At 47.9% G+C, this 72,089-nt stretch overlaps 1 protein-coding gene across 1 annotated transcript; it reads right to left on the reverse strand.

The window, feature by feature from the left end:
* Positions 1-18,953: 18,953 nt before the first annotated feature.
* LOC139765796 (uncharacterized) lies at positions 18,954-49,055 on the reverse strand. Its single transcript, XM_071693589.1, has 6 exons — positions 48,342-49,055; positions 38,319-38,396; positions 34,695-34,993; positions 30,525-30,757; positions 29,593-30,073; positions 18,954-19,047 (listed from the first exon to the last, which is right to left on the reverse strand). The coding sequence occupies exons 1-6, from the start codon at positions 48,390-48,392 to the stop codon at positions 18,954-18,956; spliced, it is 1,236 nt and encodes a 411-aa protein (XP_071549690.1). The 5' UTR covers positions 48,393-49,055.
* Between the last annotated feature and the right edge of the window lie 23,034 nt (positions 49,056-72,089).

A 72,089-nucleotide genomic window follows, 5' to 3' on the forward strand; every position in this document is an offset into this window, starting at 1 on the left:
GCAATTTTTCTTTACGGTTGCTATTATTCATCTCGTCGTTTATGTAATCATATCGTATCATCTTAAGGCTAAACTTGTCCGTAATGCATCGTTTTCTTTTTTTGGTGGGGGGACGTCAGGCCTTTCGGACGGCAGGTGAAGTTAACGAATCACTACAGATGTGCAGTTCTCTCTGATTTTTTCTTTTTTACGTATATACTTTCCGCAGCTGGTTCTATGACTGTTGAGGGAGCCCGCAAGTAAGTTCACAGCCCTGCAGACGTCCTCAGACCAGTTTTACTGTCGCCATTATTGGGTGGTTGTGGCCACGACTGATAGTGATCTGGTGGCCGGCTGAGCCAGGATGACCTGTGAGTTGTGTGGGAGAAGATGGGGTCCGGTGTCCACTCCTGCCTCCTTCACTAACCACGCCTCACTCTATTGTGGGACTTGAGTCTCACGTCCCTCTTTCATATGCTTCCCTCACTATCTCACTTCCTTCACCCTGCTCTCTGCCTGGTTTCCCTCGCTTTTCATTACATTTCCTAACCTCTGATTCTGTCCTCACCCTGCCGACCTCACCCTCCCTGCACTCCCTTTGCCTTACCGAGCATCCTGGATTTCTTATCCCCCCACGCCTCACACACCGCCCCTTACACCTCTCCCACATACATCACATCTCGCGTGACAGCAGCACCTTCCCTCCACCACAACGTCAGGTAGCTGAGCCCCGAATGTCTCATGGAAGGACAGCCTCCCAAGTCAGGGGTCATCATCGTCCGCTTGTATTGGGGTAAGGGCGTTGGACGAGCTGGTGTTGGGAGGGCGTGGGTTGAGGGAGGGAGAGGAGAAATGGGCCTGGATGCTGGGAGGATGAAGGGGTGCGGGGGAACTGTAGTAAAGGGGGGCTCTGAACTGTGGCGTGGTGCATAGTGGAGCTGTGGGTATGGGAGTGTGCATACGGGGGCAGTGGGGTGTGGGGATGGGCGTGAGGAGCTAGAGGGATGGAGGGAGGTGCACGATGAGGCTTGAGAACGTCATGAGGGTCTTGAGTTAGCTGTGGGTGCGGGAAGGGACTGAGGGGTGAGGGGGGTAGCCTGGGGGGAACGGGACGGGGCGTGACGAAGGCTAGGGTTAGGGAGGGCGTGTGGAGGGAGCATGAAAGGGGCTAGGGTTAGGGGAGGGGACGAAGGGAGGCGTGCTGGTGTTGGTAGGAGGCCGAGAAGCCCCGATGCAAGCCCAGTAAACACTACATCTGCCAAGTTAATACTGTGTGTTTGTGCGTCAGTACACACACACACACACACACACACACACACACACACACACACACACACACACACACACACATACACTTGCTGGTGTGAGTGCACGTATAGCATGGACATTCCTGTCCCTTCGTGTATGTTGTTGTATGCATCCCGGTACGTGTGTCTGTGTGGCTCGCGCGGTCATACTAATGGCTTAAGTACTGCATAATACCTGCTGATAAGGTCCTCGTCCTTCTCTGTACCATTAACGATTTGCACTCTTAATGAAATATTAGCATCAAAACCATGCTTTATTCAGTGTGTAGATGTACCTGGTTTAAGGAACATATACCACAACCTGCCATGATAGTGGCTGGAGCTACTTATAGACCTGAAGTCATGCACGATCATCCGGGTATAAATGATTACTCTTACCCATTTATACAGTCGAGGAGAACGGTGAATAGACTGGGTGTTGGCTAAAGCATTTCATCTGGCTACGTAATACACCTTCATCTCTCGCACATAGGTAGTGGAAATATCAGGCGCCCCCCCCCCCCCCCCCCCCACACACACACACACACACACACACACACACACACACACACACACACACACCCTTTACGATGACATATGCCCTTCTTACCTTTGAGTAACGCCAGGAAAAAAAAAATGGTGAAAATTGTCGCCAGAACCTGTCAGCCATTAGGTGATTATTTACCTATTGTTAGTAAAGGGTGGGCAGGGGGCGGCCACAGACAGAGCGAGGCACCACCCTACAATAAAAAGGTGCTGCAGCGCCCCAACATTCCTCCGTGAAAGGCGTAAATTGGCAGTGAATGGGGCGCGTTTAGCGGTGAGCGAATGGCTGTTCTGCCGGCCAGCCAGCCAGGCTCCGGTCTCCCCGACCCTCCTTCCCTCCAGGGACCCCCCTAACTCCTTTCCCGGCCCCATTACCACCCATCTCTCCTTCGTTCACCCTTCCCACGTACGTCTAACTTATCCTGTTCCTCTTCACGTCTGTCCTCCATGATTTTTTCCCTATCCCAACTCTCCCTGTCTCTCCCTCTCTCCATCTCCGGCATCTTACGTCTGCCTCTCGCCAACCACCCACACCCACACACACACACCCGCAGTATTGACGCTCGCCCCTATGGAGTGTCAGACAGACCCGGGGTTCACTCGGCCAGGATCGTATTAGTGAGTAATTAAGCGTCTCGGGTTTATGGTCTTGGTGCCGCGGGTGGACTGTAGATGGCGGCCGATAGGCCACCCCAGCACAGTGCCCAACTCACCTGTTTATGGCCGCACTTTAGATCCTGTTTCGCCGGGTCGGCAATGGAGATAAATGAAGTGTACTCTGGCGAGGTTGTTTCAGTAAGATTTATGGCGGATTATTAGTACAGCCCACGTATGTTGAGGAGGATGGTGGTGTAGGGTAGTGCCGCTACTGGACCACAGTCCTGCTGTAATGATTTTGCTCTCATCTTCCTGAGCTCCTCTCACACCCTCCTTGCCTCTCCCCCGTCACATTTCCCCTCACTCTTCGCCCTCCTTACTTATTTGTAACTACCTAAAGCATCGCATCGCTTCCACCCACACTGTATACATACACACACACACACAAGTGAAAAGTCACTCTCGGGCGAGTTTTATCATCATCATCGTCAGTTGACGAAATGAAAGAGTCTTGTCTAGGAACTTCTTCCCCCCTAAGGAGTCCATAATTTCCAGGCTTCTGATTGTAGCGCAGCCTCGAAGCTGTTAGGGACCAATGAAAGGAGTAGTAGGGTTCCAGATATATATGTACATTTGTTCACCTTTTCGCCAATTCCCGTTTTAGTGAGGTAGCACTAGGAATGGACGAAATACGGCTTCATTTGCCCACATCCATTCCATAGATGTCTTGTATAAATGCACCAAAAATAGAACCCGCTGTTCACAGGCAAGCCCCACAGACCTTTCCGTGGTTTCCCGCGATCGCTTCATATGTCCTGGTTTAGTCCGCTGACAGCACGTCGGCCCCTCTAAACCACATCGCTCCATTTTGCTCTATCGGATACACGCTTCACCCTTCCTACATGTTCAAGCCCTGGTAAATCAAAGCATCATCCACTCACTCCTTTATCATCAATGGCTTCGATAATCTCGATCTAACACACTAGTAAGGTTTGATCCACTCCTGTCATACTAATCCATGAGGCTTCGTTCTCTTCCACTATCGCAAACAACCTCGGTAGAACCCAGTGGTCTGTTTGAATCATTTGTATCTAAAACAACTTTACATCCTCCAGGTTCACGCAGGTCAGACTCACACTCGCACCAACTCGTCCCTCTTCCCGCTGCTAAACCTCATTACTTCACTTTGATTCACATCATTTTCCTTCATCCTTTACAGACTCTGCCAAACTCAGATATTGTATACTTTATGCTGGCAAACGCAGACCAGGAGGACCCTCGTCTGTGAGCAGCTGCGGAGGGCTTGGGACCTCCTCTCTCTCTCTCTCTCTCTCTCTCTCTCTCTCTCTCTCTCTCTCTCTCTCTCTCTCTCTCTCTCTCTCTCTCTCTCTCTCTCCGCGAATCAACCAGGAATTTGAAATTCATGCTCAAGACGAAGCAAAATGTGTCCTGAGACTCCGGGTTGTGTGTTTGTGTGTGTGTGTGTGTGTGTGTGTGTGTGTGTGTGTGTGTGTGTGTGTGTGTGTGTGTGTGTGTGACCATAATGGACCAGACTGCCCTTTTTTTTGTTTCATATTTCAAAATCATCATATAATTATCTTCTTTTCGTTCTTTTCTTGTCCTCTTGTTGGTGAAACTTGTTCTAAGGAGCCCTTGAATACGCCCTCAAAATTTCATCTTCCTTGGTCCACCCACACGGGCGTAGGAGCCGGACATACCCTCAGACGTACAGTTTCGCTCTAGCTGTCATGTGTAATGCACCGAAACCACAGTCACCTACCTATCCACAACCAGACCTTTCTATGGTTCACCCCGGCTGCTATATATATATATATATATATATATATATATATATATATATATATATATATATATATATATATATAATTCTTTCATTTCATCCCTGCTCGTCATTTTCTCCCTCAGCGGGAAATGACCCCCGGGGTCCGTGGTCAGAGCGTGGAGGAGGAGAGTAAGGCAGACCATGAAGAGGTCCGCGATGTTCCTGGAGGGCTGAGCGGTGGAGGATGAGGGAGAAGAGTGGAAGATGATATTAACATAATAGACAATAAAGGCCTTAACAGCGGCGCAACTTGACATATCATCACATCATAAAGGAACAGCCTTTTCGGATGCAGCAACTCATGACCCGGATTTATCACGGTGTGTTGAGACGATCGGCTTATCAACGGCATATCACACCCAGAAGTTAAAAAAAAAAAGAAAAAATGCAACGAAAAAGACTATAACATTTTTGAGCAAGAGACTGTAACAAGACACGTTTAAAATCCAAATGGAATTAGACTTAAAATGTGGTGGCTGGCTGGAGGCATATCTTGAGCCAGTACATAAAATACCACATCTTCCGGAAAGACTTAAAATTCCGGGAATGCTTCCAGATTGCAGTTAGGAGAGACTTTACGGCTCATACATAAATCTGAATATTTTCTTCCCATTGATCTGTCTTCTGGGGTCCTTGGACTGGCTGCTGGAGGGGAGGGCTTGGCTTTAGGGAGATAGCAAGAAAAGGACCTTACAAGGAAAAATGCCGGAGGAAGGGGAGTGTTTAGGAGGGAGGAAGGCAGGAAGAACCAGTAAAACAGGAGCAGGAGGATAGGAGGAGTTCAAGGAACATGTTGAAAGAGGGAGGAGAGCATAAGGGGAATGTGTCCTGTGTAGAGGGAGTAGGGAGTGGAGGAGAGGTGTGGTATGATAAGGAGGGAACAGAGAGTGGAGGAAGGGTGTATGATGAGGAGGAGGGAGTAAGGAGTGAAGGGAGATGGGGTTATATGTTAGGAAGGGGTATGTCAGGTGAGGGGAAGGGAACAGGGAGTGGAAAGGTGATATCAGGTAAAAGGGATAAAGAAGGAAGAAAGAAATGCCAGAGAACACCAGACAAGAAGGAAACAGGTGCTGGGGAAGTAATGATAAGACAAGAGAAAACAAGGAAAGAAAATAAAAGAAAAAGAGGAAGCAGGAAGAAAAGAGGAAATCAAGAGGATATCAAAGAGACGGTCATCAAAAAAGAAGAGTATGAAGAAGACAGCAGGGAGGAAGAAGGATGCAGGGTGCGCACGAGCAGGAGGCAGGATGAAGGCGATGGTTACGAGGCAGGGGACAGGAAGAGAAGGAAAGGCTGTAAAAGTAGCTAATAGGTAGGAAATGAGGTACAAGGGGAGGAGGAGGAGGGAGGTCCTAAAGAAAATATGAACGTTGTGGAACAGGAAGGAAGGAGGATGGGAGGGAAGAACTGTAGCTCTGGAGGTAGTAAAGCAGGAAGGAGGAGGCAGTGGAGTGGAAGAGAAGAGTTAACATGTTTCCTGCTGCAGGCCTCCTGCCCGGGAAATATTCTTGCCAGATACCTTCCTGGCTGGCTGGCTGGCTGGCTGTTTGTCTGGCTGGTTGGCTGGCTGCTTGGCTGGCTGGCTGAGCCTTGATTTGTGACAGGAGAGTGGAGCTGGGGGCGGCTCGAGAGAGAGAGAGAGAGAGAGAGAGAGAGAGAGAGAGAGAGAGAGAGAGAGAGAGAGAGAGAGAGAGAGAGAGCGTAGAGCAGGGAGCAGCTTGTTGGAGGGAGGGAGGGAGGGAAAGAGAGAGAGGATGGGAGAGATTGATGTCGAGAGCGCGATGGATGTGATAGAGTGGAGGTAAGGATCACGTTGAGGTAGGGAAAGTGAGAGAGAGACACACAGATAAAGACAGCTAGAAACACGAGAGGGAAGCAGTCATTCCAGCAGGCAAGACGGACACACACACACACACACACACACACACACACACACACACACACACACACACACACACACACGCTAACTCCCTCACAGCTTTTTAGAATCTCTGACACCAACCATACGCTCGGCTTCTGTGAGACGTATCGTGTAATTTGTGGACACAACTGACCGATAGACTGGGTTTGATGGTGGCAAATGAACTGTGGTATTGATAAGCGCAAAGTTTTACCTATCAGTAGTGTAAATGAAGAGGCAAGCTACAGTAGGAATTTTGTTGAGCTACAGAATGAGGAAAAAGACTTGGGCGTGATAATCTCTGGTGACCTGCATCCAAGTAAGCATTGCACAGAAGCCGTAAAGAAGGCGAACAAAATCTTGGATACGTGGGTCGGACTTTGGAACTGAAGTGTAGGGAAATGATCCTCACTTTTCACTGCTCCCTGGTGTATCTTTCTTGAACAATGTGTTCAGTTTTGATCACCCTACTTGAAGAAGGGCATAAACCGAATGGAGAGAGTACATAGGCTAGTTACCAAGATGATCCCTGTATTGATATACAAATCCTATTAAGAGCCGACTAAACGAACTTAAGATTATTTCACTTAGAGAAGGTTAAGATGTGATCTAATACAAGTACTCATAATCATCAATGGCTTCGTTAATCTCGATCTAACAGACTAGTTCAGGATAGACTCGTTGAACTTTAATGTTTCTGTATATAAGGTATGTGTTAAACTAACATGATCCTTTGTACAGAACGAATGAATAAGAAGTATCGTTTGTCAGAGATTCATGGGTTGAGATATGAATGCCAGACCATTCGTCAGCGAGGGAGGGAGGGAGGCAGTGATACTGCGATCCCACCAACTGATTCTGCCGGGGCAGGGCTGCCCTAACACAGCGAGAATGTGTCATGATAAATGACTTCTACTGTGATCATTTTTTCTCGTTGTGACAAGTTTGAGACTAGTGTCCAGATAACGGGTGTTGATGATACACTATGTTTACGAAAGTTAATTTATAAAGACCGAATTTACAGAAAACTTGGAGTGTTGATTTTTTAGAAAATGTGATAATTTATTTTATATTCACTTTATATATATATATATATATATATATATATATATATATATATATATATATATATATATATATATATATATATATATATATATACTTGATTGCTGTTTCCCGCGTTAGCGAGACAGGGCCAGTTTATATTAAAAAAATATCGATACAAATTCTGGTGAAAATCTGGTTTTTAAGTACACATATTTTTGATTGACGTAGGCACAGGATCAGCAGCCGGGCACCTCAGTCTTTCCCTTATCAGTAACAATAGATAAACTTATGGCAGTCTTTCAAAAGGCTGCGCTACTTTCAGCAGCAGGGAAACGTAGACACCTTCGGCGTGAGAAGTTCTTTTGACGAGACTACTACTAGAGATACAGCATCTCCAAAGGTAACTTTAAACTAGAGAGGGCGGAGTCTGGTAACACCCACCGTATATATATATATATATACACACGCGCGCGCGCTTTAACAAATGAAAACAATTGGTTATTCCATGATTTGTTTCCATGATATATGATAGGCTTCATCGAATTCCACGACGGTTACATGATACTGACGGTATATCATAATCTGGTGTTGTCTGATGCATCCTGCTGGAGACCTCAGCTGCGCTATCCTCCCGTGTTCAGTGTAGACCAAACACTTGATCACCTCGCTAACCTTGGACCACGGCGACAATACCTGTCGTGAGCTGTTGTCTTCACTATGCCCCCGTCACCAAGGCTTGTTGGGTTCGGGACACCCGTCTGACAGCTGCTTCCGGCAGTTTCTGTTTTGAAACCGACAACGCGAGGATTGACTGTTGTAGTACTTCCTTCTTTTCATCGAACGGTGAAGCTATGGATATTTTTTTTCTCTTTTTATCTATCGTTATAAGTTTGCTGCGATGAAGAGTCCCGTCTACGAACATCTGTGGAATGATTTTTGCGTACTGAATAACTATTACGTTCTTTTCCTGTAAAAGGCGAATATGTGATATATATATATATATATATATATATATATATATATATATATATATATATATATATATATATATATATATATGTGTGTGTGTGTGTGTGTGTGTGTGTATAATGTTTGTGTATCTGTGCATGAGTATTCTCTTGATATGAGTGTTGAGAGTGGCGGGGTTTCTCCCAGAAGACTGCTTTAGTTAGCAGCTCATGACTATTCATACAGGAAAGAAGTCACATGAATGTTCATACTGCCAAAGGACCACTTCCCTAAGGATACTGCAAAGTTACTCATGCATGAAACACTGTTTCTGACGGGCAAGGAAGATATATATATATATATATATATATATATATATATATATATATATATATATATATATATATATATATATATATATATATATATATATATATATATATATATTGTGTAGGATGAATGATGCGATGGTTTGATATTTTTTGTGTCTAGAGCACAGGTTTCACTCACGCCTCCGTCAGTGGGTCCAGTACCAGCCAGCGATATGTACAGCGTGGAACAAAACCATGGGAGGGATGCAAGTCCTAGTTGCTTCCCTCCTTAGTGATTTAGAGGCCGTCCTCTTTAACTCCTGGGGGATGGAGCGGCTTCAAGGGTGGGTCTGCAGATAGCCGCTCCCAACTGCCGCTGGGAAGCAGTTTGCCCGGTGGATATGCCTCAGACAGTTGGTTAAATTATTCCCTCCAGCGAGCACCGCCAGCTTCAGCATTCCGTGCCCGCTACTTGGCGCACGTCGTGAAGCCTAGGGTGACGCTTTGTGCTGCTAATGGAGCTTTCGGAGTGCCATGACGGACTTGGCTATGTCCGCAGTGCTGCTCTGGCCAATAAGCCGGAGGGACGGCCGAGGTATCGGCTAGGATCTACCACTTCACGAATTGAGGCCCGGGTGTGGAAAATACGAAAAAAAAGAAGAAGAAACAGGAAGGAAAAGAACAAAGCTAAAAGTCTGGTTTTTTATACTCATTATAGACAGTTATTTAGTGGAGTCAGAGGGAAACCTTATAATGGGGTATCATGGACTATAGCACCAAGGTTACACCCCTTAGTGCAAGAAATGGTTTGGTCAAAAGATGTGAACATGTGTCGGTTCTCAAGCGTCTTATGGTCTTGGGTTTCACAAGATTCGGGAAAACAGCCAAGGATTACCAGGACCTTGGTACTGAGAAGGATCCACCTGCTGTTAGCGTTCCTGACCGTTGAAGCATTCACGGGCCGCCCAGGGTCGAGCTCATAGGTTCGAATCCTGGTTACGACAGTCGGTCCACAGTCAACCCAGCTGTTCACCCACTCCTAATGATTGGTCGATAAAATGGGTACCTGGTTCAGGCTAGAGTATATATATATATATATATATATATATATATATATATATATATATATATATATATATAGCGTTAATGGAATGGCCTTGATTAGGGCCTTAGCTGGCCGTGCCGTCTCAGCTAACATAAAAGAGATGTGCTTACCACCACACCCACACTTAACTCCCACCCAGTACCAGCACTACCATCACCACCTCTCCCACCACGGTGATGCCCTGCACTCACCACCCCCTCCTGCCGATACCACCGACTATCACGACTGCCACAACTACCACGACCAGCACCAGTAACGCCCATAGTTGTCAACGCCGATGCCGCCCTCACCACAGAATCACAAACCATTACCTCGGTTATGGAGGCAGGAACGGCCGACCGTGCGCGCCCACAGTCGGCCAGCAGCTAGCTCACCTCCCCCCCCAGCTACAGCCGCCGCTACGACACCGACGGCATGGGAACGGAAAACGATAGTTGTCGTCGGCACAAATCATAAGGCTGGGAAATGATAAATCCACAAGCCATGGTATCATCAGCCGGGCGCAAATTACTGGGTGTTTGTCTGTCCCCTGTTTTAACGCTGTACTTACGCGCACACAGTCGTCCTCAGACATGTGTTTTTAGGTCAAACGCCGCAATAAATATAATAACTCCTTTACTGTGGTTTAGAATTTGATCGGAGAGTACCACGCTTCAGAAGGTTTGTGAGATGGGCTTTGATGCCGTAAAATACTAGTTTTCAACGACAGAATATATTGCACAGCATTATCCTTCGTCTTTTTTTTTTTTTTCACGGAAGTCTAAATTGCTATAATATAGCACACGGCTTGTGCGAATTATCGTATAATGAAAAAAAAAAGAATGTACCGCTTCAGAGACGTGGAGTTAATGTGTTCTCCACGACCATCACACAACCCGTGATTTACTGTAGCCTCGGCCAGCCATGACGTCATCCATTATCATAAACAGACCCGTCGCACAGAAGTGACGTCACCTTATGGTGAAAAACGGTGGACTGAACGATAATGGAACGGTAAACTGGCGAAAATATAGAGTGGGTTGAGGTACAAGCTGTGGACATCAGATTAGAAGATGGGGAAGAGTGTAAAGAAAACGACAGCCAAGTGGAACGTAATGCAAAGAGGGCGATCAAGGAGACGTTGTGGACATGTAAAATAGAGTTGACTCCATCAGACGTGATAGATTACGGCAATAGTATGTATGGTTGGAGATGACGGGATGACAGAGGGGGGAAGAGGGAGTAAGAGTTCTAGGAGAAGGAGAGGATAATATTTAGAAGCTGAATCGGATGAGCAAATGATAGAAAACAGAAAACTCGAGACATGTTAAGACAGACCCATATAGGTTTGTGATGATGGTGTGGCTAGCTTGACAGTAGAGTCGTTCAGTTGCACACACTTCCCCAGCCACACCTCTCCTTCATCTGACCACTTACTCATTCTCTCGCCAACCGTCACTGTACCATTTTCTCCTCATGACTTGAAGTTCCTCCTCTGTAGTTACTCACCATCTCTCCCGCGTCTCTCACCCCGCCGTCTCCTCGCCATGCCTCTCACGGCACTGGTCGTCTCCCCGCCATGCCTCTCACGGCACTAGTCGTCTCCCCGCCATGCCTCTCACGGCACTGGTCGTCTCCCCGCCATGCCTCTCACGGCACTGGTCGTCTCCCCGCCATGCCTCTCACGGTACTGGTCCCGCCACGGAGGGCCTTGTGGTGCCGCTCTAACTGACCAGTGACACCGTTGTGAGGTGATACCCAGCCCTCCACCCGGCTCATGTTCCCCACGAGTTGGCATCCGTGTGTAAAGCATTATATATGATCGTTGATACTTCAACAAATCTCGCACTGTCTGCTGTGCCAATTGGAAAATTAGACGTCATATCATTCAAAACGTAGTGTGGGAGATCTTTAGTTGATCGACGTGTGTATCAAAACGTTTAGATTATTTACATGTAGGTGATAAATGTATCAATAAGCGTCTGTAGCTCTTTGAGCCGTGCGGATGAGCGAGTTGTACACTCGGAGGGGGAGGGATGGCGCTCCATCTCCCCTCTGGGTTAACTAATGAACACGTCGTCCTTTGCACTTCGGTGTAAATTAGTGTTAGGTATGTGCCATGTTTTTTTTTTTCACAGGAGTGAATGATAGCTAATCAGGAAATCGCAGTTTACACCATTGGCTAAGAAACCGTTTCTCACTTCACAACGCACTGTGAACGATGAATAGTATTATCAAGACTGTAATTTTCTGTGAATGAGGGATTAGTGTGAATAGTTTACGGTGACCGAGTCACATAATTGCAGCGCCTGGCAAGAGACCTTGTGTGTGTGTCTGTGTAGCAGGGCAGTATGAACCGTGGGTGCGTGTGTACCCTCCCCACCTCCGTACATCGTTCTTGCTGAGGTGACCACCGTGGTTGATAGGGAGTTTTGGTGGGGATAATATACTCAGTGACCATTCCTTCCCTATAGGAACCAGGCGAGGTGGCAAAGTTGTAGAACGGTAGTGGAGGAAACCACACGCCATCCAAAGGTTCAGGTAAAAACGCATTGAGTGCTGGAAAGAAGAAAGAAAGAAACACAAGAAAAACATTTTGTTTACCTGAGGAGAGGAACACTAGTTTTTGTAGGTATCATCTGTATATATGACGGGGTTACCAGGCAGCATATGGTGATGCTCAGGACGGACGGTACACGCCTGTGTCTTCCAGTCGAAGAAAAATTTCGGTAACGCAACAGTGGCAGCAGTACGGAGGGTCGTCGTGCGCGGCTCCCTCAGGGGAAGGTGGCCAGGTACTGGATATATCACCAGGAGTCAGTTTTCACTCACTGTATACGATTCCTTCTCCCATGTGGTGGCGTGGGCAAGACGTTACAGACACTCGACAGCCTTGACTCTTCAGAGTTGTACAAACATAGATGAATGTGAGGCAGGTTACAGAAGTGATATGTGAGTCTCATGAGTTTCTTAGACTACTGGAGGTGCCTTATTAACATGTCATATCATGGCCTTGTTCACATCTTCTGAGCCTTCTCCCAGCTGTCTCAGGTGTGGGTCGAGCATGGATGAGCTGGCTGTGGTAGGTAGCCGTAGACCTCTGTGCCCACAACCCGGGTTAAGTGAATGCGATTATGCTTCACGGTAGCGGCCGGCGGCGGCCCCAGCGCCATTGTGCACCAGTTAGCGGCCGTCAGGACCCGCGTGATTTACCGATAGATTATCCCTCAACACTGGCTTTATTTTGGCCCCGGGACGCGACGCGAGGAGGACCCGCGCCAGGCTCTACCGTCGAGGGAGGGAAGACTTAAACCTATGTGAAGGGAAATGTATAAATCCAAATTATGAGAACATATTGTCTGTACAAAACGGACTCCGCATGTTCTATGGTGGAGAAACATACAGCAACGAGGAATGCGTAAAACTGCGCCGGGCAAGGGGGAGGCTGGACACCGGGGAAGAACCACAGTGAAGAACAGAATTTACGAGGTTCCATTGTCGTTCCTTTGTGACAACAGGACTCTAGTGACGGAAGCCCACGACACGGCAATATCTACAGTATTTAACTTCCGACCGAGCGGGAGTGCGGTGCTGTGGACTGGCCGGGCAGCCGAGGGGTGTAGTGATGGGTTATGGCCGCGTAGATGGAGTTGTGAGGTTGGGGTCTTGCTGTATAGATGGAGGTGTGGGGTTGGGGTCCTGCAGTATAAAAGGTGAAGTGGGCTTGGGATCTTGCTATATATATGGAGGTGTAGGGTTGGGGCCTAGCTGTATAGATGGAGGTGTGGGATGAGGACTTGCTGCAGGTGTGGAGCTGAGGTATCGTCAACGGACCAGTGTGGCATCAGGTGTAAACTCACTAGAGTAGTCTCGTCGGTCAGGACGTTCGACTTATGTTTTAGCGTCGGAATTCTCACACACACACACATTGCTGCCAGCGCGGGAGAATTAATTTTCTTGTTTGCGAAACGCTTTTGTCTATTCATCCGCCTGACGTCTAATTAATTAGCTGTCTCAGGTTGCACATCTGAGGAGAGCTGCTCTTGTTTTAAGCGTACACAATACACGGGCATCAAACGCTTACAGTTTTTCCAAACTTTTTTTCTGCTCTTCTCTTTTTTTCTCTGTCTCTCTCTGTCTCTCTCTCTCTCTCTTCTCTCCACCAAACTGGTTTAATTGGAACGTCTGACGACCCTGGCCAGGGCTGTGTGAGCTGTCGACTCGGTGGAGTGGACTGATGGGACTGATTCACAGGTGATCGATATTTTCGCGTCGGGATATTGTCAGGGACGTAAGCAAACTGTGAAGGTGCAAGAAGCGGCCCCAGACGCCTCTGTCAAGGCCTCTGTTGCTGGGTGATGGGGGAGGCTGGCTAGCTACGCAGAGAGAGAGAGAAAAAAGTTCCATCAAAATGATTTACAAAAAGTGTTGGGTAAGAATAAACCAAGACGATCTAGACTTTCCACAAAAGAGGGAAGGTTTGTGTGAGGCATACGAGATGGTGTGAGGCACAGCTACGACTGTAGGTAAGCCGTGTTGCAAGACGATGTCTTCTGGTGTACGTGGGGTTTACACGACTGTTCTGCTGCACGGACGGCAGGCAGCCAGGCACAGGAGCTTGTCTAAGTTAATGTTCTCAGGGGAAGGGCATTGGATGGAGGGGCTGTGCTGGACAGAAAGGCAGAGGGAAAGGAGGGAGACTTGGCTACAAGGGAAGGGGAGGGACCATTGTAGGCTGCTCCGCCAAATTACACATTACGGTAAATTTGTTGTGAACTGATCGATAATGGTGGATGGTTGGGAGGGAGGGGGTTGCTGTAGGTTGTGACGTTTGTTGTAGGGCGGTGGGTTGTGGTGTGTGTGTGTGTGTGTGTGTGTGTTGTGAGGCGGTGGGGTTGTGACGTGTGCTGAAGGCCCCGTGTCCTAGTTGATAGCGACTATTGTTTGTTCTAAGGACCGAGGGTGTCATTTAGTCTTCATTTGCTAGTATGCAGAAGCCATTGCTGGAAGGTAAGGGGCCACACGGTAATGCACATGGGTGAAGATTGAGAGAGAGAGAGAGAGAGAGAGAGAGAGAGAGAGAGAGAGAGAGAGAGAGAGAGAGAGAGAGAGAGAGACAGAGGAGTAAGAAGAGGGTAGAGAGGGAAGGAGGAAAAGGGGTTGTTGGTGCAGGTAGGGAGGTAACCCGGTAGGTAAAGAGATGTGAATCGATTCTGACACCCGTCCGTCCGTCCGTCCGTCCAGACAGACAGACAGACAGACAGACGTACAGAGGCTTCCCCTCCCCATCCATCACTCACGCCACGGAAGAGCCGACAGCAGGACCAAGACAAGAGCGACGCTCCTCCATTGTCTTGTTAAACGAAACAATTGCTGCTTTTAGAACTGCGTGACGGAACGTAAATGAAAGGGGGGACCCCTACGAGCGGTCGTAACGGTCTAGACTAACCCTACATTTGGGCCTACGTTTGGTCACGGGGAGGTGTGGCCAGACTCTCTAGTGTAGGGCAGAGCTCTGCCATGACCCGGGCTGAGGACGCAATTGGTGTGGGCAGGACTCGGGGTTAATTCCGATTAAGGAGCACATCTAATATCAGTGATTTTGTTATGATAGCCGAGTGTGTGGTGAATACAAGATTGGCAGATTAGGATCATTTTTCTTTTACAGTAACGAATAAATGAATAAAGGAAAATGTGGGATTGGTGAACGTAGAAGTGAGATTTACCGTCATTTTCAGTGTTATAGTCGAAATATACCAACGTTAATGTCGTCTCCAGCGCCCCGCCGTATGGCGTAAATTGTTCGCTGAACATGTTCGCGAAAAGTAATTGCATGCGCTTAACGAGCTAACTGCGTTACAAGGTGAAAATTCAGAGAATACACAGAGACTCGTTAAGGCACACAGCAGGATCCGCGGCTGAGGGAGGTGTTGGGAAGAGGGGGGGAAATCCTGCAGGGACCAACTCAAATCCTCCGGTAGGTGAGGCTCAGGAGGTAAGACGAGTGACTGACGACCGGGTACAGAGCCTTGCGGTCGTGACGCCACCATATCCACACCAAAGGTCCGGCACACTCATCGTCTGGACGCGACGGACCCCAGCCCAAGTGTTATATTTCAAGTTGCAGGACATGTATATCCGTTGTCATTTATACAGTAACTAGAAGTGACTCACTCAGTCAGTTCGTGTCGCATCTCCACCATTTTCAAAACCGTGACCAGATCACGCAATGTACCTCATATTCACACACTGGCCTTCTATCTGATAGGCTTCACTCAGTGTATCAGTGTATCTCGAAGGAGTTTAAACCACGTTAATGTTTATCTATAAGATAACAGTTGTTTATTCTGACACACTAATTCTTAGATGTAGCTACAGCTTGTGATAACAGATGTTAAATAAGAGTAAACTCCTCCACAGTGAAGGATTAAGGTTATGCCTGACTGTATGTCAGGAATGATAGGTTAGGTTTTAAAACATGGCCTGTATGAGCACAGCAGAACACTCCCCCACCAGCTGAGCACCGCCTGTACGAGTCTACTATACGTGTACTTACGGCCTGCAGAAGAATTTTACGTATTAGGTAAAAGAAAAAGAGTCCTGATATCCTTCCTCCAGCCTTGGATACGTCCGTAAGGTTGTTCGAGGACTTGAGAATCCTCGACATCTTTTGCTTCTGCCCTGGAACCTCCCGGAAGTCGTCAACCCTAATCATGCTCAAATGCAAATCCTTCAAGTGCGAATTGCACTCGAGTTCCACCTTTGAGACCGGAGCACAGCAGCAAGGCAGCACTGGCTTGCTGTACCTTCATCCCAGGGGCTGGGCTGCCTGGCCTTACCCTGCTCGCTGTAGCTGACTTATTGATGTTTGATGTCCGTATGGTTTATAAGGGAGAGGTTCACCTCCCTGCATGCCGCTCATGTTGCAGGCTTCAAGGTGACCATATTTATCATACCTTGTAATTAATGTGCGATACGAGGAAGGGATACATGGTTAAGCCAGTGTTGTTTGTTGATGATGCAATGGGCTGTATGACCCAGGTCTTGTGGCTCATGTTGATGGGGTGTATATATAAACAAAGAACGGGACGAGGAGTCGTATGTATTGCCTCAGTCTCACACGGTCCACTGTATCCTTCCCCACCCCCCACTTATACTACCCCCTGCCCGGCAGGAGTTACGACCGCCTCACCATTAACGTCTTGATAACAGTCGGGACACGACCAGAACGTAGCCATCAGCTCGGCGGGGTTTTCTAGGGTGGCAGCGAGCTTGGAAGAGGCAGAAGCCGGGCAGACATTATGGAGGGGTGGTGGTGGCCATTGTTGGCTGTGCACTCGACCGAATCTACAACGACGATGCTAGGCTTGCTGTAGTGGGGGGAGAGGGTTTATATAACCCGCTGTGAAAGCTGGGCTTTACAGGGAAACCCGCGCGTGTGTGGTTAGAAATGGTTCCTTTTGATGTGTGAGGCTGGAGGGATAAGCTTGAGCATTGTTTGGGAGGACTGTGTTACAGTAGCCAATACAGACAACACTGGAACTGAAACGCGTCATGAAGTAAGGCTGTGTTGTTTCATTGCTAGCGTAGAAGAAAATGAATAAATGAAATGCTAATGGAAGAGAGAGCGGGAGGACTGGCGAGATGATGTGAGGGAGAGGAATACTGTACGTGAAGGTGTGGCTGGAGGATGAATGAGGTATGTAGAGTGAAACAGGCGTACTTATAACCTCAACACATCAACATCATATTACCCTTCCCGCGCCGCGCTGCATGAGGGGTTGTGATGGTAATCCAGGGTGTTTGTAAATTTCTCTGCTGGAATGCAGCACTTGTTGCTCTCTCTCTCTCTCTCTCTCTCTCTCTCTCTCTCTCTCTCTCTCTCTCTCTCTCTCTCTCTCTCTCTCTCTCCATACAACATAACACAAGCAGTAACACCCGAGCTTCTTCCTACAGACCTTCTTCACTTTGACTCTCATTTTACGAGTCTTTCTGACACTTTAGCTTTGTTTTGAGATGTTTACTTTCGAAGCACTAGCTGAGGTTTATTGCAGTTTTCTTGTTCATGATGTTCAGCTGCTTCCCACACGCCCACCCTAACTTTTATATCCACAGTTCCTTGCACAACCAAGGTTTGCTTTACTCTCGTAGCTTATCAGTAACTTGTCAATAACTTCATGAAGTGAAGTTTATTTCTTTAACTTCAGTAATTTCATGAAGCTTATCAGTAACTTGTCAATACCTCCACGAAGTGAAGTTTATTTCTTTAACTTCAATAATTTCATGAAGCTTAGTGTATTTTTGGTGACCATATTTGTTGCAATGTCGTCTCTTCGCCACTCATTTTGTTGATTTTGATTTTCTCCTCTCGAAACAACGTGTATTCTTTCCCTATTAATTGCGTCCCATGTATCTGATAGTTCATTTTCCACTGTCTTTTTGGTGTGGGTTTGTGAAGCGTTCATGAACCGGCCTCACGGGTGTCGGGGGCCGGGCTGGGTAATGTTACAACATTCTGCCGCCGTGATCCCAGCACCTCCCTCCCTCAGGCAACTCCAGCTGGCGGTGTTGACGTTCTACACGGAATATGCTGATAAGGTTGAAAGGTTGGCAACCCTTGTTATGGTTCACAGATGATGTCGGCGAATCACTGTGGTTGATTTGGACTTAGTGAGTTGGTGCGTTTACCTTAAGGTTAAGACTTTACAACTCTTATGTTTTATTGTTTATATCTATCATGAATCCTTCTGTTATCATCAATTTTATGTACACTAATCTCTGGTATATATATATATATATATATATATATATATATATATATATATATATATATATATATATATATATATATATATATATATATATACTTATTTAGAGAGTTTACGTAATTTCTTGCTGAATCATCTCTTTATCTATTTGTTGTTTGTCTGTAGTAACGTGCATGTCTTAATTTTACTGAAATTATGCTACCATCACGGTCGGGTTCCTCACCCACGATTTATCATTGCATGAGCCAAGCAAATAGGGGTCAAAGGCAGGGGGAATTGTACCTGCCAGTCAGACCAGCCTTGGCAAAGCCTGTTGTCACACACACACACACACACACACACACACACACACACACACACACACGGAAGTCAAGCAAGGATTTTGAGGTTAATTTTTTCAAAAAGAAATTAGACAAGGAAAAGCACCATGATCCATCACCTGTGACTGGCTACATTAGAAGGAGGTCAAGATATGCGAGTTGTGCACGTCTCACAAAGGATGGAGAGAGAACCAGTCGGGGAAACGAAGGATGGATCATGTAGGACCACAAGGCTGTGGCTGGGGAAGTGAGCCGAAATCACTGAGCAACAGGATCGGGAGGCACTAAAGGTGGAGGAGGAAACAAAGAAGCAGAGGATTCAGATCAAGAGATCATGAAGAGCGTCGTCTTGACACGAGAGGGAAGTCGGGGAGGGTATTGAATACCCAAGCCAAAGGGTATGCACACAGATTTCCATCTGTAGAGGGGATTCAGAAGGTATGTTGTCTGAGGATGATAGATCAAATGACGGAGAAAAAAGGAGAGAAAAAAGGTTAGTGGTTTCTCTTCTGGATGTGCTAGAGTTTGATCGAAAGGAGGTTATGTTCGTGTCATGGTGTGCGGAAACTATTGGAAGTAGTGAGCGGGGGAAGCGGGAGTAGGAGCAGGTTCTGGGGCTGTTGAACAGAGTCAGAACATAAGGAATGATACAGGGGAACGGACACAGAGACATTGGAAGAGCGGGGTACACAGAGAATTCAGCGAATCTTTAGAGAATGATATACACTGTCGGGGGAATTTATGGTCCGACAGGTGGAAGGCTCACACCAGCGCAGAATGTTTGGAGAATCGGTGTTTGTTGGGCAGAAGGGGAGATTTTTAAGAAGGCCAGAGAAGTGGAGGTTGAAAAATCAACAGTGAAGTATTTAGCATAAAAGTGGGTGGCACTGCAGTAGAAAAAAAGAGTGAATAAAGCAGGAGGATGATAGACGTGAGTGAACGATGACTTCTGGAAGATGATCATATCCCAGAAAAATGGAGAGAGCGAAGAAAGAAGGAATGGTTGATGAAAACAGTACCTACGGCTGTACAGACACCGGACGCAGCCTCTGTGAGAATAGAAGAAAGGAGAATCGCTTGATGTAATGAAGACAATGGAACAATCAGAGATGGTGAAGGTCTATAGATGTGAGGGCCTTGTAGCCAGTTGGTGCTCATGCAGATTAAGAAAGTTCAGAATTAAGTGGAGATCAGTGTGTGTGTGTGTGTGTGTGTGTGTGTGTGTGTGTGCGTGTGCGCATTTGCCACCACACTCCCTGGGTGGGTAGGATCTGCCGCCCTAGTGAACTTCCTCGTCCAGAAAAAAAGAAAGAGAGAAGGAAAGAAAGAAAGACTCCCTCTTCCCTGGTGATAGAGACATTACTTCCGCCAGCCGCTGGTGAGGTGGGAGGTGAGGGAGGTGTGGGGAGGGCATGGTGGTCTGGAAGATGCCGGTTATTATTTTTTTTTTCTCGCCTCTTTATTGGCCCGGGGGGGGGGCGGGCGGCCCGCGCGTGTGCCCACATACGGCGGGGAGTTAGAGGGTTGCGATGGTTGTCCTTGGAGGAGGGGAGGGCGTGATGGTGTTAATGGCGGCGTGCCGGAGCGGTGAGGCAGGAAGCTGCGGTGACCGGATTATCAGCAGCAGTCGGTAATCAAGGGCCATTACCGCAGCCGCAGTCTGAGGGAGATTGTCGGGCGGGGGTCTCAGGTGGGTCTGTGGGTGTGGTGTCGCCTGGTGTAGGCACTTGGGTAGGGGGTTGGGTAATACTGTATTATTCCTCTCTTAAAGTGATGACAGGAATTAGTGGTGCTACATGCCTGGTTAACCCCCTGAGCACGACGGTGCGATCCTTGAGCACGATGGTACAGTCTTTGAGCACGACGGTACGGTCCTTGAGCACGACGGTATGATCCTTGAGCACGACGGTACGATCCTTGAGCACGACGGTACGATCCTTGAGCACGACGGTATGATCATTGTGAACGACGGTACGATGATTGTGCACGATGGTACGATCCATGAACACGAAGGTACGAATCTTGAGCACGACGGTATGATCCTTGAGCACGACGGTATGATCCTTGAGCACGACGGTACGGTCCTTGAGCACGACGGTATGATCCTTGAGCACGACGGTACGGTCCTTGAGCACGACGGTACGGTCCTTGAGCACGACGGTACGGTCCTTTAGCACGACGGTACGGTCCTTGAGCACGACGGTATGATCCTTGAGCACGACGGTACGGTCCTTGAGCACGACGGTACGGTCCTTGAGCACGACGGTACGGTCCTTGAGCACGACGGTATGATCCTTGAGCACGACGGTACGGTCCTTGAGCACGACGGTACGGTCCTTGAGCACGACGGTACGGTCCTTGAGCACGACGGTACGGTCCTTGAGCACGACGGTACGATCCTTGAGCACGACGGTATGATCCTTGAGCACGACGGTACGATCCTTGAGCACGACGGTACGGTCCTTGAGCACGACGGTATGATCCTTGAGCACGACGGTACGGTCCTTGAGCACGACGGTACGGTCCTTGAGCACGACGGTACGATCCTTGAGCACGACGGTACGATCCTTGAGCACGACGGTACGATCCTTGAGCACGACGGTACGGTCCTTGAGCACGACGGTACGGTCCTTGAGCACGACGGTACGGTCCTTGAGCACGACGGTACGGTCCTTGAGCACGACGGTACGGTCCTTGAGCACGACGGTATGATCCTTGAGCACGACGGTACGGTCCTTGAGCACGACGGTACGATCCTTGAGCACGACGGTATGATCCTTGAGCACGACGGTACGGTCCTTGAGCACGACGGTATGATCCTTGAGCACGACGGTATGATCCTTGAGCACGACGGTACGATCCTTGAGCACGACGGTATGATCCTTGAGCACGACGGTATGATCCTTGAGCACGACGGTATGATCCTTGAGCACGACGGTACGGTCCTTGAGCACGACGGTACGATCCTTGAGCACGACGGTACGATCCTTGAGCACGACGGTATGATCCTTGAGCACGACGGTATGATCCTTGAGCACGACGGTACGGTCCTTGAGCACGACGGTACGGTCCTTGAGCACGACGGTACGGTCCTTGAGCACGACGGTATGATCCTTGAGCACGACGGTACGATCCTTGAGCACGACGGTACGATCCTTGAGCACGACGGTACGATCCTTGAGCACGACGGTATGATCCTTGAGCACGACGGTACGGTCCTTGAGCACGACGGTATGATCCTTGAGCACGACGGTATGATCCTTGAGCACGACGGTACGATCCTTGAGCACGACGGTACGATCCTTGAGCACGACGGTATGATCCTTGAGCACGACGGTATGATCCTTGAGCACGACGGTATGATCCTTGAGCACGACGGTATGATCCTTGAGCACGACGGTATGATCCTTGAGCACGACGGTATGATCCTTGAGCACGACGGTATGATCCTTGAGCACGACGGTATGATCCTTGAGCACGACGGTATGATCCTTGAGCACGACGGTATGATCCTTGAGCACGACGGTATGATCCTTGAGCACGACGGTATGATCCTTGAGCACGACGGTATGATCCTTGAGCACGACGGTATGATCCTTGAGCACGACGGTATGATCCTTGAGCACGACGGTATGATCCTTGAGCACGACGGTATGATCCTTGAGCACGACGGTATGATCCTTGAGCACGACGGTACGGTCCTTGAGCACGACGGTACGGTCCTTGAGCACGACGGTATGATCCTTGAGCACGACGGTACGATCCTTGAGCACGACGGTATGATCCTTGAGCACGACGGTATGATCCTTGAGCACGACGGTACGATCCTTGAGCACGACGGTACGATCCTTGAGCACGACGGTACGGTCCTTGAGCACGACGGTACGATCCTTGAGCACGACGGTACGGTCCTTGAGCACGACGGTACGGTCCTTGAGCACGACGGTACGGTCCTTGAGCACGACGGTATGATCCTTGAGCACGACGGTACGATCCTTGAGCACGACGGTACGGTCCTTGAGCACGACGGTATGACCCTTGAGCACGACGGGATGATCCTTGAGCACGACGGTACGATCCTTGAGCACGACGGTACGATCCTTGAGCACGACGGTACGATCCTTGAGCACGACGGTACGGTCCTTGAGCACGACGGTACGATCCTTGAGCACGACGGTACGATCCTTGAGCACGACGGTATGATCCTTGAGCACGACGGTATGATCCTTGAGCACGACGGTATGATCCTTGAGCACGACGGTATGATCCTTGAGCACGACGGTATGATCCTTGAGCACGACGGTATGATCCTTGAGCACGACGGTATGATCCTTGAGCACGACGGTATGATCCTTGAGCACGACGGTATGATCCTTGAGCACGACGGTATGATCCTTGAGCACGACGGTATGATCCTTGAGCACGACGGTATGATCCTTGAGCACGACGGTATGATCCTTGAGCACGACGGTACGGTCCTTGAGCACGACGGTATGATCCTTGAGCACGACGGTATGATCCTTGAGCACGACGGTATGATCCTTGAGCACGACGGTACGATCCTTGAGCACGACGGTACGATCCTTGAGCACGACGGTACGATCCTTGAGCACGACGGTATGATCCTTGAGCACGACGGTACGATCCTTGAGCACGACGGTATGATCCTTGAGCACGACGGTATGATCCTTGAGCACGACGGTATGATCCTTGAGCACGACGGTATGATCCTTGAGCACGACGGTATGATCCTTGAGCACGACGGTATGATCCTTGAGCACGACGGTATGATCCTTGAGCACGACGGTATGATCCTTGAGCACGACGGTACGATCCTTGAGCACGACGGTATGATCCTTGAGCACGACGGTACGGTCCTTGAGCACGACGGTACGGTCCTTGAGCACGACGGTATGATCCTTGAGCACGACGGTACGGTCCTTGAGCACGACGGTATGATCCTTGAGCACGACGGTACGGTCCTTGAGCACGACGGTACGATCCTTGAGCACGACGGTACGATCCTTGAGCACGACGGTACGATCCTTGAGCACGACGGTACGGTCCTTGAGCACGACGGTATGATCCTTGAGCACGACGGTATGATCCTTGAGCACGACGGTACGATCCTTGAGCACGACGGTATGATCCTTGAGCACGACGGTATGATCCTTGAGCACGACGGTATGATCCTTGAGCACGACGGTATGATCCTTGAGCACGACGGTACGATCCTTGAGCACGACGGTATGATCCTTGAGCACGACGGTACGATCCTTGAGCACGACGGTACGGTCCTTGAGCACGACGGTACGATCCTTGAGCACGACGGTACGGTCCTTGAGCACGACGGTATGATCCTTGAGCACGACGGTACGGTCCTTGAGCACGACGGTATGATCCTTGAGCACGACGGTACGATCCTTGAGCACGACGGTACGATCCTTGAGCACGACGGTATGATCCTTGAGCACGACGGTATGATCCTTGAGCACGACGGTATGATCCTTGAGCACGACGGTACGGTCCTTGAGCACGACGGTACGATCCTTGAGCACGACGGTACGGTCCTTGAGCACGACGGTACGATCCTTGAGCACGACGGTACGGTCCTTGAGCACGACGGTACGGTCCTTGAGCACGACGGTACGGTCCTTGAGCACGACGGTATGATCCTTGAGCACGACGGTACGATCCTTGAGCACGACGGTACGGTCCTTGAGCACGACGGTATGATCCTTGAGCACGACGGTATGATCCTTGAGCACGACGGTACGGTCCTTGAGCACGACGGTACGATCCTTGAGCACGACGGTATGATCCTTGAGCACGACGGTATGATCCTTGAGCACGACGGTATGATCCTTGAGCACGACGGTATGATCCTTGAGCACGACGGTACGATCCTTGAGCACGACGGTACGGTCCTTGAGCACGACGGTACGGTCCTTGAGCACGACGGTATGATCCTTGAGCACGACGGTATGATCCTTGAGCACGACGGTACGATCCTTGAGCACGACGGTACGATCCTTGAGCACGACGGTACGATCCTTGAGCACGACGGTATGATCCTTGAGCACGACGGTATGATCCTTGAGCACGACGGTATGATCCTTGAGCACGACGGTACGATCCTTGAGCACGACGGTATGATCCTTGAGCACGACGGTATGATCCTTGAGCACGACGGTACGATCCTTGAGCACGACGGTATGATCCTTGAGCACGACGGTATGATCCTTGAGCACGACGGTATGATCCTTGAGCACGACGGTACGGTCCTTGAGCACGACGGTACGGTCCTTGAGCACGACGGTACGATCCTTGAGCACGACGGTATGATCCTTGAGCACGACGGTATGATCCTTGAGCACGACGGTATGATCCTTGAGCACGACGGTATGATCCTTGAGCACGACGGTACGGTCCTTGAGCACGACGGTATGATCCTTGAGCACGACGGTACGATCCTTGAGCACGACGGTACGATCCTTGAGCACGACGGTACGGTCCTTGAGCACGACGGTACGATCCTTGAGCACGACGGTACGGTCCTTGAGCACGACGGTATGATCCTTGAGCACGACGGTATGATCCTTGAGCACGACGGTACGATCCTTGAGCACGACGGTACGATCCTTGAGCACGACGGTACGATCCTTGAGCACGACGGTACGGTCCTTGAGCACGACGGTATGATCCTTGAGCACGACGGTATGATCCTTGAGCACGACGGTACGATCCTTGAGCACGACGGTATGATCCTTGAGCACGACGGTACGATCCTTGAGCACGACGGTACGATCCTTGAGCACGACGGTATGATCCTTCTGCACGACGGTATGATCCTTGAGCACGACGGTATGATCCTTGAGCACGACGGTATGATCCTTGAGCACGACGGTATGATCCTTGAGCACGACGGTATGATCCTTGAGCACGACGGTATGATCCTTGAGCACGACGGTATGATCCTTGAGCACGACGGTATGATCCTTGAGCACGACGGTACGGTCCTTGAGCACGACGGTACGATCCTTGAGCACGACGGTACGGTCCTTGAGCACGACGGTATGATCCTTGAGCACGACGGTATGATCCTTGAGCACGACGGTACGATCCTTGAGCACGACGGTACGATCCTTGAGCACGACGGTACGGTCCTTGAGCACGACGGTACGGTCCTTGAGCACGACGGTATGATCCTTGAGCACGACGGTATGATCCTTGAGCACGACGGTACGGTCCTTGAGCACGACGGTACGGTCCTTGAGCACGACGGTACGGTCCTTGAGCACGACGGTACGGTCCTTGAGCACGACGGTACGGTCCTTGAGCACGACGGTACGATCCTTGAGCACGACGGTACGATCCTTGAGCACGACGGTACGATCCTTGAGCACGACGGTACGATCCTTGAGCACGACGGTACGGTCCTTGAGCACGACGGTACGATCCTTGAGCACGACGGTACGGTCCTTGAGCACGACGGTACGATCCTTGAGCACGACGGTACGGTCCTTGAGCACGACGGTACGATCCTTGAGCACGACGGTATGATCCTTGAGCACGACGGTACGGTCCTTGAGCACGACGGTATGATCCTTGAGCACGACGGTATGATCCTTGAGCACGACGGTACGATCCTTGAGCACGACGGTATGATCCTTGAGCACGACGGTATGATCCTTGAGCACGACGGTACGGTCCTTGAGCACGACGGTACGGTCCTTGAGCACGACGGTACGATCCTTGAGCACGACGGTATGATCCTTGAGCACGACGGTACGGTCCTTGAGCACGACGGTACGGTCCTTGAGCACGACGGTACGGTCCTTGAGCACGACGGTACGATCCTTGAGCACGACGGTACGATCCTTGAGCACGACGGTATGATCCTTGAGCACGACGGTACGGTCCTTGAGCACGACGGTACGGTCCTTGAGCACGACGGTACGGTCCTTGAGCACGACGGTACGGTCCTTGAGCACGACGGTATGATCCTTGAGCACGACGGTACGATCCTTGAGCACGACGGTATGATCCTTGAGCACGACGGTATGATCCTTGAGCACGACGGTACGATCCTTGAGCACGACGGTACGGTCCTTGAGCACGACGGTACGGTCCTTGAGCACGACGGTATGATCCTTGAGCACGACGGTACGATCCTTGAGCACGACGGTACGGTCCTTGAGCACGACGGTACGATCCTTGAGCACGACGGTACGGTCCTTGAGCACGACGGTACGGTCCTTGAGCACGACGGTACGATCCTTGAGCACGACGGTACGGTCCTTGAGCACGACGGTATGATCCTTGAGCACGACGGTACGATCCTTGAGCACGACGGTACGGTCCTTGAGCACGACGGTACGATCCTTGAGCACGACGGTACGATCCTTGAGCACGACGGTACGATCCTTGAGCACGACGGTACGGTCCTTGAGCACGACGGTACGGTCCTTGAGCACGACGGTATGATCCTTGAGCACGACGGTATGATCCTTGAGCACGACGGTACGGTCCTTGAGCACGACGGTACGGTCCTTGAGCACGACGGTACGATCCTTGAGCACGACGGTACGGTCCTTGAGCACGACGGTACGATCCTTGAGCACGACGGTATGATCCTTGAGCACGACGGTATGATCCTTGAGCACGACGGTACGATCCTTGAGCACGACGGTACGGTCCTTGAGCACGACGGTACGGTCCTTGAGCACGACGGTACGATCCTTGAGCACGACGGTACGATCCTTGAGCACGACGGTACGGTCCTTGAGCACGACGGTACGGTCCTTGAGCACGACGGTACGGTCCTTGAGCACGACGGTACGGTCCTTGAGCACGACGGTACGATCCTTGAGCACGACGGTACGGTCCTTGAGCACGACGGTACGGTCCTTGAGCACGACGGTACGGTCCTTGAGCACGACGGTACGGTCCTTGAGCACGACGGTACGATCCTTGAGCACGACGGTACGATCCTTGAGCACGACGGTACGATCCTTGAGCACGACGGTACGGTCCTTGAGCACGACGGTACGGTCCTTGAGCACGACGGTACGGTCCTTGAGCACGACGGTACGGTCCTTGAGCACGACGGTATGATCCTTGAGCACGACGGTATGATCCTTGAGCACGACGGTATGATCCTTGAGCACGACGGTATGATCCTTGAGCACGACGGTATGATCCTTGAGCACGACGGTATGATCCTTGAGCACGACGGTACGATCCTTGAGCACGACGGTATGATCCTTGAGCACGACGGTACGATCCTTGAGCACGACGGTATGATCCTTGAGCACGACGGTATGATCCTTGAGCACGACGGTACGATCCTTGAGCACGACGGTACGATCCTTGAGCACGACGGTATGATCCTTGAGCACGACGGTACGGTCCTTGAGCACGACGGTATGATCCTTGAGCACGACGGTACGATCCTTGAGCACGACGGTACGGTCCTTGAGCACGACGGTACGGTCCTTGAGCACGACGGTACGATCCTTGAGCACGACGGTACGATCCTTGAGCACGACGGTATGATCCTTGAGCACGACGGTACGATCCTTGAGCACGACGGTACGGTCCTTGAGCACGACGGTACGATCCTTGAGCACGACGGTACGATCCTTGAGCACGACGGTACGATCCTTGAGCACGACGGTATGATCCTTGAGCACGACGGTACGGTCCTTGAGCACGACGGTACGGTCCTTGAGCACGACGGTACGGTCCTTGAGCACGACGGTACGGTCCTTGAGCACGACGGTACGGTCCTTGAGCACGACGGTATGGTCCTTGAGCACGACGGCACGGTCCTTTAGCATGACGGTACGGTCCTTGAGCACGACGGTACGGTCCTTGAGCACGACGGTATGATCCTTGAGCACGACGGTATGATCCTTGAGCACGACGGTACGGTCCTTGAGCACGACGGTACGGTCCTTGAGCACGACGGTACGGTCCTTGAGCACGACGGTATGATCCTTGAGCACGACGGTACGGTCCTTGAGCACGACGGTATGATCCTTGAGCACGACGGTACGGTCCTTGAGCACGACGGTATGATCCTTGAGCACGACGGTACGGTCCTTGAGCACGACGGTATGATCCTTGAGCACGACGGTATGATCCTTGAGCACGACGGTATGATCCTTGAGCACGACGGTACGGTCCTTGAGCACGACGGTACGGTCCTTGAGCACGACGGTACGGTCCTTGAGCACGACGGTACGATCCTTGAGCACGACGGTATGATCCTTGAGCACGACGGTACGATCCTTGAGCACGACGGTATGATCCTTGAGCACGACGGTACGGTCCTTGAGCACGACGGTATGATCCTTGAGCACGACGGTACGATCCTTGAGCACGACGGTACGATCCTTGAGCACGACGGTACGATCCTTGAGCACGACGGTACGGTCCTTGAGCACGACGGTACGATCCTTGAGCACGACGGTATGATCCTTGAGCACGACGGTATGATCCTTGAGCACGACGGTATGATCCTTGAGCACGACGGTATGATCCTTGAGCACGACGGTACGATCCTTGAGCACGACGGTACGATCCTTGAGCACGACGGTATGATCCTTGAGCACGACGGTACGATCCTTCAGCACGACGGTACGATCCTTGAGCACGACGGTACGATCCTTGAGCACGACGGTATGATCCTTGAGCACGACGGTACGATCCTTGAGCACGACGGTATGATCCTTGAGCACGACGGTACGGTCCTTGAGCACGACGGTACGGTCCTTGAGCACGACGGTACGATCCTTGAGCACGACGGTACGGTCCTTGAGCACGACGGTACGATCCTTGAGCACGACGGTATGATCCTTGAGCACGACGGTATGATCCTTGAGCACGACGGTACGATCCTTGAGCACGACGGTACGGTCCTTGAGCACGACGGTACGATCCTTGAGCACGACGGTACGATCCTTGAGCACGACGGTATGATCCTTGACGAGTTCTTCTGTATCCTGTGTGGTGGGGTTGTCGTCTGTCGGTGCCCCGTCGTCTAGGGGTTCGACGCTGCCCACGACCCTCCGAGAAGTAGATTCTGAACCTGTCGGTGCGGGAGGGGAGGAGCGGCAGGCCGCGCTGCTGGGGGGTTAGGGGACGACCCCGTCGCGTCCCGCCCACGTAGTAGACGCTCTCGTAGTCCGAGCCTGAGCCCGGGGAGGAGGTGCAGGGCGGGGCGCTGGCGCAGTAGTAGCGGGAGTGGGCCGGGGACACGCTCGGGGTGTCGTTGTCGCTGGCCTGCCCAAGCACTCCCGTGGGCGCCAAGGACTCCTCCTCGCTGTCGGTGTCTGCTGGGGCGGCCGTCCTCACGCTCCGAGGATGCGATGGTCGTAGGAGGGCTCGACCCTCCTGGCCCGCCGCTTCACTGGTACTGTAGCTGCACGTCTCGCTCCCTGCAATGACGAAGGTGCACCGGGTCATATATGGACTGAGCTGTACAGTGATGTGGAAGAAAAGTTATACAATATGCTCCGTGGCTTGATGCTCCATCACAGGGCTATAAGCTGAAGTGGCATGGCACAGCTCTGACTCTTCGAGCTAATGTGGACAACAGGGATGTATAGTGATGGAATGCTGTGACAGGGGATCATTAACAAATATGTACTAACATGCCGACACTCACCAAGGAGTGACGTAATGTTTGTCATTTCTTGACTACAAATTAGGTTCCCATGTCATCATATCTATACCTGTAACCTAACCTGCTGTAACAAAACATGACTGCATGACGTACTGAAACAAGAGATGACTATGACCTGGTGTACACTGTACCCAGCCATACACGTGTCATCGGGCTACACACGGACGCTGCACTTCACTACCTGGCAGTACTGCAAGACCCACCTGAGGAGATGCTCTGGTACAGATGTTCTGACGGAGGGTTGCTACGGGGATGGGCAGTGTACAAGCGACCGCCCATCGTCATGCCCATCATCTCACCGCCGTCCACGGGCACGGGCTTGAAGCGTGGGCGTGTGCGGGCGGGCACGATGGTGGGGGCGGAGGGCAGGTCGTCGTATATGATGGCCCCGCTCAGCTCCGTGCAGCCCTTGGGCGACCGTCCGCGACCCCGCACCCTGCTGGGGTAAACACTGTGTGAGTGGTTGAGAAGACGAGATGATGGTGGTCATCAGAGGGGCAGAGGGAGGAGGGAGGGTTAGGCTGACAGTGTTCTTTGATGGTGGGGGAGGAGAAGGGAGGCTTTGCTGAGGGGACGTGGCTGGTAATGGTTATCTGTGTGGGCTAAGTTGACGGTGCTCAACAGAGGGAGGTTGGTTTGAGGCGGTCATCAGAGCAAGGGATACAGAGCAGGGTGGGAACGAGGTTTAAGGGAAGGGCGAGTGTGGCGGTCGAGTCCAGACAGGCAGCACTCTCGCCGCTTTCCCTAGTTGGTGCATATAAGCAGGCATGATCAGGTGACCTGCATGACATTGTTCTGGAGCTGTCGCAGCCTACAGCAGCCAGTCAACTCTTACTTGATGGGTCAGGAAAGCTTGTGTTAGGTAAGGTTTCCTTGGGACAGATAAACTACACAGATGACTGCCAGGAAGAGGTTGAACAGACTACAAATTATGGAACTTTTTTTTCCAGACCTTATTATGAAAGTGATTTTTATTTTTGAATAGGTTAGTAGCAAATCGTCATGATGCATGAGTCGTTATTGCAAGAGTAGGCAGACCAGGTACCCATTTATCGACCCTCCAGATAGGAGGATGAGTAGCCGGGATGGCTGTGTGTACCTCTCTGCCCTCTTCGAGACTCGAACAGAGCCTCCTGAGATTCGTGGGTCGCATAACTAACCACCACACCACGAAGGTTCACGGCGGTATTCACATCCATCAAACATCTGGCTAGTGTTATCACTGGGAAGGTACGAAGGTGAGCAGTATACATGATAAGGTCCAGTCTATCCTGTCACAAAGTCCCGTCATGTTTTACAGCAATTCCAGTGAATGTAATTACAGGTAATTGTAAACCTTAAGATCATAGTAATGAGTTATACATTTTGATAAACGATTTAAGAAACAGTTAAAAAGATCTCAATACATAAAGCACTGTTTATGAAGGTAAAGCAAAACTGTTTACTGCTAATCACCCGTTGACGAGTTAATGAAGCTATCGAGCAAAGGTTAGGAGTCCTACAGCCGTGGGGGAAAATGTCACCGTCAGGCTGGAATTAACACGGGGTTCCCAGTCATTAACATGTGAGGGAACAGTTATGAGGAGGTAATGCCATACTAATAAGGTTCTTTATGACCCGACCCAACACGACGCACTCTGGTCTTCTAACTTATATGAAGAGGCTGGAGGTAACACGCTAATACTATCCCAGCACACACACAACACACACACGACTGCAGACCATGACAGGAGGCGGTGTGTGGTGCCAGACCTTACTGGCGGGGTTGTGGTGGCCAGAGCGACATCCGGTTTTAACCCCTCGAGCTGGACGATACGTTGTCCCAAGGGTGACGCCATCAAACTCGTGGGTCTGGCTCCACCGGCGAGGCGATGCGTGCTTAAGGACCCCACCTGCGTTCTCAAGAGGGTGGGGTTGCAGACGTGAACTGCATTACGGACATCAATTACCGAAGACCTTGAGAAGGTCTGGTAAACCTCCGCGGGACAGTTCGAACCCCAAACCAACCTCACACCCCCACACGATATGCAACTTCCTTAAGCACTTGCCTCATTCTCAAGATGGGTTACTTACAATAGTTTGTTGTTCGTCTGTAGTGTGCCCGGGGCACTTGATACACCCCCCCCCCTCCCCTTTCCGCACCTCCCCCGACTTGTGGCAGCCGAGCTGGGAGTGTAAACAGAGGGCGCGGCGCGGCAGGCGCTGCCTTAAGCCACCACCTCACCTGGTTTACCCACCTGTCCACCTCCTCTTACTCCGGTTTCCCTCCGCGCTCACCTTACCCCCGCAAACAACTTGTCTTCTCTTCTCTTGTTTGTGTTTCCTGATATCCTTTACATTTGCTCTGTGTAGCTGGCTGCTTCTATGTCCATTTCTTTTTTTTATCATTTGTGCTCAAATTTCCTCCCTCCCTCTTTACCATCATATCTTGGAATGATTAGGTCAGGTAATGGGACCTGTTATTTTCATTCTGGCTAATAGTCATGTACCTCTGACGGCTTCCTAATTACCATTTCTACTAAGGTATACATTACTAAAATACTGGAGAGCTTGGCCCTATATAATATATCTTTTCGGTAGTTTTCGTATAAGGGTCGAGCAATAGGCATGGGAGACTGTGTCGTACTCTGAATCATGTGAAGAATTTGATATTCAGGGGAAAAATTTTTTTGTTGGTACTGAGCAGGTAAACATTTTGACTTTTTATTTACAGAGGGAAGAAGCATCATGCAATGTGTGCTCGCTCGTGATGTGTAAAGAATTATCGTTTTCTTTTTCCAAAGTGTACCTGCCCAGGCCTAACTGTAGTAGTCATGCAGGCCTACGTAATGTTAACACTGGTAGGCTTACCTCACCGCAGGCTGGCTCACAGGAGCCGCTTGGTCTGAAGATATGGACTCCGGGACCCCACCAAGCTAGACAGCAACACGACTTCAGTCGATATTTCCTTCCAACTCAAATTCTCTCTCTCTCTCTCTCTCTCTCTCTCTCTCTCTCTCTCTCTCTCTCTCTCTCTCTCTCTCTCTCTCTCTCTCTCTCTCCCTCCTTTTCTCCTGCATCAGTTCGTCTCTCATTTTATCATTGGTACAACATAATAGCTCGTGAGATGATCAAGGAACAGAGGCATAAACATCACATATTTTCTTTTGATATTCATAATGTGTCATGAGTATTCAGAATATTCAGGGAATGAATGAAGTGATAGAACACCGAGATTTATCTTTAATCCTAAATCACTTGAGAAAAACTTAAAGTCTTTCCCCTAAGACGCCGCCCCAGATGCTGTCTTAAAAATTCATGCATTTTACGACCCTTAATATGAGATGTGATGAGAAATTTACTGACACTGGCGCACTCACACGACGAGGAATTGAGTCTCATTTGCTTCACGTGAGGGATTTGGCACGTATCGGCTGAGGGAAAACGACCCAAGTCGCGATGTTATCACCGATAACACAAGACATTCAACATTACAACTTGAGATTAACTTGCCAGTGTTAACATGAAAGCCCACCAGACCAGCTCGACGGTCCATTGCATAATATGCGAGTCTAACGTGTGGATTACTCCTCATCGGATGACTAATCCCAAGTGTTGTGTTAGTGATTGCCCAAAAGTTCAGCCATTATTACCATCTAAGGCTCTGGCATTACTGCCACTAGAGATGCCTCGTGAATACCATGTTAAGTCTTCGGGGGTCTTCACCCCAGCCGCCTAGACTGGGCCCACGATGCTGGAGTGGGTCGTTGGTCGAACCAAGCCGCTGGATGCCGCATCCCCCAGTCCTGCTGTACATATATGTTCCCCACAGCCTGGCAGGCTGGTCTGGTACACTTCTATGTACCCATATGGCTATCAGTACTAAAATATTCGCATTACCGGCGATATAATACTGGTAGTATTGTTCCACTACCCAATAACCGAATCACTACTTCGGGTCGTCCTACCAACCACCCTTGGTCGTTCAATTTGCCCAGGGTTGTTCGATAGATCTGGGTCGTTTCACCAACCCACGGCTGCTCCACCCTGTCTTGTGGTAGGGTTCCAGTGATGTGCCACGTTCATAGTGAGAGTGTATGTGGTCTAGGAATTATCTCTTAACACCTGAAGCTTAAACAGCTCACCAACCGTAGGGCCCGTCTCACTACACGAGGATGACCCCACTACTCACGTTCGTCCCACTCCCCCTTATGATGATCTATACAAAGTAGTCTTTCTACTTTGTGTCGTACCATTACCGGGCGTCGACCACGCGGGGTCGTCTTACTGCCCACGTCAGCCAACAACTTTAGGACATTGCACTACCTAAGATTGTCCAGTCACGTGGGGTCGTCTCATTACCCGAGGTCGTTCCACCATCTCATGCTACTGACCTGCAGGCGATGACGACGGCGACGATGACCAGGACGAAGAGCGTGGCGGCCGAGACGATGACCACGGCCAGGGGGGCCCTGACGCTGGGGGAGCGCTCGTCCTCGCGGGCCCCCAGGAGGCTGGGGCAGGTGATGGCGGGGCCCTGACAGTGGTGCCGGGGAGAGGCGTCGGGAGGTGTTGGTGGTGGTGGAGGAGGAGGAGGAGGCAGCATGAAGGTAGGGGGAGGCGACCCTCCACACTCACACTCGCCAGGATCCCACTCACCGTCCGCCCAGCTGTGTTCTGCCATACTCGCCACCTGGAAACAGAAGGACAAGGTCAATCCCAAGGCCCAGTTTGATCACATCTGACGTCGGTAATCTCGGATGGCCTTATGATAATGATGTCACTTGGCCTTTTGTTAACTCACTTCTCAGCTGACCTTATCTAATCTCACCAAACGTCCTAAAGTCTTAACTGGCCTCATCAAACTTCTTTCCCTCACAGCATTCACCTTACCCTATTCATCATACAGACAAGTTCTCATTTCCCTCATTATCATCAAAGCCTTTCACGTTTTACAGTTGATCCTAGAATCACATTAGTTTAAGTCGGTAAAGTATGTGAGAACATGCAATATAACTTTCCTGCGGTAAACAGGTCTCGCACTATCTATGGTAAGCTACAAACACACACACACACACACACACACACACACACACACACACACACACATGGTGATGGACTAATAGTAAATGATAAGGAGCTTGAATTCAAGGATCGTATGAGGGAAAAACGTACATGTTATTGTTGTAGTGGGAACAAACGTTTTACTAAATATAGATAATATCTCAATGGTTCTGTCCAGGGGGGCTATACGATAGGAAGGAGGGAAGGGAGAATAAAAAGAGGAGGGGGAAGAAGAGGAGGGAAAGGACTGGCCCTCCAAATAAGAGATATAGCTTCAAGTGTTAGGAAATAGCGGAAGATGACCCATTTAGAAGTGCATAGTGGTACTGATATGTGATCCTCCAAAGAAGTTTCACGATCCAGAACAAATATACAGTGATAACAATGAAGGTACAATCAGGATGGTGCACGAAGCTGTACAGCACTGATAATGGTGGACTTCAATCATAAAGAGACACACTGGGAAAATGTGGCTTCTCATGGTGACAGGGAAGTCATGGAGATATGAAGTTTTTAAGAGTGTATACGGTAAACTTTTCTATACCAGCATGTCACTGAAAACTTTATGACCAAAGGGAATGATACATCATCATTACTCTGATCTTATCTTCCCACATAATGAAGCACAGATAACTAATAAAGAAGGTCCAGAGGAGGGCAAAAAGACATGGCACCAGAATTAAGGGAACTGAGTTACATGGAAAGACTTAAAGGAGGTCTTAAATTTGCTCAACATGGAAGAGAGAAGAGTGATGGATAAATTGATAATAACCTTTAAGTTTTTTAAACCAAATTGATCACGCAGACAGTTGAAAGTTCTTGGAAAGATATTCGTAAGAAAGAGCAACCAGAGAACAGAAAATGATAATCAGTGTAGGAGTGGTGCATGAGTGGAACAGACTAAATGAGCAAATACTAAGTACCAACTGCATACAGAAGTTAGCTGTATGACACTCGAGATGGGCCCCTCACAAGTGTAGAACTCTCTCTCTCTCCCTCCCCACACACACACACGTACAGTACAAATAGGTTAAATGCACACAGGTCTAAGGTTATTAACAAATTCATTCCAACGTTAAACTTATGCTTATCTTAATGTCAGTTTAACAGACTGCATTCTTCCAGTTTAAAACACGTTTTTGGTATTCATCCCAAGAGTCCTTTTATTAATAGGTGAAATTCATTTAGCCCAGTAACGCGTATCAAATAAATACATTTAGCTCAATAGCCCCTTGCTGTATCAGATAAATATTCATAGCTCAGTAGTCTCTTCATCAATAGCTAAGTAGATATCTCTTCATTAAAAGATAAGTAGATATCCATTCCAGTGACATCAGAAAAATACATACGCTCCACTGTTACAGCTTTATCAAATAAGTACATTTATCTGAGGGTCCGTTCACCAGATAAATGCATTTAATCCAGTGGTCCTCGCATCGCTGACCAACGCATTTGGTCTGTTATTCCCGGAATCACCAGGTAAACATTTGGCGTAATAGTTCCCGCACATCTGAATGAATATATTTAATCCCAGTGGTGCCTGCGCCAGCAGTAGCTGAAAGCATTTGACCCAGGAGCCGCCGCGTCGCAAATGAATACACTTGACCCAGTAGCCCCCTTCTCTGTCATATATATAGATGTGGCCCAGTGGTCACTGCCTTCATCACCATGTACCCTCACGCCCCTGGGACCCTCCTCAGTGCCACTCTGCTCACCTCACCACCTGCTGTCACTGGGGAAAAAAAAATCGCTTAACGTACAGCGCGAGGCATTCGCTGCAGATGTGATGCGACAGTTTTTGAAAGTGGACTTGCGTCTCCCTCGGGAGGGACTCGTACTTCCTTCGGGAGGCCGACGAATGGAATATCAATCCTCTGCTAAGGACCTCAGTATTACGAGGGCTCTGGAGCGTGTGTGTAGGGCCACGCCGCCCTCCACTAAACAGTGGCATGGCTTATCAATTACATGGAATACAGAAAACGTACACAGACATATAAAAGTTGATCATAAAAAGCTAAACTCAGAACAGCAATGCTAAACTGATGGAGAGGGACGGAGGAACGTGAGGGTACACAGACACGGGAAACAAGACGCCTTAACAACTACTGCGTGCACACAGAGTCGCACAGTGCAGGGGACGGACCATCAGGTGAATGCACAAACAGAAGTGCATACGAACAAACGAGAAAACGGAAAAAGTAAACGCAAACACTGACACAAGCATGCATACACGAACACACTCATGGACTGGCAAACATACGCAGAAATAGACGGAGACGCACAGTAGTAGACAAACATACGCGCGGATCGACGAACAGAAAAGTTGGGTAAACTTAAACCTGGCTGTTTTAAGGTACATAATTCCAACGTAGGGTAATAGATGGCGTACTTTAACTCCCTGAACACTGTGGTAGGAAACCTTTGGTATGATGACCTGGAGTTTGACCTGACCCTTAAGGGTCAAGTCAGTGTCCAGGTCATCATACCCAAAGAACGTACTCCCGTCGTGTTCAAAACGTTAGAGAACGGGAGGTCTTAACAATACGTGATGTGTACCATGTACGTTCGGTCTCTACTTCATACAGACCATCGACTTTCAGTGAAGTTCCTTACCTCCTCCTCCTCCCCTCCGCGAGTTCTTGTAAATGACAGGGTCTCAGATATCCTCGAGAAGAAAATCACAATCCTTACCCGATGCTACAGATATCGTAATTATCTCGGAGCGGCAAAAAAAAAAAAAAGACACAAAGAGAAAAGGCATTAAAGTCAAATAACAGGTCAGCCACTCTAACACCAGTAAGAGAGAGAGAGAGAGAGAGAGAGAGAGAGAGAGAGAGAGAGAGAGAGAGAGAGAGAGAGAGAGAGAGAGAGATCCCTTCGGCGAGTTTACCCCATAATTGAGTGAGAAGGTTTTCAAGCTTCCCTGTCTCGAAGATTGCAGGTAATGCTATTACCTTGTCTCCTGTCGCCTTACTCTCTGCTCTGCCATTCTGAACGTTCATCTCCTCTGCACGCTTTTTGGTATGAAATTCCTGCAAGTTCAGCAGAGAAGAACAATAATTATTGGATATCTTAACCTTGGTGGGTGCACGAGTGTATGGTAAGGTGCAGTACAACCAGACACGACAGATCCGAGCTGGGCAAATTTCCCCTACTTGCTGGTCTCACACAGACCAAGCCGTAATCGTGATCTTTATGAACACAGTTTTTACCATTTCCTGAAAGTTCCGGTCGTAAATCTTGAAACTTTGCTCATACTGGTAACACAAATGATTTCCACTGTAAACCTCAGAGTCGTCACGTCCAACTGGCCTTCCCTACTCCAAGCGGTGTACGAGCACACACACACACACACACACACACACACAACTCGGAGAACGGTCTCTGTTTTTCTCAAGATATTTTATATTTAAGGTTTAATTCGTATAAGGTCTGTGTGACAATTTGCTTAAAATTATCACACAAGAACTGTGATAATTAGCTTACCGCATCACATCCATACGTCACCCTTGGTAATATTTCATATGTAACCTTAATAAAGGAGAAAATGAGCCTCACTTACGTTAGTTAGATAAATCTCCGTTAATGCTTCAATACCAGTATCAACCAGCGAGTATATGAGTTTGATCCTGCAGCCTTGGTGTGTGACTGAGCTGAGGGAGTACAACACCTCCGAAATCATCATAAGGTGTACGTATGGTAAGACCGCGATCGCTAACTAGTATCCTTACAGGTTTCGGTAGTTGTTTACGAGGTGTACGTTCACCAGGAGAGGTGCAGTAACAGACTGCGTTAGTTATGAGCAACGAAATGCCTCTCCCAACCCTGAAGTTTAGTGGCAGATCCACCAGGATGGGTAGGAGTGCACCACGTCAATTAGCCGCAATTGCGGTAAAAAATCAGTCAAAATCAGACCCCGCTGATCATGGCAATTAGCCTCCCGCTGAACGCAACAGTGCGATCATTTGTTATTATGGCGTAACCTTCGACCTAAACCATAAATAGAGAGGGTTAGTTCAAAAAGGTTACTTTCGCATGCTGACAGTACAAAGTCATACCACTGTGCTCGAGGATCGTACAGTTTGTCCTGAAGCGATTCAGTGGTTGGTTCAGTCGCGGGTGTGGTGTAAATAGCCTAGAATTTTCCTCACCGTTTCCCGCTGCATACTTCGCCCTCGTAAATCGGCCGATGCTCGTAAAACAGATCCTCTTTGACAGTTAAACTCTGACTCCAAAGGGATTTTAGATTCTCGTAGATAATTAGGGCTATCAATTCGTTGATGTTAAGCCTTCACACCTGCTGTATCAGGAGGTAATGTAACACTTAGGATCATCAAGGTAAGTGTCAATGCTAGTTCTCACCTCATTCGATTCTTTTTTTATCTGTCAATGAACATGGTTGGTTCCACAAACGGCAGCGACACGGCTGGCGTTGAAAACAACACTCGTCAGCCATCGGGTGGAGTTGCGGTGTACTAAGTGGAGTTACGGCATACTAGATGTTCACTAGACCTTTTAATCATCTTCAGCAACAGTATCGTCATCTTCTGCAGCCTCTTATATCATAATGGAACTAAACTTTGCTGACATGAAACAAACTGCTTTTTTTTTTTTTTTTTTTTTTTTTTTTTTTTTTATACTTTGTCGCTGTCTCCCGCGTTTGCGAGGTAGCGCAAGGAAACAGACGAAAGAAATGGCCCAACCCCCCCCATACACATGTACATACACACGTCCACACACGCAAATATACATACCTACACAGCTTTCCATGGTTTACCCCAGACGCTTCACATGCCTTGATTCAATCCACTGACAGCACGTCAACCCCTGTATACCACATCGCTCCAATTCACTCTATTCCTTGCCCTCCTTTCACCCTCCTGCATGTTCAGGCCCCGATCACACAAAATCCTTTTCACTCCATCTTTCCACCTCCAATTTGGTCTCCCTCTTCTCCTCGTTCCCTCCACCTCCGACACATATATCCTCTTGGTCAATCTTTCCTCACTCATTCTCTCCATGTGCCCAAACCATTTCAAAACACCCTCTTCTGCTCTCTCAACCACGCTCTTTTTATTTCCACACATCTCTCTTACCCTTACGTTACTTACTCGATCAAACCACCTCACACCACACATTGTCCTCAAACATCTCATTTCCAGCACATCCATCCTCCTGCGCACAACTCTATCCATAGCCCACGCCTCGCAACCATACAACATTGTTGGAACTACTATTCCTTCAAACATACCCATTTTTGCTTTCCGGGATAATGTTCTCGACTTCCACACATTTTTCAAGGCTCCCAAAATTTTCACCCCCTCCCCCACCCTATGATCCACTTCCGCTTCCATGGTTCCATCCGCTGACAGATCCACTCCCAGATATCTAAAACACTTCACTTCCTCCAGCCTCTCACCATTCAAACTCACCTCCCAATTGACTTGACCCTCAACCCTACTGTACCTAATAACCTTGCTCTTATTGACATTTACTCTTAACTTTCTTCTTCCACACACTTTACCAAACTCCGTCACCAGCTTCTGCAGTTTCTCACATGAATCCGCCACCAGCGCTGTATCATCAGCGAACAACAACTGACTCACTTCCCAAGCTCTCTCATCCCCAACAGACTTCATACTTGCCCCTCTTTCCAAAACTCTTGCATTTACCTCCCTAACAACCCCATCCATAAACAAATTAAACAACCATGGAGACATCACACACCCCTGCCGCAAACCTACATTCACTGAGAACCAATCACTTTCCTCTCTTCCTACACGTACACATGCCTTACATCCTCGATAAAAACTTTTCACTGCTTCTAACAACTTGCCTCCCACACCATATATTCTTAATACCTTCCACAGAGCATCTCTATCAACTCTATCATATGCCTTCTCCAGATCCATAAATGCTACATACAAATCCATTTGCTTTTCTAAGTATTTCTCACATACATTCTTCAAAGCAAACACCTGATCCACACATCCTCTACCACTTCTGAAACCACACTGCTCTTCCCCAATCTGATGCTCTGTACATGCCTTCACCCTCTCAATCAATACCCTCCCATATAATTTACCAGGAATACTCAACAAACTTATACCTCTGTAATTTGAGCACTCACTCTTATCCCCTTTGCCTTTGTACAATGGCACTATGCAAGCATTCCGCCAATCCTCAGGCACCTCACCATGAGTCATACATACAAACTGCTTTACGTTTTATAATAGTTACGCCAGAGTTGGTCGTACGCCCGCCCGCGGAGTACAAGCACAGGTCTAGCGATATTTACATCTACCAATCGGTTCTCTGACAAGGACACGAGTGTATTAAGATGCGCCAGCGTTAGCCAGTTAGATTGCTCTGAAAGTTTTACGGGCTCTGCTCGGTATGTTGCGGTAAGGAGGCATTCGGAAGACAACGCCGATTATGGAATATTTTCTGTATCATTATTATTATTCTTATTGCCACTAGCTGTGGTGATGGTGGTGTAGTAACAATAGTATTGGCCCTTAACAAATCAGTCTTTTTATATTATCAAATTGTATTGTTAAGTTTAATACGTTTACGTGCAGCAACTAAACTTTTCTACTGACACTGAACACTGAGCTCTGTGATTGTTTTCAAGTTGTGCATAGACTTGAGTACTAGGGGCAAATATTTTTTTTTTTTTTTTTTTGCCTGCAACCACAAGATCTCCAATTTGTCATGGGGAGAGAAGGTTGCACTTGAGACGGGGGTTGCATAGCCCCAAAATGGAAGGTCCTTCCCTGTAGTTACGTCACTGGATATGTTGTGAACTGCGGTACATTATGGTACAACGAGGGAGTGCCCGTGGGTGGTTTCCTCAATGAACTGTGATTAAGACGCTCTCCATCATTCTGAGAAAGCTCTCCCTAGCAACGCAGACTTTGGCGTATGATTCATCAACCTCACTCAGACTACATCGACTTGCATGCAATTGAATCTTAACAGCAGTGTCCCACAGTCCAAAGTATAACGTAACAATGCAATTTTGCCTACTTTGGTCGGGTAAGCAATCACTGAACGGGATTTGCAAAGGAAATTAGGCTAATTGGCCTTTGGTAGAATTGTTGAAATGTCATTAAGTTGCTATCCAAACCTCTTTGATTTGATGGGAAACAATTGTCGTTGAGGAATCGAGAGGACGGACGGAAATGGCCAGTTCACATGCGAACTTCCCGATTGGTGATCGAAGCAGGCCGTCAGCTCGGGCACAGCCAAGTCTTGAATGATGACGATCTTGCACATCGTGACTGCTAACGCTGCAGCTTGTAAGATTCCTGTAGTTTTCACTGAATTAATTTCGGCAATGCTAATTTAGTTTGCATTTCCTCGGGCTGAATGACGGGTACAGAGAAGGCGATCACACGATCAAATACCTCCAGACGGCGTGAAATCGCTCAATTAACCAATTTGGGAGGAGCCACAAGGCTCACCAGCTAATAACTGGCCCTGTTGTGACTGGAGACGGACGTGTGTCAGTGGACGACACCAGCCAACGCCATCCTCTGATATATTTGGCTTGACGCGGAAATTGAGGCTAATTATAACGTCAAACTGTCCGATACGACAATCTGTTATGTTCAGCCCTTGGGAACTACCTGTGCACGTAGACTTAGACCCGAACAGTGATGTATATGAAGGACGTAATTTTAAGTATATTTCGTTATACACACACACAAAAAGCCATGAGCCAGGTTTGTACTATATAGGATTTGGTGTCAGTAAAGCGTCAAAGACATGAACGGATAGCGTTTGCAACGCTCTTAAAGTAGATAAGCTGGACAGGTCTAAACTGATTAATGTAGTGTACAGTAAAGTGTTTTTCAACACATCTTGATAAGTTTCCACTGCCCTTTAAAACTTCATTTTTCTGTATACGTTCATCCCGTCCTCATTTTAATTCATTCTGTCATTTAACTATATTTGTCCACTCCCTTTTATGCCTGTTTGTTAACACCTAATCCGCGAAAATTCCTCTCCTAACTTTAACTAAGACATTTGATCCTGTGATGTGCTAATGACATGAATCAGGTGGTGTGTGTGAGAGACGAAAAATATCGTGCTGTTAAGGGCCCACCCAGGTCAGCCATCTCCAAGTCTCACACGAGACCAACCAGACTGCAGGTGTGTACAGTACGTAGACCTATAGCAGTAAATATGACGATCTCCTGTAGATTCGCCTCCCCCGCCACCCTTTCAACATGTCCACCGCTTGGTTAGGTTAGGTTATTAGATTTACGATAAGACCATCACCGTTAACTTATTACCCTGACTGAACAGGTTATGAACCTCAGTCAGCTCTTCCACTCATTCATCCAGTAAATATGACCCGATTGATGCCATCAGTTATTTCACAGTCCGCTCTAGTTTCAGGGAAACTGTGCAATTTACAGTGTATTTTTTTTCTCATTTATCCATACGTTTGATACATATTTATACTCGCGTTGATCATAAATCGGAGCTGCATCGTTTTTCCTCCTCTGGCGTCCAGTTTTTAAACTGTGTATCGAGAGAACAGGTGGGTGGGTGTGGCGGTGGGCGGCCCACTGCGTCAGGTAAAGTGAGGCGTGCACCAGACGGCCAGCACACCAGTCCCTGGCGCCCCGCCAGCCACACTTAAACCTAACGACTCCCTTTCGTCCTCCTCCTCCTCCTCCTCCTCCTCTCGTGGGTCCTCCACGGTATTTTAACACCTTGAGGAAAGACGATTTAACCACCCCTTTGAGCACGATTACTTGACCGCTTAAGCACTACTACTTATCCCTCAATGAGTACGGTGAGTAAAGTGATATCACACTCCAAGGAACTGAAGTCATCGTACTCTAGCGTACTAGTGAGGGTCGATGACCATCCTTGCTGTCATTAGTGTCCAGGTTCAGTGTCATACATTGTCTTTGTAAAGCAGGAGTAGCGTTCCAAGTACCCGGGATTAACTTTTACCTCTCTGCTGAGATTAAGAAAAAAAGCATCTCATTTTCCACTACGATTGGAAGCATGCCGCTTGGCATTAAATAAGAGAACCGTATAATTAACCTTGACATTCATTGCTCCCTGTTGAATTCTGACTGTCCCTTCCCCAACAGCTAATGGACTTATGGTAGCTTCACCTGTTTCATGTCTCTAATGTATTTAGGCAAATGAAACCAAGAGAGAGAGAGAAAAAAAAAACTGTATAATTAAAATTCAAGCCGAGTAAGGTAGTTTTAATCCTCATAAAACTGGCTCTCGTACTTTTGGTGCACCATTCACGCTAGAATATTTTGTGTTCGTTAGTTATTTGCTTACAAAAAAAAAAAAGAAAAATGTAAGAGTTTCATGTATTGAAGGAGCGTAGTACGAATTCCACTCGAGCTTGCCATTACTGTGCAGTGGTCACACTGTACGCGCCAGGCGGTTTACAAAATGAAGACTTAGGGTACTTTGCCTCCCGGGAACTGGCCACATCGCCTCGATGTTTACAATTACTCAGTTAGGGTGATCCTGACCCTCAGCAGTTTTTTTTTTTTCTGATCACAGGCATTACTCTTAAATAGCGAGTGCTTGAATGAACGGCAATTATTATGGAACATCTGATTGTCTGGTAACCTTGACTGGGCTCTTAGTGTGACGACCACCACTTTGTAAGCTCTGAACCTAACGCCAGGGTGCAGATTACATGACATAATTGGCTAGGCACATAAAAACTTGCATGAAGATGTAACAGTAAAACATAAATGAAAACTTTTTTTTTTTTTTAATTGAGTTATCATTCAGCAGACGAGTTAAGAGACCTTCAGCGCAGATGGGCTAATCTTTTCTCTGTGAGGCCATGGTTTCTCCTACAACTGGATTTTCTTCATTCTTGCTCTTGGCCTTCCCAGTGGTCTTAATGCCAGTCATTTCACACGCGCAAGTTTTTGACTGGCTGGCTTCCTCCATTCTCTGCACGTGCCGAGACATAGTTTTAATCACGCTTTTATGTATTTATTTTCAGTGTTGGCTGAGACGCAGGGGTAATTGAATGACCTAATCAAGGCCATCAAATTAACGCTATATATATATATATATATATATATATATATATATATATATATATATATATATATATATATATATATATATGCCCAAACCAGGTATTGAAGTTATCGACCAGCTCTTAAGGGAGGATGAACAGATGGGTGAACTGTGAACCGACTTTGCCATTAGGATTCGAACTTATGCAGGCTCGACTCGCTTTGATATTTTACTTGAAAATTAGTACTAACCTTTCCTTTAAACACATTTGTCTTACACCTTCCTATTTTAAGTTGAAATTATTCCATAGTAGATTCTCTCGAGGTTAGCAAGTTTTTTCTTTTCAGTTACTATCACCCAGATGATAATACTTGATTCTGGGACGATACTAAGTATTACAGTTTGATATTCTAGTTATATATATATATATATATATATATATATATATATATATATATATATATATATATATATATATATATATATATAATATAATATATATTCACAGTAAACAAATCCTAGACCTGACAAGACAAACACTGTTAAACAAACACATGACTGAGCCAGTGTATCCTGGTAGGTAATCTTGAATTATTCATACTAGTAAGACGCAGGAATACATTCCTTGCTCAGGAAAATCTTTTATCTTCGACTTTAATCGAGGACTCGGGGAAATTCTTTAGTTCTGAATATCCATCGCTCGGGGGGGGGGCGCTTCTCTTGGTGCAATGCTCCCTCATGACCCATAAAGCTTAACTGGTTTCCTCGGCCGGCCTTGAACCTATCCTAGCAGCTTCCATCATTCTGGGCGCTTTTACCGGCAGGACAGAGTCCACGCAAACACTTCCTCCATTGTGTGATCCCAACTATTAATCTCCCCAGTGCCCCAACCCACTGCACAGCCCTCCCATTCTCAGGCCCCCCTCGCCCCAAACGGCCCTCACCTCCCCCGAGACCTTTATTCCCATCCTAGACTGCAACCTTTACACGGTTCTCCTTTCCTCTGATCCCCACCCTGTGCACGTCCCTGTCCTTCCAAGACCCCTCACCCCCCAGCACGACCCTCTCCTCCCAAGGACCTCAACCTCTGCATGGATCTTCTCTCACCAACCCCCACCCCATGCGCTGTCCTTCTCTCCTCTGACCCCCCTCCTTGCATTGCCCTCCTTTTCCCAGTCTTCCACCCCAGAGCGGTCTTCCCTTCCCAGACCCTCACTTCCCTGCGTGGCCCTCCCCTTCCAGACCCCCACCACCGCAGACCCTCACCCTTTAAGGTCGCGCTGTTTGTGGTAGTCTGTCTGGTATCTGAACATGATGGCCTGTGCCAGAGTCCCCACAAACAAGCTCTGTTGTACATAGACTGATTTTTTTTTTATATTCATTTAGGAAGTACTAAACATCAAAAGTGTTCGGATTATGCTGTGTAGTCATAACCAACATTTCTGCCATTTTTGAATTCTGTACGTATTACTGTTTTGGACTGATTTAATTCGATCACGTACTTAGCCACGCCATTGCTCCATGATGCAAGATGCATTTGTGGTAAAGAGGCAGCAGACAAGATCCCCGCTATCTTTCTCGTTCTGAACATAATAGGCTGTACCCCAGTATGACTGCCACTCCTCTCCCTGGCAACAGTCTCTCTCTCCATAGACTTGTGGTTACTATTCCCTCTCACCTAACTCCTTGAACACGAAGGTATTGAACCTACAATCACGACGGTACGACTTCTGGATGTGTTGGCCTAGCGATTGACCAGAGTTTCGTAGCTCCTGCCCTAACTAAATTTCAGCAGCAGTTAATTCCGAATATTTAAATAATTTTCTAACCTAAGTTCCTTACAAGCTGCGATGATCATTCATTTTCCTTTGTGTATGTATGTGTGTGTATGTGTGTGTGTGTGTGTGTGTGTTTGTTACCAGACTCCACCAACTTGAGGTTACATTGCGAATGAAAAGTTACCTAAGGGTGGTGAACTGAGATGAAATTCTGGGGGCGTATTCCAGGTTCCTTGGAACAGAGTTTAGTAAAACATGGATTTCAATAAAGAAAAAAGAAAAGTGGACATAATCCGGAGTTTTCCAAGATTTTTCTTTTTCTTGGATATAAATTTTACATTCTTGGCCGATTCCAAGTGAGGACGAAGGTTCTAGCCCTAACTTGGCTTCTTCCTTTGTTTCTTCACTTGGAAAGTTATAATACAAGAGTGGAGGATTTCCAGACTTCTGTTCAGGCCCCTCTTAGCCGCGCACGAGATACGATGGAAGTATTTTTCCTCCTTTACCCTCAGGGGTAATATATATATATATATATATATATATATATATATATATATATATATATATATATATATATATATATATTTTTTTTTTTTTTTTTTTTTTTTTTTTTTCATACTATTCGCTATTTCCCGCGATAGCGAGGTGGCGTTAAGAACAGAGGACTGGGCCTTTGAGGGAATATCCTCACCTGGACCTCTTCTCTGTTCCTTCTTTTGGAAAAAAAAAAAAAAAAAACGAGAGGGGAGGATTTCCAGCCCCCCGCTCCCTTCCCTTTAAGTCGCCTTCTACGACACGCAGGGAATACGTGGGAAGTATTCTTTCTCCCCTATCCCCAGGGAATATATATATATATATATATATATATATATATATATATATATATATATATATATATATATATATATATATATATATTCCTATGAGTCCACGGGGAAAATGAAACACGAAAAGTTCCCAAGTGCACTTTCGTGTAATAATCACATCATCAGGGGAGACACAAGAGAGAAATATAACGGTCAGTTGATATACATCGAAGAGACGAAGCTAGGACGCCATTTGGTAAACGTGATTGTCCAAAACTTAGGAATATCTTGATCACGCGCAGAATAGCAAACATATGAAAGTATGTATGTAATAAGCTTACTTCACAGCCTCCTTGGGAGATCTTACCTGGACATAATTTCCCAGCGGTGTGTCAGGAGGCAGTGGGGAGATGATCATGCCACTTCAACCCTCATCCTGTATATCGCCAGGTCCCCTCACGCCGCCCACACCATCATGCCTTTAACACTTGGACCGTCAGCAAAGCCTGACGCTCGCACTGCAAACACTAGCGTGTGGTCCTTCGGGCAGTAGGAGGCTGTTGTGTTTCAAGATCCACAGGGGACCTTCATACGTTTCCCGGGCTCATCTTAGCACTTAGACACTCGCCAGGTTTCCACAGTCTTATGTTGGCTTGCTGTTCAGAGGATTACCGCAACGTTTCTATGTTTTTTTTTTCACTTTTTTCTTGACGAAAAATTGTAGTAAAATAGTTTGGGTGATGTTTCACACCCATGCCTGGAGGATAATCATTCGTGATAACTCGACGAAAATGAAAAAAAAAAAATCTTTTTCTCTGTTTAGCTTTAGCGCATCAGCACTTGAGTAAGTATTTTCAGTAAGGGAGAACTTAACTCTCTGGGGGCTGAAACATTCATGAAGTTTGATAGAAATACTTTTGCTGAAGTATGCATTGTAAAAAGTTATGAGTTGCTCGTATATCAAGTTTTATGAAACATCATCATTAAGGAGGAACAAAACACATGCTAATCAAGGGAAACATGCTGGAGCACGAACGCCACAGAGCGAGGCTAGGGAGGCGGGCGAGCAGTGCTCACAACACCGCTGCTGGTGTGAGACTGAGGCGCGCGGCGCGTTGGGTCCACCGTGGCGGCGGCCTCTGTCTACCCAACATATACTTCCTTGCCAGCATAAACTGCTGAGTCAGGTTTGTTTGGGCACGTTTGTCTTCTCTCACTCGTGGTTAGAGGGTCTTAAATGATTTGTTGTTGTTTTAGGCCATTCCACACCGAAAATTTTCGCAGATTATCTCATTATTTCCTTTATGTCATGCAGCAATCCACGTATTTTTGAGACAGTAAGGTTTGTTTTTACACGGTTTTTACTCTGTAAATATTCACGTGGATAAAATATAACTAACTGACAGTTTTGCAGAAACCATTACTAGTAGCGAGTTACAGACTTAGACTTTGGATGTAAGATGTGCAAAAATTTCACCAAGCGCCCCAGCACACACCACTACTGACTGTACTGTGCTGTCGAGAAGATATACATACCTCTTACACCTGCTCAAAGTAGGCTTTAACAACCTGTCACTGAGAGGCATCGTTGATGTCATTTCACTTTATTTTAAATAACTGTCTAGCCTCAATCTTCCTTAGAGGGGTCTGTCCAGTTCCGAGGGTTTTATTTGGGTTGGGAGGTCTCGTGTTGTGGGATACAGGTGTTGGTCCAGCAGGGCCTGTCAGCGCCAGTTTGGTTAACGGCTCCCGCAGGAGCACCAACCCCTACTAAACTAGGACCTCGCATCCACCACCCGAGGAACGAGCCCAAGTTGGTGTTTACTACCCCCCATGGGACTGTCGAGAGAGATTTAATGTAACTCAATACATGAATGAAAACGTACTACAATTCTTTTTTTTTTATTCCTCTTGCTGACGTTAACATGTGTTTGAAATCAAGCGGTAAACCTGCCCGAGAACGCCAGTCGAACAATGTTAGCTACTTTAATCAGACACCCCTTTTTGTTGTACAGTGCAGGACATGGGTAACGTTCCTTTTATGGAAACTTCCAGAACGTAGAACGTAATCCAAATTCCCTTATTTTCTGGAAACTTCCAGAACGTAGAACGTAATCCAAATTCCCTTATTTTCTGGAAACTTCCAGAACGTAGAACGTAATCCAAATTCCCTTATTTTCTGGAAACTTCCAGAACGTAGAACGTAATCCAAATTCCCTTATTTTCTGTGATTTTACGATGGTTGTAATTCAGGTATCACTCCGCAAGGTGACGCTGTAAGATTCCGCAGCAGATATTCATAAAAAGAAATCTTCGTCAGTCTCGTCTGTTTAGAAACTAAAAAGTCCTTGAGACTCGGTTCTGGCACCCAACCTCACTGGTCTCCACATAGCTAGTGATTCTTGCGACACGCACGCGACTCCCAAGTCCACCTTGTCTTCCCGTTACATTTTATAAGTTCTGTCGCAGCCTCAGGTGCCGTAGCGTTCTTTCCCTCAAGTCATATGATTCAGTCCTCCTGTGTCTCAGCTTCATGCATCTCTCCCGAATGGATATCCTCTCACCCATCATCCTGCGGAGGGTAGTTGACTAGGGAAGCATTAAGAAAATGGCTTGTAAGAAGGCCCAAATACGTCTGTATACGCTGAGAAAACATTGAAGATGGATTGTGGCTACCAGCTGCCATTTCTGGCATACTGACTACCATGGCAGTTAGTGAGCTCTGCCTTAGTGCTGTTATGATATGAGAAAGAAAGACTTTTATATTCTGGACTTCTGTGTTCTTGATTTCAGTATTGTCTGAGACTTGATAGTGAACTGATAGTCTTCATTGTCCGCTTGTCACCAGTTGTTTTTTTTTTTGAGAGAGCCTTCCACTCACGGGTCAATAAAAGTCCGAGCGTCATCATAAGATGCAGTTATTCCAACCACCATTTCAAGCAAGACGTTTTTCATGTGTGGATGGCATTGCCTGAAGGGTTGATTGTCACACCATTTTCTTCAAGAAGACATTTTTTTATTTTCATGGATGGAATTCTTGTCAATACTTGGAAATTCCGTCTCACTGTATTAGCTATTTCTCTGTCACAAACAGCTTCTCCGATATGAATTTCGTTTTGAAATCGAGCCATCCAGAGGTTTGGATAACTTAGTGGATCGTATTTCCCTTCTTCAGCATTTACTGATATTTCATTTTACGCACGAAAGTGTTGTGGCATTACAAAGAAAAGCAAGCCTGCCCGAATCCATCACTTTTCCTTGATGCCTTAACCGTTAAAGTCTTCTTTCCCCATCAATGACTTCTTTCTCGTTAGGTACTTTTTTTCCCCCGTTGATTGATTACCGTTAAAGCCTTCTTTCCCATTAAAAACTCCTTTCCTGTTAAAGACGTCCGTGTAACTAAAGACTTGTCATTCCTGTGTCACGAGAGGTAGCACTGTGTACAGACAGCAGTTTTGTCGATATTTTTGACAGAGGGACACACATGCCTTGGCCGAATGTGTTTTTGTTGTAGGTGTTGTATATTTTAGATGGTAAGGGCCCTCTGCACACGGCCTTCCTTCCGTTTCTTATCTGCTGCCGAAGAAGTGAGGTCCTTCATTCCTCTTTGGAGTTCGAGTCAGAAAAGACCTTGATGGCACAGAGCATGTGATAACGCTCTCTGTGGTAAGGATACATTACTTCGTCAGGGAGTGTCAGATATATTACTCCTTTCAACACATCTGTCTTTTTTACCAGGTTTGATGCAGTCTTCACAAAATGATTTCAAAAGTCTCCAATTGACTTATCACTTGCCATTGAGAAGGGGTCACCTCCTACCCCTTCGCAGACTAGGCATTTTTCACTCCATTTTTTTTCTTCTTTCTCTCAGTTCATAAACAGTTAGCTGATGTTTTGGACTATCATCATTCACGCGTTTTCGACCTGGTTTTGTTACCTGTAGGCCCGTCAGCTTGCCAGGGTCATTAGGGCCATCAAAGTCAAGCTTTTCCACCACCAACCGAAAAAATCTTGAACGCCTCCCTCAAGTTTTGGGGATGATTCTTAAGACCACGTACGCCCTAACTATGTTTATGGCCCTCGAACCACCATTGTGAAGGGAAGCAGATGAATATGTTTAATAACGCGGGCACACAGTCAACATAATTAAAATGTAAAGAGCAATGATACTCTGTAAATTAGTAAAATACATGCAGTGGGCCCGCATCCAATCTAACTTGTGAAAATTAATACAGCACATATGAAATGATGAATATAATGCGGCGTAGGTTAATTCCACGTGTTTAGTTCGCGTTATTATATTTTTCTACTCATGACAGCATCAGTATATAATGGAAAAGTAATGTGCAGACTTGGCAAGTTGAATTTGATTTATTGAAATGTAACTTTAAAATTAGATTGAAAAAAAGACAAAAAACGACGGTTGGCAGATGACTTGATGTAGCCCCAGCTTATTGAACACATGCCATTTTTTGACCATCCCATTTTGTGAGCAGTGTTCCCCCAGGCTCTGCAAATCATAGAGTATCGAGAAGAAAACTCATCATCTTATTAGCTCAAGATCGCGATCGACCGCACGAAGTCGGTGTAACTTGCGTCCACCAAAAGTCCAAGATTTCAAGATGATGGAATGAAAATGCGGCAGCTTCCTCATCGAACAACAACCTGAGCGACCGTTTTTCCGCCATAAAGTTGTAGACCACTGCGATAAACTGCCACCCGATGAGGTAAATGCAAAAGCTACCAAGACCCTCAAATCAAGGCCAGACGAATACATCACTGATCTCCGGTGACAAAAAAAGAATGACTGCCTCTTGAACCATATCTTCGTCAGAGTCCAACCACAGCGAGACAGTTTCTTCTTGGAATACGGAACTTTTACCCGTTTGCATTTTCCTATTGAATTTACAAGGCAATATACTTTCTCCAAACGACATCGTGTTTATTCCCAGTTTTCTCCTTTGGCGGCAGTTGAGCCAGAGGGAGAGGTGGGTGAGGGAGGTGCGTAATTCTTATGTTATGTCTTTCTTCCACTATATATATATATATATATATATATATATATATATATATATATATATATATATATATATATATATATATATATTGGTTTTATGATATCAATTTGCGGCAGCCGCTGCAAATCAGAGAAACCAGTAGAGAGGGGTTGGTGGTGGTGAGGAGAGAGTGAGGAGTGCTGTTGGCGAAGAAAAAAAAAGGGGAGGAAAAGACTTTTTTTCTTGCCCCAGAAGTGGTGGAGGGGGGATGAGGATGGGAAGGATTAAAGAAAATAGCGAAGAGAAAGAGGCACTGGAGTGAAGTGGGTGCTGGAGATTTTGGAGAGAGGACGAAGAAAGGCAGCAAGTGTTAAGATGGTGCTCGAGACGCCAGGGGGAGTGAGGGGCTGCAGGCGATACCGAGAAGAGCTGAGGGGAGAGGAGGTGAAGGTGTAGCGAGCGCAGGTCATGCTGAATAGGTCCTGGGGTACGGCTTATTGGAGGAGATGCTGGGGTAAGAGGGAGTACTGGGGGGATGCTTGGGTAGGGGGAACTACTGAGGATATGCTGGGGTAGGGGGAAGTACTGAGGAGATGCTGGGGTAGGAGGGGAGTACTGAGATGCTGGGGTAAGAGGGAGTACTGAGGAGATGCTGGGGTAGGGGAAAGTACTGAGGATATGCTGGGGTAGGGGAAAGTACTGAGGAGATGCTGGGGTAGGAGGGGAGTACTGAGGAGATGCTGGGGTAGGAGGGGAGTACTGAGAAGATGCTGGGGTAGGAGGGGATTACTGAGGATATGCTGGGGTAGGGGGAAGTACTGAGAAGATGCTGGGGTAGGAGGGCAGTACTGAGGATATGCTGGGGTAGGGGGAAGTACTGAGGAGATGCTGGGGTAGGAGAGGAGTACTGAGGAGCTGCTGGGGTAGGAGGACATCATGGAGATACTGGGGTCAGGGATACCTGGGCAGGGGATTTGTTGGTGCTGGGGATAAGGTAGATCCCGTCAAAGATGTAAATGTTGAAGGTTGGGTCCTTGTAGAAGCTATTTACGATAGGTGTCGAGGAGAATCTAGGATGAGGTATGTCGGGAAGAAGACAGGGCAGAGTTGTGCTTCGTAGTGTTGCTGAGAGTGCGGTGCATCATAGCTGGATGACATCGATCACAAGCTGAGACCAACACTTTCACTGAGAAGTAATATGATAAAAGGGTTTCTCTAAGACATGTTATTATAAAACAGTTTCCGTGAGAAATATTATAATAGATACTTATTCTAAGAAGTATTACTGCAAAAGTTTCTCTGTGAAGTGCTCTGAAAAAAGATTCTATAGAAGTATTATTATGAAACAGTTTCTCTGAGAAGCATTATAATAAAACCCTTATTCTAAGAAATATTATTATAAAACAGTGTCTTTGAGAAGTGTTATAATAATAGAACAAAAGACAGTGTTTTCTGGGTACAAATAAACTAACATATCTAGATGGTTGGAATGCTGGTCGAGATTCCGAGTTCTAAAAGACGAAGGTTGGAATCTTCCTCGGCAAGTACACACTGTTTTCCAAGCGAGAGATGTGTCGAATTATCTGGAAGGCGAGTGAGTAGGAGTCATGGGAGGCAGATAGATATGAGGGAACGATAATAATGACATCAGTAGATATACCACAGATGAATACCATGCCAGGAAATGAAGGGAGAAGAGTTAAATATAAGAATTAAGAGAGGGAAAAACAAAGACCAAGACGATTCTGGCCCAAGGAGGCAACATTCCGTCGGACCATCAGGAGAATTGGGTTTGTCCTCGGCGTGTCTTCGGGGTCGCGGGGGAGTGTGTGCCAGCAGGCAACTGCGGAGGGCCGATTGACATGCAGGTCGGGTGATTACAGGGCCCAGAGGCTGGGTCGATGGAGAGGGAGAAACGGAGCGGCGAGAGGTGCCCGCTGGACAGGGCGTGGGGTTCCCCCAGGACCATAACTAGCCTGGTAGTGAGGTGGGTTCACCAGGAACAGCCTCTGGTACTGTGACCTGGGGAGTCACCTGAACTAGCCTGGTACTCGGGGAGAATTTTTAAGACTCTCTGGAAATGGTTCAGCCGAAATTTTGTGTGGGGGGGTCAGGTGAGTTATGGTGGTTTGTACCGTAAATTTCTAATGCCGAATTGATATAGAATTTGTTGAATCCAGGTGTAGTAAAGGTATAGTGTTGAATGTTCGATGTTGCTGTTGTACAAAATGACTATTGAACATAGAAAATTTCGTATGAGAAAAGTCTCCTCTTCGTATTTTGCCAGAGAGTATTATACTTTTGATCTTCAGACTCGGTAAACACGTCTCTTTGTGGGAGGAAAAGTGACGAGGAGCAGATACTTCTTAAGGACAACTTTGAAGTGTGAGGTTGTGTCCTTCACATGATGTTTTGATGATATTGTTCCTAGAACCGCTGACACAAACTCCTGGTGGCAGCAGACATAATCAGTCTTGGTTAACTCTACTCTTATTACCACTTAGTGGCACAGAGAATAGGCAGTTCATTTACACAGCTCCTCCTTGCATTACTGAATACATCATTTTCGTAACTTGACGGTTCTCATTCGGGTAGTTGTCTGGTGCACTCTTTCATAGTCATTTCCGGCCTGTTGTACGTCTTTCTTCTTCCTTTTCTTTCGTGTACAGTTACCATTCTTCCTTACCATCAGTCACGTTACATAGATCACCCTCTCCTCGGCTACATTCCTTCCTCTCTGTTTACATCCACCCAGCCTAACCACGAGTCGAGTTATCTGAATACTCGCGTCGTCTTCAGCTCCTGGCTCAGACCTCTGGCTCGGGAGAGGGTGTGTTTTTTTTTTTTCCCTACCTCGTTACTCAAGACTCTAGCAACTCATAACTGATGGATCTCTCAACTGGGAGTGACATTATTACTCTCATCTTGGTCTTCCTTTGGTATTGAGCCAGACTCATGCATTTCGTGGAAGTTATAATGAAGAATATATATATATATATATATATATATATATATATATATATATATATATATATATATATATATATATATATATATATATATATATATCGCCCACACTCCTTGTAAGGTTGCCGAGCCCAAGTCTCCATTTTATATTAAGAGTGAAAGTTGTCTTGGCAGAATTTCGTCATTGAGATATAGGAAGGTGTCACGAGCGAGACATCTCATTCCAAGAAATCTTTGTCTAGATAATTATCTGTGTCATCTAAGTTCGCTGGTAATATATGTCTCACGTGTGTCTGGCCCGTCACGGGCCGTGAGGGTGGGTGTGTGTGCCACGCAGCGTCTCGGCTGTGACAGTCCTCCTGGGTCGAGTGGTGTCTCGGGCGCTGAAGACAGCAATCAACCTTTAATTGCATTTTGTATATACGCGTTATCTCCCTGGCAAGTGAGACGGCGAGAGACCCACTGAAACAGGCTTTTTTATGACGGTAGTAAGAGCGAGGAAACGACGCACTGAACCAGTTTCATCTATGACAAGACGGAGGAGGAAGATGAAGCTAAGAATTGGCCTGCAGACCTACCCCTCAAACGCACCGAAGAGACATCCATAGATGAGAGCTCCTGATAAGTAACAAGGCACTATGTCTAGCACACAGGACCAGGCGGTGAGGAGGGTAGATAATGAAGAGTCTGTGGGAAAGGGAGGTCCGGGTAGAATTGGGTAGTTTTTTATGTTAATCATTCCGGGCTCTACCTATATTTAGATGGCGTTCTCGACTACTTACCTACCTACTCCCCGGAAACTGACGAAAAAATATATGTTTTCAGACAAATATTATCATCTCCGTTTTTATACTATCATTTTGGGAGAGGATCAAGTGGTCTCTGTAGGTCACACAGGGGTTACTGGAGGTGTCTTCGTACTCTCTAATTACCCCCTGGGGACCAAGACGAGCAAGAGCAACAGCGAGCGACCTCAGGTGAGTCATGGGCCGCGCTCATGTTGGCTCCCGGGCTGGCGTGAGGCCCGCCGCGCCGCTCTAGCTTTAGCCAAGCACACACACACACACACGCGCGCACGCGCTCGCTCTCGTTTTGTTTAAGCTCGGCAAAAGTGATAGGGAAATGATCCACGCACGTACACACTCATGTCTGCACGCTCTCTTACACACCTTTTCTGTCTGTTTGTCTCTCTCTTTTCAAGAGGTGCCCGGGGTGTTTCTAGCCATCTCATTTACATAAAAAAAATTTCTTTTTTATACTGATTTAGACGAGGATACTCGGTGGACTAGGGAACCACCCTATTTCCCTCCTTCCCGCCACTAGCTCGCTCTCTCTCTCTCTCTCTCTCTCCGGCGGTACACAGTGGGTTGTTGACATTTACTTTCCACTGTGTGAAGTGTAGACGGAACAACAACTGGAGACACACCTGAAATAAGTCATTTGATTTTTCTTTATTAATTTAGGTTTGCTGCATACACTCTGAGCACACCACAGCCTCGTTGCCTGACCACACCACACCCATCCCACCTGGCCACACCCTTCTCGTTTGGCCACACCCTTCTCCTCACCCAGCCACACCCGCCTCACCACCCCACAACTTTCTCCTCACTCGACCACACCTTCCCCTCATCTAGCCACACCCTTCCCGTCTATCCATACCTTCCTTGCATCTGGCCACACTCTTAGCACCTGGCCACACCCTCCTCACCTGGCCAAACCTTTCTCATGTATCGCCACACCCCATCTCTCACCTGGCCACACCCTCCTCGCCCGGCCACACCTGCATCCAGGTCATACCCCCAGGTCAAATCAGTTATCCCAGAGCTGCAGTTAATAACCATGAAGGTATTCATGAGGCAGGAGTCCCACGGGGAGGATCGGAAAGGCACCAGCTTGCGTTGGGAGCGGGATGGCTCCGACGGATGATAACGGATTTACTGACGTTGAGTAAATAAAAGCAGGAGAGTTACACTTATGGCTGAGTGTCCAGACCGTAGGAATACAAGGGGAGTGAAAACCTGGAGAATAATGATGATGAGATACTTTGATCTAAACGAGGATGTGGATGTTACGGTTTTCAACATGACGACTCGAGAGGTAAACCAAATCCTTTATCGGGAGATTCTGCTCCCCGTCGATCGGTATCAACAGTGAGCGAGGTGGTGCAACGCAGTGCATTGCTGATGGTACTGGACTGCCTCATATATAGAGAATTACTTTAATGTAATTCTTGAGGACGGCTTGAGAATCGAAGATTACTTAATTAACGTTTATAGGATTATATTAATATTCTCGATTTTACATAGTGATTTTTTTATGAAAAGGTTTAAAAGATTACATAAAAAAGTTTAAAGGACAAGCTAACGTTAAAACATGGGAAGTATTAATGACACAATAACTATTTCAATAAAAATCTAACATTTTTTTCTTCTATCATCTGAGGTCAGCAGGCAAGTTCCGTGGTAAGTTTGAAGTGCAGTTTCTCTCGGTCGCATGTTGACGCTCCTATGGAAATAGAGGTTCGGTGGGAACATGAATGTCTTGATGTTGCTGCTGTACCACACGACCGGTAATAAACCTGTGGTTTGTCGTTTACACATCTCACAACATTGGCTTTTACCCACTCATGAGTACAAGGATAACATCATTATGGTAGTGTAAGAAAACATCATTATAGCAGTGAAGGATAACATCATTATAGCAGAGCAAAATAACGTGTAATCTCAGTTCATACATTGATGGTAGATAGGTAAATAAAGGCCAAGACTCACATGATTGAAGGTGTGAACCTCTACAGTGTGTGTTCAGGTTGGGTTCCAAGTTACCATCCTCATGTACCCCTTCATCCTGGCCTACACCTTCGTCCTCCATCTGTGGTCTTGCCACACTTCCCTTGTCCTGCTGCCTCCCCTTTCATATAAGTGCCCCCCCGCCGCACCTTATTCTTCTCGCCACACACCTCTTACCCCCCCCTTGTCATGTTCCGCCACGCCCCAAATCATGTCCACCGCGCTGCACCGTGCAGTCACGCCCCTCCCCTGCCAGGGCAACGCCCCGGCCCATCTTCTCTCTCTCTCTCTCTCTCTCTCTCTCTCTCTCTCTCTCTCTCTCTGGTATAGAGATACATATGAGTGTGATAGTTTTGTTGTCTTATTACAACGTGGACGCCTGCCAGGCCGGCCACTCACGGAGCATCTTTACGAATGAGCGTCGTGTGAGGAGCGACCGGTGAGACCAGCTGGTGGTGCTGCCCTTCCCTCCCTGCAGGTGGACCGACCGGCTGGTTGACGCCAGTGGGACTTGCTGATTCCTTCACTTCCGACCAGTTGGACTCGTTCTAACCCGTCGCCCGAGGTCTCGATCCCGCGCCCTCTACCTTAGCCAGTCAAGTGCTGTGGCCAACTACACCGCCCCTCACCCCGTGCCATATTCCCCATTTCCACGTCCCCTTGCTCCCACACCCCATCTCTGCCCCTCCACTCAACTCTTTCTTCTATAGCATTCCTTCCCCCTGCCCCCCCTCCTGCCCCACCACCCGTTATGATGTAGGGCACGACTCCCCGCCATGATAGACGTCTAGTCCGCTAAGACCTCGTGATGGACGTCCCCGCTGGGGCGAGCGGCACCACCGCCCACAGTGGGTGGCGGAGGGCGACACCCCCCTCAGGTGGTGATTCAGGAATGTTGCTTGTGTCACCGGTGTTGCATGTGTGTAGGCTCGCTGCACGAGGGTTTCAGGGGTCCTGAAGTGTGGGAAAAGCATGGATCTGACGGCACTGTTGTAGATGCGACAGACGACTGGATTTCCTGAAGTACATTTGAAGGTGTGAAGTTTTTGCCTGATGGTTGGCGTTATGTTGGAGAGGTACTTACTGGTTGCTCGTTAAACTAGCGACGCATGATAGTCAGCACTTACACTTCGTCTTGTGCACTGTGTACGAGTGGGAAAGACCACCAATGGAATAGGCCAGAGATGAACAGGACAGGGATGGGATCGTCCAAATGTGGGAGTTACCTTGGATAAGACAAACATGTTGTAGGATAACTAGGACTGGGAGAGGCCGGGAAGGAAGGGGATAGGGGAAAGGGGTGGAATAGGCCAAAGATAGGATCTGCGATGGACGGGACAGGTCAGGTGTGGAACAGACCAGGGACGGGATGGGCGAGATAGGACAGCACGAGGGGTGTCGGTGCGGGGCGGGACAGGTCACGGATGGGACAGGTCAGCGCGAGAGATAAAACCCATGATGGACGGAGCGGGTCGGGTGTGGAACAGAACAGGGATTGGGGGTGGGTGAGATAGATGGGGGAGCAGGTGTGGTGTCGGTGCGGGGCGGGACAGGTCAGAGGGAGATAAGGCCGGTGATGGACGGGACGGGTCAGGTATGTACAAGGGAGTACATGTAAAGGACAGATAACCCAAGACTTTGACGGTCCATGACGGGAATATCTGCTAGAGGACAGTAGTAGTGTCCTGCACTTGTAACCACCATCGTAGTAAAGACATGACAGTAGGGCAGACGAAGGGGGACAAGCCAGGGGTAGGGTGGGCAAGTTAGGGCAGGAATGGTGGAGTCGAAGGGCGGGGCAGGCAGGGATGGGTGGAGCGGGTCATGGGGCAGGGTATGGACGGGTCGGGCGGGCCGCTCTGCGGGGCGCTGCCGAGAGCAGCACCATGCAGGGTCGGCTCCTCCAGACAAAGGGTAACAAACAGGCCAATCAAGATGCCCCTCATTAATTCATCTGGCGCCCGCTGTCAAAGACCATTTACCAAGATGGCGCTCCGGTAATTACCCTCTTTCACCCAGACCAGACCCCTGGTTCTTGCCTTATTCTGCTCCCCGCAAGAGGACCCCCTTCCATTTTTTCCTTGTAACGACATTAGCAGCGGAGTGGTAAGATGTGTTATTTTAGTATTTACGGACGACGTTGATCAACGAGGTGGTTCATTACGCCCCAGGATCACTCACCTCCCTCTCTCTCTCTCTCTCTCTCTCTCTCTCTCTCTCTCTCTCTCTCTCTCTCTCTCTCTCTCTCTCTCTCTCTCTCTCTCTCTCACCCGCGTCCCCCACCATTATGACAACAGAGGAGACAAGACAACACTTCAGGGCGTAAATCAGTGGCTGGTTATCATGTACATTATTAACGAAGAGGCTCGGATGATGATGATCCTCTTTAGCAAGCGGATCAGAACTCTCGAGTTGGACCCCGGGCGGGCCAGTTCCTCGAAAATGGTACTTAGGTCAGCCCTTGTGTTGTTACAAGGATAAAGGTCACATTACCGTCCGTCTCGTGTTGGTTATGAGCCAAGGCGACGATCCAAGATACATCTCACTTAACATAACGTATGGACGACCTTATATATGGCAACGGAAAGGTGGTTTTTACTCATTTCCCTTTGACGTGACTCCTCCCCAAGGGCGGGCCTCCCGCTGCGCCTTCCCATCACTGTGTTTATAGAGATTCCCAGGGGGTCCGGGGCTCCCAGCGCCTCTAGGGGCTCCTCTCAGGGCTCCGCCCTAGGGGTTCCGTGAGGCTATCCGCGGGGGCTCTGAGTGCCCGTTAACGTAGTCCGCCCTGGTGGGATGAAGGAGAAAATTGACGTCTTTGGACAAATTGCTTAATTCTGTTGTTACGACACACGAGTGCCTCCCTCACGGTCACAATGCGTCATACGTTGCTGTTTACGTCAAACGCGACACTCTACTCCCCATCCATCCGTCTGTATTTCGATATCTAATCCCATTTCTCGTTTACATAGGTCAAGTGTACACAGGCCCCACACTTCCTACCAGCGTATCTCCAGCCCACGTTCGATGCGAAGTCGTGCACGCTAACGGAGCGCCCTCGCAGCTTAACACATCACGAATTAAAGTAGATCTCCAGCCTCCCTTACCGCCACGAAGTTTTAAGATCAACCTGGCGCCGCATATGTTGGCATCATCATCAGCTGAAATCCTCACTGCACCTAAACAACCCACTCACCGTGTTTGTTCTCCTCCCTCTCCCCTGGCTATACCCCGCATCCCCTCCCCGCACGTCAGGCCCGCAGCTGTACGTCATACGTCATCATATCTGCCATCCTCGACACAGCCATACTACCTTATCAGCGCTTTCGTAAATACGACGCTCTGATGGTATTCTTCACCACACGCTACGTGTACTTACGCGGGGAGTTCACTGCCACTGATTATAGGTTTGTTCTTTTTCCTTCACATTGTACTCAGATGAACAGAATTAAACCTTCCGAGGCTGGAGACATGTCGATGAGACTTGAGTAATACGGTAGTTCGGGTTAAGTAACGAGGGTTGATTAATTACGTAAGATATTAACGATATAGAATGTCTTGATCGTACCTGAAGTAAGTAACGGTTGGTTGGTATTCTAAGGCCTGTGCAATGGTTGCGGTGTGCAGGAGTAAGATACCATCTCTCTATTATATGAGTTCCATGCTTAAAGCGTTCTCCACCCGCCCTTGACACTCGACTAGATCGCACCTCACCTAAAACCAAGAAATATTAAATGAAAAGGACTCCCGAGCAGGTTCTTGTCACGTAGGCTGACAACGGTCGGTGTGGGTGGATGCGTGTGTCATCATTCCACAGAACTGTTGAATGTTGCGCAGGTTGGCCAGATCATAAGGTGAGGTTAGGATGATGATGATGTTGGTGGGGTACTGTGGGGCGGGGCCGTCAGGACGACCATGTTTGTGGCGGTGTTGGTGGGGCACTGTGGGGCGGGGCCGTCAGGACGACCATGTTTGTGGCGGTGTTGGTGGGGTACTTTGGGGCGGGGCCGTCAGGACGACCATGTTTGTGGCGGTGTTGGTGGGGTACTGTGGGGCGGGGCCGTCAGGACGACCATGTTTGTGGCGGTGTTGGTGGGGTACTGTGGGGCGGGGCCGTCACATCATCCGCCCAGGGGGATGATGTTTATGACAGTGTTGATGGGAGGGGCCGTCATAACATCAATCAGGTTTTGTCGCAAATTAACATTAATTTTGAAGGTTAAGAGATCCGGCAGCAGGTGGCATTGTCATCATGTTTGGTCCGTGTTTGTTATGTTTAGTGTACGTGGTCTGTGTATCGGTGTAGAACGTAAAAGTCCGTGTGTTCGTTAAATAAGTACACGTTTCGCTATAACGCAAAGTCGACACTTGGGCAGGGATTACTGGAGAGTTTCATAAATGAGGGTCATTACTCCGTGTCAGGTTGGTGTGGACCTAGTGGGTTCGAGACATGTGTTGTGTTGACTGCCTTCATCATCCTGTGTTGCTAGGACAGCTTCCTCTCTCCTGTTGCTTCTGTTCCCTTTAGTCTCGTGGTTGTGCTGTTGTCCACTGTATCTCTTCCAAATTTAGATATATACATACATGAGTCTTGTCAGTCAGTATAGTGGGCACGTATATCGACCGTGTGTACAGTGTATATTTTGTAGGGAACATCACCTCGTGCATCTCAAAGGTGTACAGCGGAGTGGAGCAGCAAAGAGGAGCAGCATAGCTGTTTTTCTTGTTAACTTTGTTCATTTCTCTGCACACAGCATCCGTGGACGTACTCTCTCAAGTATATGGTGTGCACATGGTCGATGTATATGCTATTATGACAGCATGAATGTGTCGTGGTTCACATCTGATATGAAAAGGACAAAATGGACAACAGGCGTTGCCTTAATCTCCTTCGATGCCACTGTTCGACATCTTACCTTAGCTTTAATACACCTTCCACTTCAGCCTCTCTACAGCCACACATTAAATTGGAAGAATCATATCATTATCTTCATAAGTGATGAAAAACATCAAGTGTGGTTTTTTAACCAGAGCCTCAGCTGACTCTCGCAGTCGTCACTGTACAAGTGGTCACTGAGGCTGGCTGGTCCTGGATATGTGAGGTGGGGAGGGAGGCCATAGATAGGCAATAGATCAACTGACAGTGCTTACTTCCCACAGTCATCTCTAACACCATGAGGTATTAAAAGGTTTTTTGATCGGTGGATGTAGCTTTGTGTTGCCGGCCTTAATGACCCCGGCTGTTAATAAGCCTAAATTTAGCCCAACTAACCCACCAGCTGGGAGGGTTCAACACGCCACTTTATTTAGTTACAGTCACGAACGATTTCAACAGTATAGGAGGTGATTAGGGCTAGGCTTTGTATCTACTAATGTGAGGGAACGAAAATAGTTTTTTTCACGTTTTTCACGCAGTGTTTGAAACTCGACCACTCTTCGTGGGGCATGTGACTGGTGGCGACTTGAGGCGTCCCATGCCTCACGTCGCACGAACTCCAGCCTGATATCAACACCACAGCCAGACGCTCCTACAGTTCCCACCTCTCGGACTGTTTTTCTTTTCCACGTTTTAACTCTTCTCCCATCCATACCAAATCATTCATCCCCCCCCCCCCCCACCTCCTTAGCCTTCCTCAGCTCTACGTTTTCTAAACCTGACATATGAGCCTCATCGCTCAGGTTTATGTCTCCTGGTCGCCGCTCTCCCAGTCCTCATCGCTAGCCACCCTCCCACCCTCACCCTTTTACACCCCAGGCGTTCCTCCCCCTCCTCCAGCCTCATCTCCTTCCTCCTGAATCAGTCTGGATAACATACTAGAATTCCGTCGCCAAGAGACTCATGTGTGGCCAAGTTAGTGGGGGTGTGTACACGTCGCCCGGGGCCTGGGAAAATAACATGCGGGCACCAGATCATGTGTGTGGGCGGTGAGGGCCAACCTTCACATTGACTCGGCTCCACACCCTCCTGCCTCGCTGATGGTTTATCGTGGGTGGAGAAAGAGTTCCATGTTGTTGCTCTGTCTAGTGGGTTATTATAATGCAGTACGTTGTGCTGTCACTTGTGGTGAGACCAGGAGTTTCGTGGCACGGGCGCCAAGCTGTGGAACATGTAAATGAACACAGACAAATGCAGGAACAGATCAAGAACTTACGGTGAAGAAAAGTAACTACACACACACACACACACACACACACACACACACACACACACACACACACACACACACACGCACACACACAGAGTTTTCATTTCTTTTATTGAAAACATGAATATTTAGGAATTTATTAACCAGTCATGAATATATACCCCAAATTACTTCGCATTCAACAAATGTGAACGTCATCAGCGCGATTGACTTGCATGATTTGTGCCGGTAACCCCGGCAACTTTATTGTGTACCCCCAATGCTCATTACGGGAGCGGTAGCGTAAAAACGGATTACAGAGGCCACAGAGGGTCTTTGTCAGCATGAACCCGCCGCAGACCAGGAGGTCTGTGTTGTTTCGACCAGACTCAAAGATACTCGTCGATAATTTCGTTACACAAAACTGGACGTGAAATGAGGGCAAGGCAAGGTTCAGATCCTCGACCAGTGGTGGGTATGAGTGTCAGTTGCTGTGGCGTGTGTGTGTGGGAGGAAGGAAGACTCGCGCCTTATTTTGGATGCCAGTGCTGATGGCCCAACCCGCTGATGAAGAACACAAGATCCCTGACTCGGGTCGGACGGTGTAGCGGCAGCTGCTGTCATCATCGGTGTCATCATCTAACGCGGTGATGAAGATGGTCATGTTTGGCGGCCCAGCGAACGACAAGGCACGACAAGCAAACACACTGCTGCTCAGGTCAGCCGCTCGGGGAGGTAGCCTCTTGTGCCAGACGGTGAGATCCCTGGTAGGTTGTGGCTTCGGCAGCTGTACGTATTACATGGGTTGAAGCAGGCAGGTGATTTGCGCCAGTGAAGCAGGTCTGGGAATATGATAGCTCTGGGTAGGCCTGGTACGACTTGGGAACAAAACGGCAGGGCTGGAGAACTAAAGCTATCACCTAATGCAGTACTTGATATCCTTGCAGAAGTGCGAGCGACGTAATTCAGATCTTGGAGGATGGCAAACTTATATATTCCTATGAGTCCACGGGGTAATGAAACACGGTAAGTTCCCAAGTGCAGTTTCGTGTAATGATCACATTATTATCAGGGGAGATTATATATATATATATATATATATATATATATATATATATATATATATATATATATATATATATATATATATATATATCCAACCCCCTCATGTATATACATGTGTATGGGGGGGTTGGGCCATTTCTTTCGTCTGTTTCCTTGCGCTACCTCGCAAACGCGGGAGACAGCGACAAAGTATAATAAAATAATAAATATATATATATATATATATATATATATATATATATATATATATATATATATATATATATATATATATAACGTGGTAGCAAGCTAGAAAGTCATATGCAGTCGGTATGACGGGTAATAATGGATAGATAGCCTAAATCATCCACTGCTGCTGTCCTGCATGGTGTTTCCTGCACCACTCCTGCTGCTCTGGTGATGTATCTACACCTCTCCCCTGCCGCTGCGTCATCTGCTGTGAACGTGCTGTTGCTGCAGTTCTCATTGTATCATTACTGCTGACTGTTTCTCCCCTTATCTCTCCTGCATCTGCTGCTTAGGAACTAGTTGCTCGCTGACAGGTCACTCCTGTGTGTGTGTGTGTGTGTGTGTGTGTGTGTGTGTTCTGATTCATTCTTACTCTCTCTTGTACTCATCGTTTTCGTCGTGAATCATTATCAACTGGTGTGACGTATTCGTAATTCCCTGCTATTGTGACGTTCTCTGTCGTTATCTTGCACTGAGCGCCGCCATATCATAAGTACGAGACCGTGTCTCGTTTCTTCATGATCATCATCGGTTATCGACATCCCCCTTTCACGGTGCAGGTTTGGACCGTGGTCATCCGTCCTTCCGCTGGTGAGCCGCAAAACATTTCTATCCAGTCTTTACCTCCACGTACTCTCATAACTACATTCCTCCCTCCAGGCCTTAGCTCACATTAACGCCTGTCGTCATCAGCGTTATTAGCCTCGTTTGTTGACCTTCATCATCTGTAACACACTCGCTCTAGTCGAGCCATGAAATGTGATGAGTTGATGAATTACTGTTATTACGGCTCATCAAGACATCATCAGTTTGATGGATATGATTAATAAAAACAACATGAGAACGGAATAGATGTTTTTGTGGGAGCGACGGTGTTTGGTGTAGGCTGTGACCAGCTTGATGGAAAGGTCATGCCAGCATAGTTTTAGGGAGTTAGGGATAAAGCAAGTGAAATTCAGATATTATGGAACAGAATTTAGATTAGGGAAAGGTCGAGGGAGTTATCTGCCTCCCAAGCAGATGACTGACTCCGTTCGTCGTCGCCTGTTTATCCACCTGAGAAACTCATTGTTCACGATCCTCAAACTTCAGCACTGGGCCCAAACCGGTGCTCCTGAAAATAACAGAAATCCCGGACTGAAATTCCCCTCAGATCTGCCACTGCGAGGGCTGGAGGTGTGCTGCCACTCTGATCCAGTGGTAATACATTGGTGATGAAGAATCAACATCCGGACATCTGCTTATATAAACCAAGGCTGGACCTGACCAGCGCCAAGTGGACATCAACATTACAGACGTAAGCCAGGGCTGGACCTGACCAGCGCCAACTAGACATTAACAGCATTGCCATAAACCAGGAATAAACCTCACCAGCACGTAACATCACGTTCACTTCAAACTGATGTTATATCGTGAACCTACTCTGTGTGTGTGTGTGTGTGTGTGTGTGTGTGTGTGTGTGTGTGTGTGTGTGTGAGAACTTTAACATCACGTTAGACTGTCCATTCAACATTGAACACGGGGTTAAGAGACACACGCAACACCGTTTGCCACGTTGATTATACAGTCACATTATAACCCAAGCGCCGGCGAATGAGCAATGCAACTAACTCGCCCACCCGCCCACCTCCTGACCAAGTATGCAGTAACTCCTCCCAGCGAGGCTGACTTAGTTTCGTAATCAGCGAGGCGAATTCCCGACATGATTGGACAGGGGAATTTCCCCCCGCGGGAGGTGGGGGTTGGGGGAGGGGGGTAGGTGTGGGGGGGGGGTGACTCGAGGGTAGGTGTGGGTTGGGATGTGTGGGACGTAGGAACCCGGCAGGTGGCCGAGTCAGACTAATCCGATGAATTGCTAATTTGTCATCCTTGATTAATGTGTTTTAAATAATCATGACCGTTGTATATTTTGACCAATTACCATGTACCGTGGCTCTGTGTTGTGTTGTTCGTTGGCTGCCGCAGACTCTGAATAATTCGTGGTTACAGCCCGGAATAATTATCGTGTTGTGGAGTGACCCGAGTGAATTATTCCCGTTTTCGTTAACTTTGAGTAAGAGTGAATTGATTATACTTATTATTAGTTCCTCTTACCATCATTTAATGGTTGTAACCCTTCAACCTGTGGAGAAAATGTATCTTGTAAAAGTTTGTTTGGTGTTTACACTGGCCCCTTGTATGTTGTTTACATTGGCCTCTTGTATGTTGTTTACACTGGCCCCTTGTATGTTGTTTACATTGGCCTCTTATATGTTGCTTACATTGAACTTTTATATGTTGTTTACATTGACCTCTTATATGTTGTTTACATTAGCCTCTTGTATTTTACTAATTGGTAAAAAAAAAATGTGGTTAGAGACGCGCTTACATAGATGTACGTGAATGCGCGCAAGAAATGACGCCTCTTTTACGTTACGACACTTTAATTCCCTTCCAAGGCAGGTGCACAGACGAGGCTGCATATATAGCTAGAGGCTAGTATACACACACACACACACACACACACACACACACACACACACACGAGATCCGACAGGTGATGGCTCAATTATCGAATGCAAATTGCCTATCAGATCTGCAGAGTTTTATGGGGCGAGAAATTCATTACCTGAGGAGTGCTCATTACTGTCTGGCGTCTTCCTGGGGGAGGTGACCCACTTGTTAGACCGAAGCGAGAAGCTTGGGGTCTGGGGGGTCTGGGAGCAGTGGGAGGGAGGCGGAGGAGGAGCAGGAGGTCGAAGGGGATTTGGAGAGGGATGCGGGATAGCAGAGCGTGGGCTGAGAGGGTTGAGGGAAGGGACGGGGGATGCAGTGCAGTCCGTTAGAGTCATGCAGTAAGGAGGACAGGTGGTGGGTGTAGTGAAACACCGGCGGGGTGCTGGCAGGAGGAAGAGGCGGAGGTGTTGAGGTGTCGTCACGGGAGGGAAGACGAGGCGCTAGAGGAGCTGAACTGGGGTTTAACACTGTATGATACCTGCAGTAGACTGGTCAGTGAAGGGCACCCATGGCTGCAACACGGTAAGGTATTTGTTGCCACCAGTGTCGTACCCTGTGTGTGTGTGTGGGTGTGTGTGTGGGAGGACGGTGTAATCAGAGGCATAAACGCTATACTGTAACCAGAGATGTATTGTGATAAATGATAAGTGATGAATGGCTACGGTATGTGTGGTGATTAAGGTGTGTGTGTGTGTGTGTGTACCCGGCCTCATGTATCATCACCACTCCACCACACGCTGGAACTCCACCTGGCCAGCCACACGCAGGACAGCCCGTGGAGGACGAAGACAATATTCAGACCACTGTGTTGTTCCAGTCAGAGTCTATCGTTGATGGTGAAGAATTCAAATACCTTTTAGAGAGTCAGGGAAGGTGCAGGAATTATTTAGGGTATGGTAAATCGTGACTGCGTGGAGGATGAAGCACCGGATGAGGCTGACAGCTGTGGCAGCTGAAGGAATCGAACCCGATCTCCAGAATTTTAGTAGGGTAGCGATGGTGCCCTCGAAGTCAGCCAGCGAGGGAGAAATCCTCAATTTTTTTTTTCTTTCTTTTTTTGCGCCGGGTCTTTGTGTAACTAAAGCAAGGCGCAAGATTCCATACTGAGCGAGCCATTGTTTTGTCTGAAGCCATTGTTTTGCTAACGAAGACTACACCCCCCCCCCTCTCCCCTCCCCCAGGGACACGGCCAGCAGCTGGTGACGGATCAGCTGACTGGCGCCGCACCTCTTGAGGACCATAACAATGGCAGTAAACATAAGACCAAGTCCAGCCCCTCGCGGACCATGATCCTCCGGGTCTGTGTTTAAAAATAATGTAGAGAATCGTTCTTTGTATGAAGTTTGTAAGGCATAACCTCAGGATTACCTGGGAATAGGAGGAACGAATTCTTTTGTGGCATAGCCAAAATATGGAAGGAAATCTGCATACAAAAAGGGCACGACGTTGTATCATACGAGCCCAGGACGTACACCTACGCATCACGCATACATATGAGGGAGGCATACATGTGTGTCGCCTATTGCGGGAGACGTATATGCGTCATACCCGCCAACCAGACATATTCCACATAGATTCTCATGAGAGAACGCCTGAAGAAAGCACATAGGTGCTGTATATATATATATATATATATATATATATATATATATATATATATATATATATATATATATATATATATATATATGCACATAGACAAATTACGTGGTGGTAAGTGAGGTATGAGGGGGAGGGAGGGGATGTCATAGGGTAATTGAGTGTAATAAGATGTGAATGTGGTGAGTGGCGGAGCTTCCTGGTCCAGGTGTGTCTCACTGGTGGTTGACGGAGAGCAGTTTAACTGCCGACGCCGAGGGGAAGTGATAGAAGGGCCCCAACACCAGTTCCTCCCTAAATGATGGAGATAGACAGGAAGGAGACCCAATCATCCACGGATAGTTGGGAAGGGAGCGGTGTTGGCATGAGTCTCCAGCTACTCACACAGGGGGCACACAAACTCCACTCCTTTCAACCGCGCCATGAGTCACGTACATGAGTTCACATCAGAAGGACACTGTATTAGGCTATAGGGTGTACTGAAGTGCCTCCCTGGTATGGAGTGTAGGAGTGAGAAGGGGAAGGCGTAGGTGCATTGTTTACGCCAAGTCTCTGGAAGGAGGCGACTGGGATTGAGTAATGTAACGGCAGGAGTGGAGGGTGAGGGTGGGGACGACCAGGCAGCGAGCGGGCCTGGCTGGAGGCGGGTAATTGGTCATGATAGATTAGCCTCACTGACCCGGTGACACCTGTTTCCTGCCCATGTGCTGTACTGCTTCTATACCCCTGTGGCTGAGTATGATGAATCTCCTCTGTTATCCACAACGTATTGCTGAGTATGATGAATCGCCTCTGTTATCTAGAACGTATTGCTGAGTATGATGAATCTCCTCTGTTATCTAAAACGTATTGCTGAGTATGATGAATCTCCTCTGTTATCTAAAACGTATTGCTGTGTATGATGAATCTCCTCTGTTATCTAGAACGTATTGCTGTGTATGATGAATCTCCTCTGTTATCTAGAACGTATTGCTGTGTATGATGAATCTGCTCTGTTATCTAGAACGTATTGCTGAGTATGATGAATCTGTTATCAAGTACGTATTGCTGAGACGAGTAAGTAGGCTTGTGTTTATCCCTCACAACGCATGATAAGACTTTTGCATACAGAGATAAAAAGGAATATTTCGGTGATCGTGTTCACATGTTCAGCTGGCGGACGGCTGGCTGGGGGAAACATCCTTAGGTGGCGATGAATTAGAGAGAAGTCTGAGCTCTGCAGGACTTCAGTCAGGTCGCTCCGGAATATATATATATGATCTGGAAAATAGAAAATTGATCATCAGTTTTCAACCCCCTCCACCCAAGTTATCAGACAGGGCCAATTAGCGCTGGGAGTATTCTGAACATTTTTCTTCAGTACCCAGATCATTAGTCGTGGAAGTTATTATGTGGGAGTGGGGGGAGAGGAGGGCGCAATTAGCAGCAGATGTTGATTATCTTAATCAATTTGCCACATACGTGTAGTTGAGTGGAGGTTCTTCGTTCAGTTCGCCAGTATTTCTCTCTATATATTTGAGATAACTGATGATGATTAGGTTATCTTGGTAAAGAATATCAGATTCACCTGTTAGTGTATGATATAGTGAGGGTGGTGGGCACGTCTCCCTCATGTTAGATATAGTGAGGGTGGTGGGCAAGTCTCCCTCATGTTAGATATAGTGAGGGTGGTGGGCACGTCTCCCTCATGTTAGATGTAGTGAGGGTGGTGGGCAAGTCTCCCTCATGTTAGATATAGTGAGGGTGGTGGGCAAGTCTTCCTCATGTTAGATATAGTGAGGGTGTGGGCAAGTCTCCCTCATGTTAGATATAGTGAGGGTGGTGGGCAAGTCTCCTTCATGTTAGATAT

This window comes from Panulirus ornatus, chromosome 56 (assembly GCF_036320965.1).
Source record: "Panulirus ornatus isolate Po-2019 chromosome 56, ASM3632096v1, whole genome shotgun sequence".
NCBI lineage: Eukaryota > Metazoa > Arthropoda > Malacostraca > Decapoda > Palinuridae > Panulirus > Panulirus ornatus.

Excerpts from the sequence above, each read along its gene's own strand:
- LOC139765796 (XM_071693589.1), bottom strand. The coding sequence starts at position 48,392 with ATGATCATCTCCCCACTGCCTCCTGACACACCGCTGGGAAATTATGTC. Across the intron at positions 34,994-38,318 it reads GTAAGGCGACAGGAGACAAG|GTGGCGAGTATGGCAGAACA; the intron begins GTAATAGCATTA and ends TTCTGTTTCCAG. Across the intron at positions 30,074-30,524 it reads GTACCAGAGCATCTCCTCAG|GGAGCGAGACGTGCAGCTAC; the intron begins GTGGGTCTTGCA and ends TCGTCATTGCAG.